Source organism: Hyaena hyaena, unplaced genomic scaffold, assembly GCF_003009895.1.
Source record: "Hyaena hyaena isolate Hyena2069 unplaced genomic scaffold, ASM300989v1 scaffold_1080, whole genome shotgun sequence".
NCBI classification, from domain to species: Eukaryota; Metazoa; Chordata; class Mammalia; order Carnivora; family Hyaenidae; genus Hyaena; species Hyaena hyaena.
In genome coordinates this window covers 32,925-105,013 of record NW_024081704.1, presented here as the reverse complement: position 1 = coordinate 105,013, position 72,089 = coordinate 32,925, and the positions used below count along the sequence as shown (strand labels likewise).

The following is a 72,089-nucleotide window of genomic DNA, read 5'->3' as shown; positions in this document are numbered from 1 at the left end:
CTTGTGTCTTAAATTTTAGTGAAAACTGAAGAGTTTCTACTTCAGGATGTTGAAATGGAGACTCCATGGGAGTAGTTTCTGAGACTGAGTCCTGTTGTCAGCAGCCACCATCAGGGGCAGCACAGCATGAGGCCAGATCTCAGTACTGTACAATGTATTATGTGGAACAAAAACACTCTAAACCAGGAATGAAAAGACCCAGCTTCCAAGATCCCCTCTCTGACACTTACTGCCTTGTGATCCTGGATTAGTAACTTACCCTCAGGGCTCACTTTTCTCTTCAGTAAAAAGACCTGACTATATAGTCAGCTTTCAAGGTTCTGTTCCTGGCATGTAACAAAGTAAACTCCCTGAGAGCTGGGACCATGTCTGTCTTGTTATTCATGGACTGTATATTGCATTCTGTAAAACTGCTGTGGTCCCATGTGGTGCAAATTTGTAGGACAGTGAGTGGGAAAAGAAGAATCTTTTTTTTTTTTTTTTTTAGAGAATCTTACATGGGGCTCAACATGGGGCTCAATCTCACGACCCTGAGATCATGACTTGAGTCAAAACCAAGAGTTGGACACTTAACTGACTGATCCACCCAGGTGCTCCAAGAAGAACCTTCTATTTATTTATTTATTTATTTATTTATTTATTTATATAGTTTATTGCCAAGTTGGTTTCTCAGTGCTCATCCCTACAAGTGTCCTCCTCCATGCCCATTACCCATTTTCCCTTCTCCCTCACCCCCCATGAAGAACCTTTTAAGGGAGGTTTTTTTCTTTCTTATTTTCCATTCTTTGGGGTTTTCTCTTTTGCTGTTTTTTGCTGGAAGGACACACCCAAAGATCCAAATTTGTATTAAAAAGAAGAGGGAAAAAGTACCTAACACAGTGCCTGGTACATTGCAGGTATTCAATACCTATTTGTTGAATGAGTGAAATGGAAGATAAAGACAGTTCATTAGACTCTTCAAACTGGAAAATAACCCCAGTCAATGAAATTAACTACAGGTAAAGAAATAAAAGCCTAGCAAAAAGGAAAAAAGGTCTTTGTGGTCATCCCAGCTAAATAGGAATGGAACTGGACTCAAGTCCCAACAATGTGGGAGCTCAACAGAGGGTAGGTCAGCACAGATTCAACGGGGAAGGGAAGAAGCCACATGTTGGGATATTTAGAAGAAAACATTAGTGCAACAAAATACTATTCTGAGCAAGCTGGTAAAGTTTAGCAGTGGAACAAGACATAGTCAAAAGTAACACATGGAATTTGGTTCAAGTTCTACCTCTGCTATTTGCCTGTGTGATTTTAGACTGGCTACCTAATGACTGAGGCAGTTTCATTTTCTAAAAAGCAGGGATAAGAATAACATCTGCTTCACAGAATTTTGGTTAGCATGGAAGTAAGTTAGATGTAGTATATGAAGAAAATATTTTGCAAGCTATAAAATATAGATTGTTAATCTGAATGGCCAGGCTCCCTCCTAAGTAATCTCTCACTAACAAATCAACATGGATTATTCACAGTTTTTTTCTCAGCCATCTGGTTGTCACTTTGAAAATCAAATGGAAGGGTCTTGAAAGGTGGGTAAGTTTTGATGGAGGAAGGCAGGAAGAAGAAAATATGGGCAGTTAGAATCTATGGAAGGATGTTGCAGAGGCTGCTCCTGAAAGGTCAAAAGCAGATAGTTCCAAGGCAGAGAATTAAGAAGACTGGTGCAAGAGCCAGAAACTGGATTCTAGATAGTGATTGGAAGAACCCGTGAACCTTCATCTGGGTGGTTTCCTCATTTGAGAGGAGAATAATATCACCATCTGTTTTCTTGGAGGCTATTGTAATGTTGTGTGAGACAGTAGATGTGAAGAATTTTTAAGAATTATTGATCACCATCTCTGCAAACGGGAGATTATCATTCCTTTAGAAGAGCATGGATGAGGGGACAGGAGGCCCGTGTAAAATAAACCTTGTCCACTGTTATGGACTGAGCTGTGTCCCCCAGCCCCAGATTCTTATGATGAAATCCTAACCCCTAATGGGACTGTGTTTGGAAACAGGGCCTTTAAAGAGGTGGTTAAGATTAAATGAGCTCAAGTGTGGAACCCTAATCCAATAGTACTGGTGTCCTTATAAGATGAGGAAGAGACAACTGGGGATGTATGCTCACAGAGAAAAAAGGCCATGGGAGGACACAGAAAGAAGGTGGCCATCTGCAAAGCCAAGGAGAGAGGATGCAGGAGAAACCAAACCTGCTGACACTTTGGTCTTGGACTTCCAGCCTCCAGAACTGTGAGAAATAGATTTCTGCTGTTTAAGCCCCCCACTCTGTGGTATTTTATTATGGCAGCTCTAGCAAACTAGAACGTTCACCTAAACACTTTTGATTCCTTTACTCCCTTCCCCAGAACAAATTCTCCCTTCATACTGAAAGATAATGCACAAAAATAATTCCTAGAAGCACTTTGGCCAGCCAGCCTGCCTTTGGCCAGGAGGCAGTGCGGTTGGTAGTCAAGAACCCTGTTAGGAACTTGTCCTGTCTAGTTGTGGATTATGCTCCTGAATTGCTGAGTGAATAGAAACCAGCTTTGTCTGCTCTTAGACACCAAGTTTGCCTTCTTTTGCCTGTACACCAAGATTCTGAAGCTTAACAGAATGATAACCTTTTTAAAGAGCTTTTAGTCCAAGGGAAGGATGTAGGTCCATGATTAAAGCTTAACCTTCCTATTTGTTATGTGCTGATAATTTGAATAATAATAGCTTACATATAGAAGACAAAGTTTAAATCTTGGTTGGGAACTCCAAAAGTAATTATGTGGACTTTTTTTTTTAATGTTTATTTATTTTGAGGGGGGAGGGCAGAGAGAGATGGGGAGAAAGAACCCCAAGCAGGATCCATGCTGTCAGTGCTGAGCCAGATACAGGGCTTGATCTCATGAACTGTGAGATGGTGATGTGAGCTGAAATCAAGAGTCAGATGCTTAACTGACTGAGCCACCCACGTGCCCCTGTGGGCTTCTTTTGAGGTTGAATTCTGTCAGAATTAAAAAGACAAATCTGGCATCTTTGCATACTCCTCACACATTAATTTAATAGGTTTACTCATTTAACAAATTTTCTTAATCACTTACTATATATCCACTTCTATTCTAAATCATAGATACATTAAGAATAAAATAGACATAGGTCCTGTTCCTACAGAGCTTACAGTTGAGTGGGGGGATATAGACAAAAGCCAGAGGATAAAAATGAAATTCCATGGCCTGGCATTTAAAAATCTAGTTTGGGGCACATGGGTGGCTTGAGGTGGTTGAATGTCTGACTCTTGATTTCTGCTTAGGTCATGAGCTCAGGATTGTGGTATTGAGCCCTGCATTGGGTTCTGTGCTGAGCATGGAGCCTGCTTGAGATATTCTCTTTCTCTCCCTCTGTCTCTCTCCCCCATGCTCTCAATCTCTCTCTAAAATTAAAAAAAAATAAAAATTAAGAATCTATTTCAGTCTGGGTCCAGTCAACCTCTCCAGTTACCTTCTACACTCCTCCTCACATGCCTTGCTCCAAACAAATCACCCCAGTTAAACCTTTCCAAGCTCTGCACTTTCCCTCTTATTCCCTACCTAGATTGCTTTCTATGCCTATTCAATTCCTATCCATCCAGCAAGGTGTGGTAGTAGCCCCTAAGATGACCCTCAATGATCTCTGCCTCTTGGTATTCACACTTGTATGTGGGCTGAACTTAGTGACTTTTTTCTAATGAAAAGAATCAGCAACAGTGATGGGATATCACTTCTGAGACTAGGTTACAAAAGAACCGAGGCTTCCATCTTGGTCTCTCATAAGTCTCTCAACCAGGGGAAGCCAACACTGTGGAGAGGCCTGTGTTATGAGGGATCGAGGCCTTCCAATGACCACTTCAGTGAACCTGAAATTGTTTTCTCCTCTACCCCACCCCCACCCCGCCCCCATTTGCCTTTAGGCTGGGAGCTTGACTATAATCTCATGAGAAACCTTGAGCCAAAGGTAGCCAACAAAGCTGCACCTGGCTTCTTAACCCACAAAAACTGTGACGTAAAATTTATAGTTTTAAGCCACTAAGTTTTGAGGTAGTTTGTAACTCAGCAACAGACAACTAATACACAAAATAGGGTAATTTGCTATACAACAGTAGATAACTCTACACAAGACCTGGTTCAAATTGCTCCCCTGAATTTTATTTGACCTAGCCTAGCCCAGAGCAACTTCTGCCTCCTTTGAACTTAGTGTAGACCTGTTCTTCTCATTGGTCATTTTATACTTTTGCAACATATTAGCTACTTTCTATCCTCTGTTTCTGGTCCTTTCCAAATAACCAAAGTCAGTAGCTACTTAAATTATTTGCTCTGAATAAGTATTTGACAAGATAAAGAACGAGGTTTTAAGAGGCTAGAATTTTTTAGGAATTCTAAAAAGGAGTTTTTGGGGCACCCGAGTGGCTCGGTTGGTTAAGCGACTGACTTCGCCTCAGGTCATGATCTCACCACTTGTGAGTTTGAGCACCATGTCAGGCTCTGTGCTGACAGCTCAGAGTCTGGAGCCTGCTTCAGATTCTGTGTCTCCTTTCTCTGTCCCACCTCTGCTCGCATTCTCTTTCTCTCAAAAATAAATAAACATTTAAAAATTTTTTTAAAGAGAGGAGTTTTATTTCATTTTTTAAGTATTTATTTAGTTTTTGGAGCGTAAGTGAGAGGGGCAGACAGAGGGGGACAGAAGATTCAAAGCAGGCTCTGCACTGACAGGCTGACAGCAGAAAGCCTGATTCGGGGCTCGAATTCACAAACCAGGAGATCATGACGAGCTGAAGTTGGATGCTCAACCAACTGAGGCACTCAGGTGCCCCTATTTCATTTTTGGTGGCTGACTGATAAACATCTTGTAGTTGGAAAGTTGAAGCAGAAATTAGAAAAGAGACCACCTTCAAAAGAGAAGAGAAGAGAAGAGAAGAGAAGAGAAGAGAAGAGAAGAGAAGAGAAGAGAAGAGAAATAGAGAAAGCAAGCAAGCAAGCAAGCAAGCAAGAAAAGGGACCACAGCTTGGGAAGAACAATTTTTGGTCTTCATCAAAGTGAGGCACCAGCAGCCAATACTAACAGCCAATTCTCCTTGTAAATTCTTTCTAGTGATTTCCTTCTTATTGTATGAGGAGCTTAACCTTCTGTTGGCAGTTGTGAGAAGCAACAGAGAGTGGCTCTGGGGCACTGAGGTCTCTTCAGAGGAGGGAAGACAATTGTTTTCTCAGGGCCCCTCTCTCACGTTTATTCTTTTCAGGGCCTCTGTAGCTGGACCGTGCTGAAGCCCATTTCCTACACGTAGCACCATTTATTTAAAACATGCACCACATATACACAAAAAACCAAATGCAAAGGAAAAAGGGGGAAAAAGGCTGCTGAAGACCAGAGTCACTAAAAGTTCAGGCTAAGAATAGACAAGGAACTCTGAGAGCTGCTTGGCTATGTGACCTCCTGCAGGGGCCTGGCAATAAGCCCAATCCAGCTTTGTTTTTTCTATGCTTTTACAAAGAAAGAGCACTAGCTTGGAAGTCAGGAGACCTGAGTTCTAGGCTTGGTTCTGCCAGTACCTTCTTCTGTGAACTTGAGTGAGTCCTTCCCCTTTCTAGGCCTCAGTTTCCCACTTGTAAAATGAAAGGGTTAGACTAGACTCCAAGATTTTCCAACTCCAATACTGACAGAACACAAAGGAAAACTAAAAGACTTCTTATCCCAGCTTTGTCATTAAGAACCACACCTCTTTGTGCCTCTGTTTTTTCATCTATAAAACAAGATGATATAGTCATTCATTCATTCATTCCTTCAACAAATATTTCTTGAATACCTACTATGTACTAGGTTTGGTGCTAGAGATACAATGGTAAGCCAAGACAGATGTGGTCTATATTCTTGTGAAATTTCTAGTCTATTGGGGGTAGATGAGAGGGGGACCTGTAAGCAATCACATAAATGAGGGTGTTATTAATGCCAAGATAGGTATGAAAAAGGAAGAATCATACCTGGTTCTTGGTGACCAGGGGGTAGAATAGTCACAACCTCCATCAATTTCAGTGTTCTGTGCTCCAGTAGGCATATCTGCTGGGAGGCACAGAGATACCCTTTGAACAAGTTATATCTCAAAAAACAGAAACCCCAAAACTTATATCTCATACCATAGCTATTTTTCAGCTCAATTAACCCAATTAACCATCTATTGTGTACCTACTACAAGGAATCAACCTCCCAATTCCTGTCTTCCTGGAGTTTACACTAGTGGGCAGAATGGATTCATAAATTCACATAGCTATAAAATGTCTCACATCATTCTCTGATTGCTAATTATGCACTTTAAATAATAATGTTTCATAAAAGTTAAGAATTAAGTGGGGATTTGGATGTGCTAGGGCAATCAGACATTTTCTTGGAAGTAAAAATTGAGATATGTGCTGAAGGTTTGCTACATGGTTTCAGATAAACAGAAACAATGATTTCAGGGTACAATTTCCCTATTCCCTACGAGTAGGCAATATAGCTACATGGGACATATAAGAAAGATCTAAAGTGGTAGACTCATAAATCCCTTTGGGGTAGGAGGGTTTAAAGCCTCACTCTTTGTCAAGGGGCAAGAGACCTCTTCTGTGATCTACTTGGGACACCATCCCTTGGATAGGAGGCATGCTTCTGATGGACATCCTGGCTACCGTACTTCTGAGTCTGTTATCTCATTTGTAAAGTGAAAGGGTTAGATGATATCTAACACCCTTTACAGTGCCTAGAAAGATGATTAAAATCTGATGCTTTGTAAGAATTTTTATTATTTTATAATTAAACTGGTGGTTGCTGCCATGGAATATGAGCTATGGGATCTTAGACAAGTTATCAAATTTCTAAGCCTGAGTTACTTTCTTTTTTAAATTAGTTTTTAGAATAAAAAAGTAACACATGCACAGATTTTTAAGAATCAAATACTACAAAAGGCTATTATAATGGCTACAGACTCTTTGGGGGATAAAAAGGTTTTGGAACTAGGTCGTGATGGTTGTACAACTATGTGAATGTAATTAATGCTGCTGAATATATGCTTAAAGTGGTTTAAATGGCAAATTTTATATCATACATATTTTACCACAATTTTTAAAAATAAATAATGTAATATAGCAAAGTCACTGAACTAAACAATTTAAATGGATGGTGGCTCAGTCGGTTAAGCATCCAACTTTGGCTTAGGTCATAATCTCACAGATGGTGAGTTTAAGCCCCATGTCAGGCTCTGTGTTGACAGTTCAGGGCCTGGAGCCTGCTTTAAATTCTGTGCCTCTGTCTCTCTCCTCTCCAGATAGACTCTGTCTATCTCTCTCTCTCTCTCTCTCTCTCTCAAAAGTAAATAAACATTTAAATAATTAAAAAAAAAAAGCATCTGACTTTGGCTCAGGTCATGATCCTGTGGTTTGTGGGTTTGAGACTTGTGTTGGGATCTTTGCTGAAAGCTCAGAGTCTGGAATCTGCTTCAGGTTCTGTAACTCTCTTTATCTCTCCCCCTCCCTGCTCAAACTTTCTTTCAAAAATTAACAGTATGAGGTGCCTAGGTGGCTCAATTGGTTAAGCATCCAACTTTGGCTCAGGTCATGATCTCACAGTTAAGTGGGTTTGAGCCCCGCATCGGGCTCTGTGCGGACTGCCAGCTCAGAGACTGGAGCCTGCTTTGGATTCTGTATCTCCCTCTCTCTCTGACCCTCCCCTCCTCATGCTGTCTCTCTCTCTCTCTCTCTCTCTCAGAAATAAATAAAAAAACATTAAAATATTTTAAAAAACATTAAAAAAATTTTTAATAAATAAATAAAAACAATTTAAATGGGTGAATTATGTAATATGTGAATTATATCTCAGTAAAACTGCTAAAAAACTTAAAAAACAATAATGTACCAAAATAAATACATAAATAAAAATAAAAATAAAATGCATATTCATGAAAAAAAAACAAAGAAAAAAAGCAAGTGTACCATAAGAATATATTCTCTAAGGGCGCCTGGGTAGCTCAGTCAGTTAAGCATCTGACTCTTGATCTTAGCTCTTGATCTCAGGGTCATGAGTTAAAGCCCCATGTTGGACACATCCAGTGTTGAATCCACTTAAAAAAAATTAACATTGTGAAATTGGCTTCTCTAGAGTTCAATTTATACTCCTATCAAGAATTCATTCATTCATTTTTTTCATTCAACCAATATTTGAGTGCCTACCATGTGTCAGGCACTATTCTAAGCCCTGGAAACACAGCAAGTGGGCAACAACAACATAAAGAGAAAATCCATTCCCTATGGAGCTTACAGTCTCGTAGGGGGAAAGGGCAAACAAAAAGTAAAGTATATAGTATTTCATGTGGTACTAAGTGCTATAGCTAAAATAAAGCAGAGAAAGGAGTGTTGTCCAGGGGTGGGGAGCTGGTGATTTAAATAGGGTGTTTAGGGAATGAGAATTCTTAAGCCTCAGTTTTCTTATCTGTAAGATGGAATAATAACAGTGCCTATGTCATAGGACTGAACATTGAAAGAATTCTATGAGATTATGTCTGGCACATAGTAATGAACATTTCCTAGATGGTAGCTATTGTTACTATAAACAACCTTATAGTTGGGAAAAACTTGTAGTCTAAGGAGGAAAAATTTGCTTAAGGCCCCCAAGGAAAATTGTGGTTGGGTAAGAAAACCAGAACCCAGGCCTCCTGATCATTCATGCAGCATACTTCCAAATATACCAAGGGACCAAAAGCACTAAGAAGCCATCCTCCCAAGGGCTGCTAATGGGTAACATGGTTTTAAGTTGAAGAGCTCTCTGGGAATGATTTTCAACATCAGCAAGAGGGGAGGGAAGATGTGGGAGTACATTTGGTTCCTCTTCAAGGAGAAGCAGGCCAACTTCACTCTGGCCTGAGGCTGAGCCTGCTGGGCTCACAAGACGTTCAGATCCAGGATGGTGCTCTCAGCCAAAGGCAACAAGCTTTCTGGCTGCTGCTGGACCATCTGCTCTGATGAGACTCTCCCAAACCCTGATCTCCCATTGGTTTCATTCCAAGGAATCTCCTGGAGGAAAGATAAGCAGCAGTTATTTCACAGCTGTAGAAATAGTAAGTTCTAGAGGGGTATTTGTATCTGTTTGGCTGGGTGAGATTTTCAAGTAGGCTGAGGATGCAGTGATGGTCTCTCAACTCTCTCTGTGCCTTTTTCCTCACCCTGTGCATCTCCTCTACCCACCCATAACCAGATACCCACTGCTTGCCTGGGCCTTCTGCCTACACAGAGCCCTCTCTCTGCCTGGGTTCTGTCCTTCATCTCATTCCCTTCATTGAGTCTCATTTCCTTCACTTATCCTGACCCCTCCTTTAAAAGAAGATGCTCACTAGCTTAACAGATTCAGTCTGGAGCAGGATTCAGAGAAGTCAGCATTCTGAGCTTGACCTCTATTAACATTTATACGAACTTGGGCAGGTCAATTATCTTTTCTGGGCCTCAGTATCTTTACAAAAATGTTATATGTCACTTCAAGTACCATGGAGTAGATTATTCTGCAAAGGGAAGAGATCCTAGTGATCTACCAAAAGATTAAAAAGTACACAGAGAAATGGTGAGGGCAAGGGCAGAAATTTTCAGAGTGAAGATGCCAGGACCCCTAAAATGCTACTAAAAGGTGTGTTATAATGACCAATGTCTGGTGAATGGCATCTAGGATCTAGTCCTGGCTCAGCTATAAGAAGTTCCCACATAGACAAGAGACCTAGGTTTTAAAGTCTATTCTTGTATTGGGTAGGCCTCAATGCAGGGAAAAATCCAAACCAGCTTTGCACCATACAATGTCCACTCTTGAAAGTGCAAACATAAGAAGTAAAGAGAGCTTTAGCAGTTCACCAACAGTTACTTGAACATCATGGTGCAGGACTAGCTGTAAGTTTCCTCTGCAAGACTAAAAAGAGGAAGGGGGAGAAACACTCAATAAAAGGGATCTTGAACTCAAATTTGAGAAAGTGACATAAGAAGATTTCAAAAGATGTTAGAGCTATAAGCAAATGTGTGTTTCCACTTTTGTTTAAAATATGTCCAGTTACATTAATGGATGAAGCATCTGCTGGGGTAATTTTTTTTTATTTATTATTTATTTATTTATTTATTTTATTTTATTTTTTTACAAATAGTTCATTGTCAAATTAGTTTCCAATGTTTATTTATTTTTGAGAGAGAGAGCATGAGCAGGGAAGGGGCAGAGAGAGAGGGAGACACAGAATCGAAAGCAGGCTCCAAATGTGAGGCTTGAACTCACCAGCCTTTCAAGGCCTGAGATCATGACCTGAGTCAAAGTCAGCTGCCAACCCTTAACCGACTGAGCCACCCAGGTGCCCCATCTGCTGGGGTAATTTGAGAAAACTTTAAAATCTTAGTGACACACTAATATGGGCTCTCTCTCAAGGGCCGTCCATAACCTTAACTTTACACACAGAGAAAGGCACAGGGAATGGAGACCTGAGATTCCGAATTTGGAAAGAACCTGTAACCCTCACTACATCATTGTTCCTGCCTGGAAAAAAAATCCGTATACCCACAACATTGGAGCCCCACAGTTAGGGTGACAACAAACTCTCAGAGGCTTGAGTCTTGCAACATTGTTGGCACATCAGAAACACTTGCAGATGCTTAGTACTTTGGTTGGTAAATCTACCAAGACGGCTTAGACCCTATCCTCCCACTGCTGGAACACTGATCCAGCCAGACCTCCAGAATCAGCAGTGCGTCCTAGCAGAGAAACACTGAAGGAGGGGTGGCACTGTTTTCACAGAGTCTTCAGTGACTTTCCACTGAGCTGTGGGAAAATTTGACAGTTGACTGTGGCTGAATCATAACTTAGAGGTCCTGACCACTCAGATCTTTGAAGATTCCTTTCATTCCTTTCCCAAAAGGGGAACCTGGCACACTCCAGTTGGTTAATTCCATTTACCTTCTGTTCCTTGCAACCACATGTAGGTGTAATTGTGCGATCTCAGTGGTGGCAAAAGGGTATCAGAATAACAGCATCTATAACAGGCTGTAACTATAATAGCTTCTATTTTATCTAGTACTTACTGTTGTCAGGCACTTCATAGATCTTTTCCATTGAATTCTCATAACCGCTTAGTGGGTTATTCGCTATTAGTATCCCTAGTTGACAGATAAGGAAACTGAAGCCCAGAGAGGCTAATAACTTGCCCGCTGTCATACAACTTGGGTGCGAGGTGCTGAGATGACGTAGCATCCTAACTCCAAAGTCTGTGCTCCTAACTACTGTGTTTTACTGTATCCAAACACCAGCACAGATATTCCGAGCTCAAAGGCACTTCAGATATCATAGATCAACCCCTAGATTTTGCAGCTGAGAAAACAGACTTAGGGGATGATGGGAATTGCTTAGTGACAGAGCCAGGATTCAAGGAAGTCTCTTCACTCCAGGGTTCAGTGTTCTCTATTGTATCAGAAGACCTTGGGTTCCCTGCATCGTCTTAAGAATCTGGAATTCTCTGATATTTTATCACTTATTCTATAGGGAATGGAACATATATAAACATAAAAATACTTTCATATAGTTTTTCTACCATACAGTGATCCTCCAATTCTTCCTACCCCTTTTTAGAAACTTTTTTTTAAACTTGGCTCCTTTTCGCCTTCTCTTCTTTTTTTAATCCCAAGAAAGTGAAAGCATTTTCAGATAGGATAAAAAAAAAATCTTTAAAATCTTTAACCAACTTTCCCTTCTTTCACCAAAGCATTTTAAACACTGCTATTCAGTGATGACTTCTAGTTGTCAATCATCCAATTAGTGTTTTATCTCCTCAAACTACCCTCCTCTGCTCCCCCATCTTAGGAGATGATCAATTTAGGCTCAGTGTGTCCTCTCAGCTCTCTGTGTCCATCACCAGGCCTTACTCTGTTCAGATTTTTCTTTACATCCTGCCTCTTATCATAGAGATAGTATCCTTACTGCTCCCAAGGCAGTCTCTATACAGTGACATTGGCTCCATTCCTTCCCACCTCCTTCTAAATCTGGACCCACAAATTTTATTTATTTTTTTGAATGTTTATTTATTTTTGAGAGAGAGAGAGAGACAGAGACAGAGAGACAGAGACAGAGCATGAGCATGAGCATGAGCATGAGCAGGGGAGGGACAGAGAAAGAGGGAGACACAGAATCTGAAACAGGCTCCAGGCTCTGTGCTGACAGCACAGAGCCCGATGCAGGGCCTGAACCCACAGACCGTGAGATCATGACCTGAGCTGAAGTTGGATGCCCAACTGACTGAGTCACCCAGGTGCCCCATGGACCCACAAATTTTAAGGGACAGGAAAGCAACATCTGGAAAAAGCAACTTGTGGCAGAAATTATTTGGTCTTTGTAGTGCAACAAATCCTCACCCCTCTGGGCAAGCCCCATGTCAAGTGGACAGGAGACCCCATTTCAAGGTGATGAGAATAGAATGAAAGAATGTATAAAAGGGTTTGTAGATAGCCCAGCACACAACAGACACTGCCTTCTCCCCCTTTGGGCTCCTTCCCCTTTTTTTCACAAAAACATTCAAAAGAGCTTCATTTTTTTTTTCAAATAGCCAGATCTCATCCTCAAACAATGAACTATTCTTTCTCCTTCTTGTCATTCTAAGCTTATTCAAGTTTATCCTCACAGTTGGCCCTTCCTTCTCCCTATTCAATTCATTTTGGCCACTATATATTGAACTGCTAGGGACAGCTTAGCCTATTTCAGTGCTCTCCCAAACTCTAAATTCAATACACACTTGTGAATTGACTCCTCGAGCATTAACTACTGCCTGGCACTCTAACCTTGGGTGGCCTGCTCATTTCTGCATCTCCTCTGACTTCTGTGAACATTGCTGTCTCAGTCACTTTCAACCTCTCATCTTTCTGCATCTTGTCTCCAGGTGATCTCTTCCATTCCCATGGATTCATCCACCATATTTACTAAGATTCCCAACTCTCACTCTCTCTAGTCCAAATTCCAATCCTTGGGCTCCAGACCTCCAGATCACAGGGATATCTCTTTGGATATTCCATACGTATCTAAATCTCCAAGTTTGCTCCCCACCCCCTATGGCTCCTGTTTCCTAAACAGTTTTACCATCAAAATAATGCTCAAGCAAGACGCCTAAGTTATCTTGGATGTATCTACTATCTTCCATATTCTGTATTTGAGTAGTCACAAACCCCTTTTATTCCCACAATGTCTCCTAAATTTACCCTCTCTATTTACAGTGTCTAAGTTCAGGCCTTTGTCACACCACAGCCAATGCTCCAAACTGGAAGCCCTTACTTCCAGTCCCTCACCCACCTCACCCTCTGCTCAGATCTATAATTTATCTAATTAATAGATCTGAGCATTAATCACCTGCTCTAAAATCTTCCTTAGCAGTGACCATATAAAATCCTGAATATTTATATCTCTAGCTCCCCATTTAGAATGGAGGCATTATCCCACTGCCTGCTAGAGTCATTAAATATGCATTAAGAAAGCTTATTGAATGAGTGAATACAAGCCCAGAACAATGCCATGGATAGTAGAGAATATGAATGAAATGTAATATGATCCTTATCATCTAGGAGCTTATACTCTTTATAGAGAGATGAAATAAACATAAGAAACTGTAGTATTAAGTACATAAACTGAGATACAAACTGCAAATGCCAGGGGAGCTCAAAATAAAAGGGTGGGTGTAAGGTGGAACTGCTGGTGAAGACCTCACACAGAAGGAGAGAGTTCCTGAGGACCTTAAAAGATGGGTGGGGTTTATGAGGGGACAAGTGGAAGGAGCAGGATGTTCCAGGATGGAAATGGCATGGGAAATAGTACAGAGCACTGGCTAAGAGTGTGGCCTAACAGAGATGGGAGATTATGTTGGGGGACAATGGGACCAACCTGGAGAGATAAGGTGGTCCCGAAAACAGAGGCCCTCAAAAGTAAGGGGAAAAAGGAGTTTGCCTCAAATAAGAAAGCTGTAACTGTTTTTGAGTGCTCCAATAATGCAAAAGCAATCATACACAAAAGCTACCTTTTGATACACACACATGCATACTCTTTTAATGAAGCAGAGCTTTGGGATAGATACTATTATCACTATTTTACGGATGAGGAAATGAAGCACAGAGTAGGTAAATAACTTAATTGGAGCCACAAAGCTGTGTGCAAGGCCCTGTAATAAGCACTGTTCACACAGATAAGTAACATAGACCCTGCTTTCAAAGATGTCTAAATCCAAGCAGAGACCTGTACTCGGATTAGTACCTCATAAATAATTACTTATAAATCAATCTGTTACGTATTGTAACAAATACATACATAAGATGGGAGTGTTATTTTAGGAAAATTAATCTAAAACAGCTCTATCAGGAGACAAAAGAAATCAGAAAAATGAGTTTCCTAGATAATACAGTGATTCAGGCCAGTTTCAGCAAAGAAGGTGATGATGGTGGATAAAGTAAGACTGAAAAAGGGGCAGAATGCAAGACATTTCAAAGGCAGAAAGGATAGTAACAGGTGTAATGTAAGAAAAAAGAATCAGGGGGCACCTGGGTGGCTCAGTCAGTTGGGTGACCGACTCTTGATTTCAGCTCAGGTCATAATCTCATGGTCTTGGGATCAAGACCCACCTTGGGCTCCGTGCTAAACTTAGAGCTTGATTGGAATTCTCTCTCCCTCTGCCTCTCCCCTGCTTGTACTCTCTCTCTCTCTCTCAGAATAAATAAACTTTAAAAATGATTTGAAAAAGAAAAAAAGAATCAGACTGAAGTTTTCTTTCTCTCTCTCTCTCTCTCTTTTTTTTTTTTTGAATATTTTATTTATAAGTAATCTCTACATGTTCAATCCCAACATGGGGCTTGAACTCAAAACCCTGAGATCAAGAGTCACATACTCCACCTATGAAGGCAGTCAGGTGCTCCTAGACTGAAGTTTTGTGGGATTTTTTTTTTTTTTTTTTTTTTTTTTTTAATCTGGGAAGCTGAAAGAAGAATGTAAATAAGAGAAAGGTATCTTCAGGGTGCCTGGGTGACTCAGTTAATTAAGCATCCAACTCTTGGCTTGAGCTTGGGTCATGATCTCGTGATTCGTAAGTTTGAGCCCCACATCAGGCTCCACATTGAGAGTGTGGAGCCTACTTGGGATTCTCTCTCTTTCCCTCTCTCTGCCCCTCCCCCGCTCACTCTCTCTGTCTCTCTCTAAATAAATTAATTAATTTAAAAAAATTTTAAGAGAAAGGTATCTTCATTTGAAGGTATACTGAATTGAAGACAAAGTAGGACTGTTCTGCTCTGAGAGAATGTAATAGGCCTTACTATTTTAAAATGTAACTTTGAAAATTGTTAGTACCCAGGTTTGAGTTGTATATAAGGACAGAATTTTTAAACATTTTAATTAACTCTGTGCCAGTAGGATGGCCTCTATGTATTTGCTACAGTTTTATTTTCTCCTCACACTCCACTAGTCTCTATATCCATGCTGTTTTGCATCATTCTTTCCACAGAAATGAGGTATGATTATAATATAATAAAGCTGACATTTAAAGATACAAGAACTTATCGATCTGAAACTGATTGCACAAATGCTGTTTTTGTTCAACATTTCTCTGGAAATTCTCTGCTCTTGAGTTGCTTTCAGGGTCAATTCAAACTTTATTGACACACTTTGTTAAATCTCAAACTTAATCACCCATCAACTTAGGTCTCAATTAATTTTTCTTGTTTTTGGTTTTTCAACAATAAAATCTTCCTTCAACTTCCCCTCCTTGAAACACACAAAAAAATCCAAACTAGATTTCTTGAGCATCAGCATTAAGATTATTTCAGAGGTTGTGCCACAGACTCTGTAGGCACGGGAGAGGCTTTCCAAATATTCTGAGGAGTGACAGCATCAGTGTAGGGAAGGGTTGCCTCTACTGAGAGCGGAGCATTGTGTTGCTAATTATTTTACAGATCTGCTTTTCTTTTAACCTTTGAAGCAGCCATACACTCAAGTACTATCATCTTATGCAAAAGACTAGGAAAAGAAGGTCCAGAAAGTTAAGTAACTTGTATTAGTTATAAAACTAATAACTCTGCCAGGACTTTAAAAACTTATGATTTTGTTACCATACTATGCTGCTGCTGATAAAATAAGAGCACTGTTGGGCTCCTTGGTGGCTCAGTCAGTTAAGCATCTGACTTCGGCTCAGGTCATCATCTCACTGTCCGTGGGTTTGAGCCCCATGTCGGTGCTGGAAGCCTGGCGTCTGCTTTGGATTCTGTGTCTCCCTCTCTTTCTGCCCCTCCTACTTTCTTTGCCCCTCCTCCACTCACACTCTGTCTCTCAAAAATAAATAATAAACATTTTTAGAAAAGAGTCTTTTTAGAAAAAAAAATAAGAGCACTGTTTCCCAATGGATGGTAAAGTTATTAAAGGATAGCAAGCAATAGTAATATAATCCCATCTGAAGTAGCCATAACTTTAATGCTTATTTATTTATATTTGAGAGAGAGAGAAAGCAAGAGCATGAGCAGGGGCACAGGCAGAGAGAGAGAGAGAGAGAGAGAGAATCTCAAGTAGGCTCCAGGCTATCAGCGCAGAGCCTAACACAGGGCTCCAACCCATGAGCCGTGAGATCATGACCTGAGCTGAAATCAAGAATCAGATGCTTAACTGACTGTGCCATGCAGGTACTCCTAAACTTCTTTTTTCTCTTTCTTTCTTTCTTTCTTTCTTTCTTTCTTTCTTTCTTTCTTTCTTTCTTTCTTTCTTTCTTTCGAGAAAGAGCATGAGAGACAGGGAGCATGCATATGAGTAGGGAAGGGGCAAAGGAAGAGTGTGAGAGAATCTTAACCAGGTTCCATGCTCCACAGGGCTCAATCCCACAACCCTGGGATCATTACCTGAACAGAAATCAAGAGTCCGACGCTTCAATGACTGAGCCACCCAGATGCCCCATAGCCACAATTTTTAATACTCTTTTAATTTCCAACTGCTTTCTGTAACCTATTAATTCATAAAAATATAAACAACCAGCCTTGAAAATTCATCATAGAACTTGATTTAAGTCTACTTTATACATTAGAAGTAGAAATGTTTTTTATGGGGCGCCTGGGTGGTTTTGTCGGTTAAGTGTCCGACTTTCGCTTAGGTCATGATCTCGCGGTTTGTGGGTTCGAGCCCCACGTCGGGCTCTGTGCTGACTGCCAGCTCAGAGCCTGGAGCCTATTTCGGAGTCTGTATCTCCCTCTCTCTCTGACCCTCCCCTGTTCACGCTCTCTCTGTCTCTCCTAGAAATAAATAAAAATATTTTTTAAAAAAATGTTTTTTAAATCACCAGAACTGACTCCCTCTGATTATATTATTACTATATGGTTTAAGTATGTTTATAATTGGGTCAACAAGAAAATACTAATTTCTTGTCATTATATAATGTGTTCAACTAAAGGCTATTGTATATTTACCATCAGGGGTTTTATTCATGAGCACTCAGTTGAATACAGACAATAAGTTTTACTTATTCCTCTTTTAAATTCTACTCATTCACCACTGGAATGCCATGCACATTTATATATAGCAGATGTTTATACTATCTTAAACTGAATTGGAAGCCAGCAGGCTTGAATTATTTAAAAGAAAAACATTTCCACTTGTCCTGTCAACCACGTTGATCAATGCTCACTTAAGTGATGTAATCATCTCTTCTCATTTTGTAAGATCTCCTCTCTCTCTTCAGGTGACTAAGCAGTCTGCAATCTTCCTTCCTTTAATTGGATAATTTTCAGGCTTGTCTGATCCTTCCGGTTTTTACAACTTCACGCAATCATTTTCTCTTGTGAATATGGTTAATGGTTTCATGGCTAGAATCTCTCTCTAGCAAACATCTATCTAGAACACTCCAGACATCTTTTCATACACGGATGCAGTACAATGCTTTATCTACTCTAGTGTTCCAGACAGACTGGCTACTCTTGCAATGGTCACTGTTTTCTGCTTGCAGTCTTGCTTTGTCTTTTTTTGGATTGACCTTCCTGTGTCCTCCACACATCCTTCCGGCTCAGATGTTTGCTCTCCCACCTCTGGACCTGTGTGGCACTTTCGGTAATGTTATCACCTCATATTATAAACACAGCTATTGTTTATCAAGCACAAACCATGTGCTATGTCTGGAGCCTTATGTATATAATACAAACTACCCAGCATTTCCTCTTGCCCCATTACATCTCACCTTCCATACCCTATAAAGTCTGTCTCTATTTATAGGCCTACCACAGTGCCTGGTACATAGCAGGTGCTCAAGAAATTTCTAGAGAGCCATTATTATGATGATGAAAACAAGCACCATAACTTACTCATGTTTCACCCCAGTGCCTAGCACAATGTCTGGCACATTCAACACATGTTTATAAAACTAACCAATGAAGAGAGCAAATATTAAGCACCTGTAATATCCTTGTGAAACAAGCTATACAGCCTGCCATGGACTGCTAAAACTCACTCTTTAAAATCCAGACAGGAAAAGTACCCAGTTATTAATTTAATAGAGATGGAGCCACGGATCCTAGAAGCACAGCACGGAAGTCCAGCAGGACACATGATACCAGGTTCAGGAAACTCTTGTTGGGTAGTGGCTGCAGAAACTGAGCCCTACTGGAAGATGGGCTTCTATGGATTGTTCTGGCACAGGCCAGGATTAGTTTGGCTCCCCAAGTGTAGATGGCATGGTCAGACCAACTCACTTAATCAGGCAGAAACCTGGGACTGTAAGAAAGGCTCATGATGATGAAGGGTACCCTGATTCTTAGCAAATTGAAGACTTTACCTGCAGCACCCACAGAGACCCAAAGATGAGGCTCTGGGGCCCTGAGATTTAGCAGTTGGCAGTCTAGGAAGTAGGCCATGTTAGAGTCTGGCAAGAAGTAGGAAGGCCCAGCAACCAGAGTGAGACTCAAAATCTAGATTCAAGTCTTTGGCAGTGCCAAGTTTAAAAGGGGATAGGACTGAGATGCCAGAGAAAAACCTGGGTTTAAAGAAACAAAATGTAGTTTCAAGTACTGAAGCTGGAGTGCAAGAGGGCTTAATGCCTCAAACACAGTAGACTACTTATTCAACTTGGGACATTCATTCAAGCAGGACTAGCAGCAAGGTTGATATATGAATTAGGATTCAGATCCTGGGCTAAGGGCAGGACTTGCCAGTGGTAAGGTTCCTGATGGTACAAAGACCTGGTATCTTATTATAGTACTGCAAGCCCTCCATGATGGATCATTAGCACACACTACAGCCTCTCAGAGCACAAAATCTACTCTGCTTCAGTGTTTGGATTTCAGGATACCAGTATCTAAGAAAGCAAATAGAGTACAGAACACAAACGCATTTGGCTTGGCTTCACAAATATCTAATTCTTTCTGTATACCGGTTCACCCCTAGGTTATGTGTATAGCTGTGTACTTACTTGGTCTCTTAACCCCCATTCAGTGTTTTTCCCTCTCTAATTGAGCCCCAACCACTCAATTACTCTTTACAGGGGCACCTGGGTGGCTCAGTTGGTTAGGCATCCAATTTCGGCTAACGTCATGATCTTGCAGTTTGTGGGTTCAATGAAGCCCCACATCCAGCTCTTCACTGACAGTGAAGAGACTACTTGGGGTTCTCTCTCTCCTCTCTCTGCCCCTCCCATGATTTCTCTCTGTGTCCCAAAGCAAATAAACAAAAAAAGAAAGAAAGTAAGTAAGAAATTACTCTTTAAAACCACAAGATATTTGTTTCCTCTGATTCTGTGACCAGAACTCCAGTCACTATTTGGTCCTAGAATCTAGGTCCACTCACACTAGCAATAAAAATGACCCTTTTTGTTTAAAACCAACCAAACCAAATACACTAATAATGATAATATTAATAATAAAATCTCCTCATCACTTGGTCCTTCAGTAAAACACACTTGCTGAGTTTCACTTCTTCAGATACCAAACTGTCTTGTATTATTCTATGGTCTGGGTATGCTTCTTTGGCTTTAATATGCCTAAGTTGTTTTGTTTTGATTTGGTTCATGTTAAAGCAACACACACAGATCAGGGACCATGTGGTTCAACTACCCATCTGATGAATGCCTTTCTTCTACAATACTCCCACCAAGTGGTCATCTAGACTGTACTTGAACACCCAGAATCACTGAGAAATAACTGCTGGCAGAGTCAGCCTATTTCATTTTGGATCACCTTTTGGAAATAACTGCTTTGGGTTGAAATATGCCTCCCTGAGTTTCTATCCATTGACTCTAGCTCCTCTCCTTAGGGCAAAATGGAACAAATATAAATCTCTTATATGTGGCCACCTTTAGATAGTCTGAATAAAGTGACAATATTCTTCCTGACTTTATTTGCTTTTTGTTTTGCTAATGTTCCCAGTGCCTTTGACTATCTGTTGTTGTTAAATGTTCTCACCAACATTACTCTTTCTTTTCTGAATGTATTCAAGATGATTTACATGCTTTGTATCTAGCCCAGAGCTAGACAAATTTCAGGTGTGCTCTAGACACTACACCTCTCAATATGCAGCCTAAGACTTTAACAGCTTTTCTGGCAGCCACAACACATTGTTGGATCACATTGAGCTTATAGACAACTAAGTATCTCTAAATGCCACATGTTTTGCTGCTAAGCCTATTTCATATTTATGTAATTGTTTTGGGGGGGATAAGGATGTATAAAAGGTTTATTTATCACATGGACACTTCATGAAATTTGGTTCCCCTAAAGGGATTTTGCATTCCTAATGATACACAAGTCTGTGCTTAGTTTGCTAGCCTAAATGATTAACAAACTAGTGATAGCTCATGTACTGGATTTCAGCTTTGGCTAGTCAGCTTTGCTTTATATTATGACCTCAGGTGCAGCCTTCCTCAAAAATTACTCATCATTTAAATGTATACTCATCACCAGAAGAACTGGTGGAAAGAGTATAAATGATTCAGTGCAAAGACATTATCACCACTGGAAAAACACCTCAAAGACAAGTATCCAGTACATTAAGGATGATAGATTTATGATTTCCCATGGGAATATTATATTCAAACATCTTTTTCCTTTATTAAAAATAATTAGCTTAACAAATTATCTTACAAAACAAACAACCCAGTGAAGAAATGGGCAGAAGATATGAACAGACACTTCTCCAAAGAGGACATCTACATGGCCAACAGACACATGAAACGATGCTCAGCGTCCCTCCTCATCAGGGAAATACAAATCAAAACCATACTGAGATACCACCTCACGCCAGTCAGAGTGGCTAAAATGAGCAAATCAGAGAACTCTAGATGCTGGCGAGGATGTGGAGAAATGGGCACCCTCTTACACTGTTGTTGGGAATGTAAACTGGTGAAGCCCCTCTGGAAAACAGTGTGGAGGTTCCTCAAAAAATTAACCATAGAACTCCCCTATGACCCAGCAATAGCACTGCTAGGAATTTACCCAAGGGATATAGGAGTGCTGATGTACCCCAGTGTTCATAGCAGCACTCTCAACGATAGCCAAAACATGGAAAGAGCCTAAGTATCCATCAATGGACTAATGGATCAAGAAGATGTGGTTTATCTATACAATGGAATACTACATGGCAATCAGAAAGAATGAAATCTGGCCATGTGTAGCAACATGGATGGACCTTGAGGGTGTTATGCTGAGTGAAGTCAGTTAGGCAGAGAGGGACAAATACCATATGTTTGCATGTATAGGAGGAACTTAACGGAGGACCGTGGGGGAGAAGAAGGGGGGAAACAGTGGGGGAGGGGGAGAGAGGCAAACCATGAGATACTCTTGAATGCTGAGAACAAACTGAGGACTGATGGGTGTGGGGGAGAGGGGGGAGATGGGCATAGAGGAGGGCACTTGTGGGGATGAGCACTAGGTGTTATATGGAAACCAACTTGATAATAAACTATTTGTTTAAAAAAATTATCTTACAGAGATGACACTGTGTAAGTTTTCTTCCTTTTTTTTTTTTAAGTAGGCTTCAGGCCCAGTGTGAAACCCATTGCAGGGCTTGAACTCACAGCTCTGAGATCAAGACCTGAGCTGAGACTGTGAGTTGGATGCTTAACCAGTTGAGCCACCCAGGTTCTCCTGTATAGATTTTTAATTTTTTTTAATGGTTTGTGTATTTCTTTTTTTTTTTAATGTTTTATTTATTTCTAGGAGAGAGAGAGAGGGTGAGCAGGGGAGGGTCAGAGAGAGAGGGAGTCGCAGACTCTGAAACAGGCTCCTGGCTCTGAGCTGGCAGTCAGCACAGAGCCCGACGCGGGGCTCGAACCCACGAACGGCGAGATCATGACCTAAGCGAAAGTCGGACGCTTCACCAACTAAGCCACCCGGGTGCCCCTGTTTTATTTATTTCTGAGAGAGAGAGAGAGAGAGACAGACAGACAGACAGAGACAGAGACAGAGAGACAGCGTGAGCAGGGGAAGGTCAGAGAGACAGGGAGATACAGAATCTGAAACAGGCTTCAGGCTCTGAGCTAGCTGTCAGCACAGAGCCGGACGCGGGGCTCAAACCCACGAACCGTGAGATTATGACCTGAGCCTAAGTCGGATGCTTAACTGACTGAGCCACCCAGGTGCCCCTCCTGTATAGATTTTTAAAGATTTTTCAACTAAGCTTATTTGATGATTTCAAATCAAAGGAAGAGGAATGGATATTGTTATCCTCATTTGGGTTTTTTTAAGTTTATTTATCTATTTTGAATGAGAGAGAAAGCAGCATGACAGGGGATGGACAGAGAGAAAGGGACAAAGAATCCCAAACACACTGCGCTGTCAGCACACAGAGCCCAAAGCGGGGCTCAGTCTCACAAACCATGAGATCATGACCTGAGCCAAAATCAAGAGCTGGATGCTTAATCAACTGAGCCACCCAGGCACCCCTTGTTATTCTCATTTATAGATAAAGAAACAAAGCTCAGAAACGGCATGATTTGTCTATGGTTACATAGCCAAAAAAGTATAGAACCAGGGTTGAACCCCAAGTCCTTGGATTTCTAGTCCAGTGCAGTTCCCATTGTACCCATAGCATTCCAGTACAAATGTGGCCCAGTCCTAGCCTTAAGGCACTAATATCCAAGGAGTTCTCCAGGTGTTAGACAACATGTGTTCTACTTGCCCTCACTCTTCACATAAAAAAAGGAGAGGGGAGCCTCAATGAAAGCAGTTCTTACAATATTTAAGCGATGCCAAGCTCTAGTAATAATAAAATCATAAAATTTCTGAGAATTAGTCCACTACCTTTAAATTAACAGATTAGGAAGTGCTATCAAGTAATTTACCTAAAGCTGCAATTACCTTATAGCAAACCAGGATTAGAACCTGTTTATATACCCAATTCAATGTTCTATCTGTTACAATGAACTGTTTCTCAAAATACAAGTAGGCTGTATACAAGTAACAGCTGTCTGTTACCTACATCTAGGACTTTCTGAAAATGGAATCTGAAACACATTCTCTACAATTCAAGAATGTTATGGCCAAGGATCCCACCAAACTCTCAATACAAAGAAATATGAACTAGGAGGCTAATTAGAGAGTGATGAACCATGACGTACTGAACCAGCAACTTCCCATGAACGGAACACTGCTATATGAAGTAGCCCGCAAGGATGGACTCTCTCCCCCAATATCTATTGTAGTTGTTGTACACAGGATTTGGACTACTTGTATCCTAGATGATCAGGGGGCAAAGGCTGAGAGTCTTATTGAAAGGAGATGATTATGAATTTGCTACAGCCAATTGTGGTCTTTTTAAAAAGCAGGCTAAATAAGTAGGTACTGAGTTTACATATGTAAAAAGGACTCACCAAGTGACTATAAACATTTATAAATATTGACATGCTGTCCAATTTGGTTCAACAATAATTTGCTGCAGTTATATGCAAAGCTCTGTAGATTCAAAGACATGTCATACCTCTATCTTCAAGAAACTTCACAGATTGAATATTTTGGCAACACAGAAATGGGAACTTAGGTAAGCCTAAAGAAGTCATCAAAGGCTTTATTGAAGAGATACTTGAATCTTAAGGTTTGGGTAAGAACTATATAAATCAACAAGGAGCTAAACAAAGACAGAGGCATGAAGTGATATGGAATGTACAACTAGAAGCAGTTTAACAATACTGGAATCCAAAGTATAGGGAAGGAAAGAATGACGGCATGAAATGAGGTCAAATCCATGTCCTCTTGGACTTCAGACTAAACTAATGGAGTGCCCTTGAAAAACAGATCACCGTAGGAATCAAGGCCAATGGAGAATTTGAAGTTGGGAGGCAGAAAGACTGATTATGAGTTGAAATGATTTAGGAAATGATGAGAGCCTGTACAAGGAATGTACAAGTAGCAATAGGAATGGAAAAGATGCATCAGATAGGCCATATTCCAGAAAAAATTGAGGCTACTGAATGACATTATCTGAGGGATGTGGTTTCCTGATCTAAATATTTCTTTCAGGGCCTCTCCTGATGCTTCCACCATCAGAGGTTCCTTCTACAGAATTTCAACAGTCCCTTGAACTCAATGGAGTTGATCAGAGCATTCTAGTGTTGGTCAACTAACATTACAGTGGATTATGCAAGTTTAATAAGAATAAAGAAGGCCTTGCAGGGAAGAACATGGCTAGTCCAGAGAGGGGAAGCAAGTCAAACAAAGGATAAAGCAAAACAAAAGAGAAACCATTCAGGCCACTAAAAGGTAGACAAAGAAACTTCATAAATCACCATTATGGCTGAACTGGCTCTGCTCTGCTACAAAATCCATTTTCAGTCAGCTTGGATATACTATTCCAAAACTCTTTCATGTGAGACACTTAGGTCTACATAAGGATAATAATGATACAATGAACCCTAGCAAACAAAGAACTGTGTCTTCTGAGCTGAGGAACACTATGCAGAGACAAGTTAACACTGAAATTGGACCTCTAGAAAGTTACTTAGAAATCAAGTCACCTCAGGGAGCTTTGGTTGCTCAGTCAGTTGAGTTTCCAACTCTTGATTTCGGCTCAGGTCATGGTCCCAGGGTTAGGAGATTGAGCCCTCTGTTGGGCTCTGCGCTGAGCATGGAGCCTGCTTGGGGTTCTCTTTCTCTCTACCTCTGCCCCCTCTCTTTCACTCTAAAAGATAAATAAATAAATAAAATATTTAAAAAAAAAAAAAGAAATTGGGTCACCTCAGTTTTCCCCCATGACTACCAGACAAATATTGTCTCCTGTATTTTCATTTCTACTAAGTGTCATGTTTAACTTGGAAATCTGACAAATACCAAGAACCTTTGCCCCATAGTTCACAGTATTACTGGGAGGAGGAAATAGGACAGAAAGAGGCAAAAGCTGGTGTGTGCTGTGAAGTGCTAAATCATGGCATCAGAAGCCCTCTAGCTCATAGGAGAAAAGGGGACAGGTGGGATTTCCATGTCATGGCCTTTGCAAGGATTGCTCACCCATGATTATCATAAAAGTTTAGTCCTTCAAATGTTGATAAGCAGAGGCCATACTACTTTAAACACTTTCCTTAAGAATTAAAATTAATTGGCTGTACCTGGGTGGTTCAGTCAGTTGAGTGGCTGAGCATCCAACTCTTGATTTTGGCTCAGGTCATAGTTTCATGGTCATGAGATCGAGCCCTGCATGGGAGTGGGGAGACTTAAGGTTTCCTCTCTCTCTCTCTCTCTTTCCCTCTACCTCTCCCCTGCTCATCTTCTCTCTCTCTCTCAAAAAAAAAAAAGAATTAAAATTAATGCACATTGTGAATTTAAAATTAACACCTAAAAACAAACACTAATACATTTTTAACAAATGTGCTCTCTCTATAAAACCAGTCTCTATAATGAACTTCTTTTGTCATAAATAAGCATGTAAGTATTACAATAATATTTTATTAGAATTAGGAAAGGCTTAGTTCATCTCTGTAAACTACCTTCCCAGCCTCTTTCCCTCCCCTACCCTCTTATAACAGGAAAACTGAGATAAAGGTTGAACCCAGACTACACTGTAGATTTCCTGATTCCTAGTCTAAGGCTCTTTTTTCTATTAAATAATCTTTAATAAAATATTTCAAGTATAAGGAGAAGCATAATAATGAATACTCAGATTTTTAAAAAAATGTTAATATCATATGCTATAAATCTTTTTTGGGGGGATAGGAAATGATGCTTTAATGCTTTAAATCTTTTTTTTTAATTTTTAATGTTTTAAATTTATTTCTGAGAGAGAGAGGGAAAGGCAGCATGAGCAGGGAAGAGTCAGAGAGAGAGGGAAGACACAGAATCTGAAGCAGGCTCCAGGCTCTGAGCTAGTAGTCAGCACAGAGCCTGATGCGGGGCTTGAACCGACGAACCGTGAGATCATGGCCTGAGCTGAAGTCAGACGCTTAACCGACTAAGCCACCCAGGCACCCCAATTCTTCAAATCTTTTTTAAAAAGAATTAAATATTATATATTTATATATCAGCTCATTCCTCTAATCCCATTCTCCTACCTCCTTCTCCAGAGATAACCACCATATTGAGGTTGTGGCATATTTCCATAAACCACACCATGTTGCCACAAAAAAAGATGGTCTTCAAAACAGGGAGGAGACCCTTATTGTATGCTTGCATGCAGTTAAAACCTTTGGGGCTTGGCTAGGCATTTCTTTAATTTTAAAAAATGTTTAATGTTTATTTATTTTTGAGAGACAGAGAAAGAGCAGGGAAAGGGCAGAGAGAGACACAGACACAGAATCCGAAGCAGGCTCCAGGCTCCGAGCTGTCAGCACAGAGCCTGACATGGGGCTTGAACCCACGAGCCACGAGATCATGACCTGAGCTGAAGTCAGATGTTTAACCTACTGAGCCACCCAGGCGTCCCTTGTCTAGGTATTTCAAAAAGAAACTAGGGCAGAGCTTAAAGTCTTTTTTAATGATTACCACAAAAGGATCTAGTGAAGTGTCTTACTGTTTAAAGTGAAAAATAAATTAGGCAAATATAAAAATTTAAATATGACTTTTTAAAATCTTTCTCAAGTTAGCATTTCGTATTTGTGAAATCCTGGTTTATAATGACCTAGTATGAACAACCTGTCACTGAACATAGGGAAAGATGGATTAAGCAATTTAACCAGTAATAATAGTTTCTACTTCTGCTTCAAGGTCCAGCTCAAATATAACCATCTTAATGAATCTGCCCGTGATCCCATCAGAATTAATTCCTTCACCAGTCATTTATTGAGGTGCCAGAGCTCTGTAGACACAAAAGCAGATCAGACCCAGTTCCTGCTTATGGCTCAGAAATAATTACACAATAGTTTTTGATAAATGCTCTAATAGAGGTATCCATAAAGGGTTCATGAAGCCTATATCTTTCCTAGAGCAATTGGAGAAGAGGCTATAGACAAGGCAATATTTGAGCCCATTTGCAGGATAAGTAGGAATTCACAAAACTCTATCTTCTGATAAAATGTCATTTCAGGTAGGGAGACATTGAATGTGACGGTATAAAGGATGGTAAGATACTAGTTTTAGAAAGACAACTAGGGATAGACATCAGAGGTAGAAGGATAAGTTAAAAGACTAGCAACAAGCCAAGCAAAAGAGGACATGATTATAGGCATGGGGTGGGAGGGTGAAGGATTTTAACAACATTTAGGAGATAAATTTAGCAGAATTTGATGCTTGATTGTGCAGGAGAAAGAAAGACCGTGGAGGAGTTGGAGTAACTCCCAAAGGCTTGGCTTGGCAAAATGAGTGGGCAGTGAGGCCATTAACTAAAATAAGAAATATCATACGGAAGATAAGAACAGGGCTGAGAAGTATAGTGTGTGTGTGTGTGTGTGTGTGTGTGTGTGTGTGTGTGGTTTCCTCTGAGGCATTTTGAGTTGTAATGAGATTTCTTCTATTAGGCCTTAAACAATGTCCTTTTCTAGGCCAGAAATCACCCCTTCCTCTGAACTCCATAGAATACTGTATACCTTTTTCACATCAAATTATTTAAATCTGCTGTTATCTCTCAATATTTACAAGTTTGTCCCTACCTTAAACCAAGAAGAAAAAGTACTAGTCTTGTTCTCTGTGCATTGTCCTTATCTCAGAGCCTTAGATGCAAAAAGCTTCAGCCAAAGTTTGCATTCTTGAAAAGGGAGCTCCATCAGATAACTGGAAACTGCCAGTTAGCAGTTGTGTGTTACTGACTTATATAAAATATCAAAAGCATTTGGTCTACAGCCCCCCACTTCTAGCTCCTTTTGTGCTTATCTATCTCATCTTCCTCTTAACCCTGCAAGGTAGTTGTATTCCTATTTTACAGATAAAGCAACAGAAGGCCAGAGTGTCTGAATAACCTTCCTGGGGCCACAAGGTTTGCAAGTTGCTTAACCACGATTGGGGCCCGCTTGCTTCACCACCAGAGTTGAGCTGCTCTGTCCTATTTATCACTTGGGCTGAAAAGTGGACCTTCTTTGGCTCACGAAGGAGTAGCACTCTCCGGATCAGGAGAATTGCGAGAGGGGCCTCACCCCTACCATCTCAGGAGAAAGCGCCCCCTCCTAGGAAGGTGCCCCTGTGGGCACATTCAGTGCAGACGTCAGCGCTCGGAGGGGGCCCAAGGGTCCGGAGAGTGAGCCGCTGCCCAGGGACCCAGCATTTTGCAGTATGCACTCCACGAAAGCGCACGGGATCACTCGACCCTTCGCTCAAGCTATGAGCGAGGCCAGGGCTCTGACCCCGAAGCTCGGGGTGGGCGCGCGCGGCCGGGGCTCCCAGCCTGGCCCCTCGCGGGGCTAGAAGTCCTCACAAACACCGGGCAATGGAAGACGGGGGTACAGCCACTGCCCTTGGGACACTGAAACTCGTCCGGTAACTTCCTCCGCAATCCCGTGCGGTGGGCCGGCCCGGCTTGCTGCCCATGTTCAGCGGACCCCAGAACGAGTTCCGGGCGGGGAGAAGCCCTGCCCACGGGCTGTGAAGGGAACCTGCCCCGCGAGGGTCCAACAGGACTTGCCAGGCACTTCCCTCAGACCGCACCGCTGCCTCCGGGAGGCAGGGCCCGGGCCTGCCTCATCGCCTCTCTGGGTTCTCGGTCCCGCCCCACACCTCTAATAGGAACCGGACGGCAGGAAAGGCTAGAGAGGCCAGAGAGAGCGAGCAACAGAACGGTCCTGCGGACCACCCCCACCTCCGAAGTCCACAGGAAGGAAGCAGCGACAGCGAGCTGCCTGCGGCTAAGGCGTGAGGGCTTGGGGCAGTCGGCCGTGGAATGGGCGTGTCCTGGAGCATGCGGGAGGAGGTGCGAAGGGCGAAGGGCAAAGGGCGGTTCCACCCGCGAAGCCCTGGAGCGCTGATTGGCTGCGCGACGTGGAGGCGCGAGGAGGAGGCGTGTCCTCACGTGAGCCCGGCCCGGGCCCATGGTGCGCAGGGAGAGGGGAAAGCTCGTGCGCGAACCTGGCTTTAGGCCCCTCCTTCTCCTCTTTCTGGGGGCAAAGGGTAGGCAGTTTTAGTTTGGACCTTGGCTCTTGCAGACTCCTGTCATGGAGGGGCCTGAATGGGAGTCGCTGGAGCAGTGCTTGGAGAAGTACCTGCCACCCGCAGACTTGAGGGAGGTGAAACGCATTCTCTATGGCAAGGAAACCAGGTCTGGGGCCCAGAGGCTGGGGTGGGGAGACCTTGGGGCCAGCAAGTATGGGTCTGGGGAACCAGGGAGAGTGCTTCAGGATCTGAAGGGCTCTGGGTGGGCAATGAAGATCTGAGTTGATTAGTAGAGACCTTAGGAAGTCTAGATGTGGCAGCTTTGGGCCTCTCAGTGTTTGCACAACCCCCAAGTGACCTTTACAAGCCACTTTTCTCCTTGTTGCCCAGCACCCAGAAGGGAAAAGAACCTGGGAGGGAAAAAAAAACAGGTTTTTACTCTCTGTGACTTTCTCTGTGGCCACCTGGCTCTCCTTCCCTACTTCCAGTGACCATCCTTCTCCCCAGAACTAGGCTTCTACCCTGGGTGTCTGTTTGGGTCAGTGCCTCCAGCCAGAGCCCCCCCCAGCAGTTCAACTGATAGCCCAGTCCCAGCCCCTACTTCCTGCAGTGACTGGGCCTCTGGCAGATCCTTGGAGGTAGAGGCCAACTGGATCTGGTTGGAGAAGGAAGTGTTCTCACTGGCAAGCCACAGGAGTTAGTTACCACCATCAGTGCAAATGTTTTCCCATTCCCAGCCGGTCGTGTGCATCACTAGGACTTTGTGAGATTAGCACACTGCTGGACACTACTTCCAGCACAAAGCTGGAAGATACTTTCCCTTTCACTCTTGTTTTTCTTCAGCTGGCTGCAGTGGAGTTACTGCCAGAGGGCCAGATCTCAGATATAAGAGTGCTAGTGGATGGTGAAAGTAGAACAACTGTCTCTAGGGGTAGGAGTGGTATAGAACTTGGTCAAAAAGGGCTCTTCCTAGCCAAAGAGGGACACCCAGGACAGGATGAACTTCAGGGTCCCTCCTGAAATCATGCTGGACTACTGCTTTCCATCACACCTGTCAAGAGGGTATCTTAATCAAGGGTCTCAGGATGGAAATAGGTTTGTTTTAAAGATGAGGTGGGGGCCCCCTGGGTGGCTTAGTCGGTTAAGCGTCCGACTTTCGCTTAGGTCATGATCTCGCGGTTCGTGGGTTCGAGCCACACGTCGGGCTCTGTGCTGACTGCCAGCTCAGAGCCTGGAGCCTGTTTCAGAGTCTGTGTCTCCCTCTCTCTCTGACCCTACCCTGCTCACACACACACTCTCTCTCTCCTAGAAATTAAAAAAAAAAAAAAAAGATGAGGTGGGCATGTCATTCTAGGAAAAGAAGTAGAGTTTGTGGGTGTTAGGGAGAAATAAAGCACAAGAGTCTTGGGAAAAGAGAAATAAGTGTTTTGTATAGGTGACTGGCTGGAGAACATTCTAGAGATGGGGATAAGGACTCTCTTGCAAGACGCATTTTGTGCGAGCATTCAGATCCTTCAGAGTGGGGAGGGATTAAAATGGGAGCCAGCGTCTATTGGTCAACAACAACTAGGCCTCATCCTGGGGCTTGCCTTACAGTAACTTTTCATGAAAAGGTTCTATTCCACTCAGCAGTGAGCCCTTCCAGGCCTTATCTCTAGGGTATAAACCTTTGTACTTGCTCAGTCCTTGCAGTTGGGTGGGATTTGGCTATGCACAGGATTGTAAACTAAAGATAGAAAATTATTAGTCATTTAAAAACTCTTCTTTCACTTAAACCCCTGCTTACTCTTCATTACCTGACTCAGACCTGGCCACCTCTGTGAAGGCCTGGTGGAGCTTGAGTCTTCAGCCCCTGCTTTGGACTCCTGACTGCGTTCCACACCTCACCTTCTCTCCCAGTTATCTGCTGTGTCAAACACAAACATGATGCTTAGTGAATGTTTGCTAAGTGAATGGGTTTTTGCCTGGGCCAGGCAGATGAAATCCCCAAAGAACACAGACACTCAATTTTAAGACAGCCAGAACCCAGAAGCATTTATTCATTTAACAAATATTTATTGCATGTTTATTTTTGTCTTGGGCACTGGGAGTACAAGGATGAGTAAGCCATGGTTCCCACCCTGTAGTGACTTTCTGTCTTTTGATGGTTGTCCTACATTGTGAGAGAAAGATGCAAGGAGAGCTGGAGAGAGTGTACATGTATGTGCAAGGTTGGGGGAGGGTCAGGAAGCCTTCTCAGGGGCACCATGCTTGGACTGCATCCTGAAGGAGATGGAGAAGTTGGTTTGGAGACAGGAAGCACTCAGGTACCCCGGGTCTAGGCCCAGACACCAGGGAACATGCTCATTCACAGACTGTAGGTGTAGAATGTTGTGAGGAGAAGGCAAAAGTGGCCATGGTGGACCCAGGGGCTCTGTACACCCTGCTAAAGCAGCAGAACCTGTCCTAATGGTGGTGGGAGCTTTCAAAGAATTTGGAGGCAAGGATCATGCCAGTTTCTGGCTTGGACCCTCAGGTGGCTGATTCATCCATCTGATGAGGAGCAGCTTTGGAGAAGGCTACTGAGTTGAATTGGGGGTGCTGTTCAGTTTTCTAGAGCTGCTGTAACACATTACCACACACTGGTGGCTTAAACCAAAAGAAATTTATTCTCACAGCCCTGAAGACCAGAAGTACAAAATCAAGTTGTCTTCAGGGCCATACCTCCAAAAACTCTGGGAGGGAATCCTTCCTGGCCTTCTCTAGTTTCTGGTGGCTTCTTATATCCCTTGGCTTGTGGCAGAATCACCCCAATCTCTGTATCTGTCTTTACATGGCTACCTCCTCTTCTCCCCGTGTCTCTCCTCTGGGCATCTCTGATAAGAATAACTGTCACCGGATTCAGGGCTCTCCTGGATAATTCAGGATGATCTTATCTTGAGATCTTTAGTTACATCTGCAAATACCCTTTTTCCAAATAAGGCTCTTATTCACAGGTCTGGGTATTAGGATGTGAACATATCTTTTTTTTGCGGGGGGGTGTCACAGTTCAACCTACTACAGGGACTGTGCAGAGGTGGTCCTCATGGGGGGAAGCTGGGCTTGGGACTGTCCTCCTTCTAAGCGGAAGACTGGGTGCAGAGTGGGAGGGGCCCTGGGTGGGTTTCTGGAGAACCTGCTGTTAAAGGAATCAGAAGAAATGGTGACTTTGCATGACACTCCAGAGGTGAGGAAGCAGGGATGGGGGCCTGAGGCAGGTATCAAGGACACTGAGCAGGATAGGGACAGAGTATCTGATAGTAAGGGAAGTCTAGAAGGATGAAGACAAGTGTTTGAATCTCTCCCACTGCTAAAGCCAACCAGAAGGCCAGTGGCAGTTTGGAGTGGGGGAGTGGGCCCCAGGGAGCAGGGGGCTGAAGAAGGTGTGGGAGGTGAGGGCTTCAGGGAAGCTCCCTATGAAGGGGAGGTGAGGAGAGCAAACGAGATAACCAGAAGGACCTACGGAGAGTGTGCCTCCCTACTTAAAATTTTTTTTTCTCTGTTATTTATTTTTTTAATAGGAGAGACTCAAGTAGCTTTAATAGTGGATGTGGTAGGTCTGTAGGAAACAGGGTGAGGTGTCCAAGCTATGCATATTGTTAAGTAAAAAAGGAGTAAGTGGAAGAACAGAATACACAGAAGGACACCAACGTAGTTTACACACATTTAGGAAAATATTGGAAAGGGACCTAAAACATTAAGAGGGGTTGCCTCTGAGGTTTGGGACAGGAGCTCAGGGGTGGGATGGAGAGAGGACCTCATTTTTCCCTTGATATCATCCTTTCCCACTGTTTGATTTTTTTTCTCCCACAAGCATGTGTTTCTTTTGTAGCAAAGCTCTAGTTTAATTATTTAAAACGCTGATGGTAAACGAGCTATTAGTGGGGAAAGATGAAGTTCCAGAAGCTAGAGGTTGCAGAGGAGGCAGGAGCTGGGCTCCCTCAGGCCATGTCTGCCCTGACCCTGGGTTGGGGAGGGGGGGCGGTGGGGGAGGGGCCTGGGAGGGTATGGTGGGGCTGAGCAGGAAATGATGGGCTTTACTCCTTAACATTAGAGGTAAGGCCATGAGGGGCCTTTGTAGCAGGATAAGGGGTAGAAAGGCAGAAGGTCGACTCTAGGGACCAAGAGACGGTTTTGGGCAGCACGGAGCCTCTGTGAGGTTGTGATTCATCTGGTCTCTGCCCCCACCTGAGCCATAGCTGGTCTATGTCCCAACACATCCCTGTGCCAAGCCTTTGGTGAGCATATGACTTGTTTATGGAATGGGACTCGAGGGTCTGTTGGGTTCTGCAAGACTAAGGGGGGGGCGGGACCTAGTGATGGACCACCTGGATAACAGGAGGGTAGAGGTAACTAGACAACAGGGGAGTGCTGAGAAGAGACAGAGCCCTGAAGGTAGCTCCATGTGAGGATGAGTGGCCTGGCCTACACCATCTCAAGCCTAGGAGAATGAGTGTCCACAGGGAGCTGGATGGGGGCAGGGGACAGCACTCAACATAGTAACAAGGCAGGGAGGCTGCATATCACAGAGTAACGGGGCTCATGGTGGTGGAAGGACGGGGAGAGAGCCAACAGCTGTGGGCGGTAGATGAGGAAAGACGGAGGGTGAGGGACATGTGTCATCCAGGTGACAGCTACAGATGAGCTTGCAAAGGTGAGACAAGATCTCTTCCATCTGTTATCTTCCCATGATGAGACCCAGACTGAGGATGGGTCTGGCAAGATGTCTCCCAAAGGATGGTCCTCCTTCCCCAGCCTGTGGCCTAAAAGGAAACAGATACACAGAGCCCTTCTTCTCCTGCCCCCAGGGTGACTTGTCCTGGGGCTGAGGTCTGTAGGGGTGGGGAGTCCTTTGCCTGGGGGCAAGAGGACTGTGCCTGAGGCAGTCACAGCAAGGGGAGGCACGGTGTGGGCACTGCTGCTATTTCTAACCTGCTAGCAAACGGAACTCTGACTAGTTGAAAAGCAGGCTGATTGTCAGGGGCGGAACCCAACTTGAAGCTGTCAGGGCCATCACATGGAAACCGCCTGGCAGGGGGCGGTGGCAGGGGGCTTGGGCTGACAGGGCTGTGATTTTGAAAGAAACGTCTTTAAAAAAGTGATTTAAAGTAGGAGAGAAATATTATTATTAGATAATGGCTGTCAGGTTATTTTTTGATGTGTTCTCTGAGTATTTCATAACCATCTCACCCCTAGATGGTAGGGCCTTCCTGGCCAGAGGCCATGTCCCATGCTCTTGCGGGTTTCACCTCAGAGCACAGCACCCAGCCAGCATCAGGAGGTGTTTGCCATTTGGCCAGTGGTCACTTAACTGGGAGATTTTATAAATAATCCACTTGCTTTTGTTAATAAACCACAAACTAGGGTGAGTGCCTGGGCTGTTGGTCTGGATACCTGGGCCTCACCAAGCCCACCCAGCACTGGGCATAGAACTGCCCCCAGTAGGAGCAGCAGCAGGACAGGGTGGTGGGGCTCACCAGAGACTGGTAACCCTTAGTGGTGAATGGTCACAGGACCCTCCCCCATGCTATCAGTCCCCTAAGCACTGTTCTCAGCAGCCACTATGTCTTATCACAGCCTGCCCCAGGCTCAGTCAGCATAGCCTTCTGAATCTAGTCTACAAACATTTTGGAAATCCATTGCCTCTCCTCTTCTGTGCTGACTGCTGGGACTAATCCCACTCTGAGGTCAGTAGCTCTAAAACACCAGCCTCTTGACCAGTCATCCTGCAGCCCCCGCTCTGTTCCCCTGCTTTGCCAGGCCTGAAGACTATGGGTACTTCCCTAGGGAAGTCCATACTCAGCATACTGTCCGTTCTCCACCAGGCAGGGCCCTCCCTCCTCCTGGCCCCCACAAGTGGCCCCAGGCCCTGGGGTGATCTGTGTGCCTTCCTACCAGACACCCCTGCCTCCTCTCTACCAGATAGATGAATATGGGGGGGTTGGAGGTGAATTTTAAATTCAGTAGACCTCATGCAAATTGTCCCCCTTCTACTTTCCTGCCCATTTAGGAAGCTCGATCTGCCTGGAAGGCCTTTTGAAGCTGCCTCTGAAGGGGACTTTGAGCTGCAGGGATATGCCTTTGAGGCGTCAAAGGAACAGCTGAGGCCACCTCGGACCGTGCGCGTGGGACTTGTTCAGAACCGAACTCCCCTGCCTGCCGATGCCCCTGTGGCAAAACAGGTGCAGCCTCTTTTGACCATAAATACACAAACGGAGCTGTGGCTCATTCTTTGTTTTGAACACGTCCACAGTCTCTGGGTCACTGCAGGTCCACTGCTCACTGCAGGTCTGTAGGCACCCCAAGTGTCACCTAGATGCTTCTGCCCTGGCCACCACCTTCCCTGCAGCCCGCATCTCTGGCTCCTCTTTCTCTTCTGGCTCCTACCCTCTCTCTGCCTGCCCCTCCATGTCCTCTCCTGTGATTGATCTGAAGTTCCATTTATCAATTGAGAGGGTGCCCTTCTTTTTGGCTCACGCTGTCTCTCTGCAACTCCGCCTCTCAGTCTCTTACCAGAAGGGTACCTGCTGGCACACACCAGTCAGGACCTGTCTGTCCATCTGCATGTTCCTCTGCCTTGATCCTGAGAGCAGGGACTCACTGAATCCAGATGTCGGTCAGCTGATGGTGTCTCAGGTGGCAGGAATATGATACGCATTTCCTTATGACCTTACAGTTAATATAAATGTGACGGCATCTTGTATGTCCCTAAAGAAACGTGTTATCACAGACACAGGGGATTTGTTGTATATACTTCTTCACAGCATTTCTCCAGCTGCTGAAGCTTTTAAGAGTTTCTCTGCAGAGATTTCCTGGGGATACAGCATGCCTCAGAGCTCCTAGGGATTCTCAAGAAAAGGCCATTGGATTCCAGGTCCAGCACTGTGAATATGCTTCCTCAACCATCCCAGACTGTCAGGAGCAGGGTCACTGTCTCTCCCCTCCACAACAGCACACTTTGCACACTGTCAGCACCTAGCCAATATCCACAGAGCCTTGATGTGCACTTTCACAGGAGAGAGCATTATAAAGTGTGGGTACTCTCTGGGTTTTCAACCTGGTTCTTCTGGTCTTTCTATGAACAAACACTTCCAAACATCTCCTGGGAGCCAGGCATTGTGCTGAGGACACTGAGAAGATGAAGACCCTTTCCTCCTGCCCCTGAGGAGCTCATGGGGTGATGGGAATGACAGACAGTGGAGGAATACAACAGCACAGCAGGAACAGCACCACTAAAGGGACCCACCAGGGAGTCCCAGGCACCTCTTGATGCTCAGCCCTTTGCTGGGAGAGTCACTCTGGAGGACACACAACATGAATAATCATCCCAGGAAGATTGGGTGGAGTGGGGAAGTACATTCCTGATGGGGGACACAGCTAGGAAATGGGATCCATTCATTTGATGATAAGATACACGTAGGAAAATGGAAGTGGCAGGACAACAAGGCATTCCAGAAGCCTCAAGAGCAGGGTGGTAGAAAGTGGACTGTGTCCTAAGGCAAAAGGAGCAGTTAGCCCAGGGGATGGCCATGGTGTGCACTGGGTGTAAGGCCCTCTTGTAGTAAGTAGCAGACAAGCTTATGCACTCCTTTAAGCAACTCCTTAGGGCAGTGGCAAGACAGTCTTCTTCCCGTTCTCCAGGTAAAGAAACAGGCTCTGAAAGGCAACATTGAGTGTATGGAACCCTGGACCCTCTGCACCTCCACCTTTTCCTGCAGATTTTGGACTTGATGAGAGTAGGGTATATCAGAACCCCCCCACCCTACTTGTCCTCTTGCAGCTGCCTAGGTTGGGGTCATTCCACATACATGAGGGTGAGTTCTAAAAGTGGTCTCAACCAGGGGCACCTGGCTCAGTTGGTTAAGTGTCCAACTTTTGCTCGATTCGTGATCTTACAGTTTGTGAGTTCAAGCCCTGTGTCAGGTTCCGTGCTGACAGTGTAGACCCTGCTTGGGATTCTCTCTCTCCCTCTCTCTCTGCCCCTCCCCCACTTGTGCAGCACACTGTCTCTCTCAAAATAAATGAATAAACTTGAAAAAAAAATGATCTCAACCAATAAAAGAAAATGGATTCTAATCCTTGCTTTTTGAATTTCCAGGTCACTGCCCTTCACAGACGCATAGAAGCCATAGCAGAAGTGGCTGCCATGTGTGGAGTGAACATCATCTGTTTCCAGGAAGCATGGAGTAAGTCTGTCTTGGGGAACTTTCTCTGCTGCCTTCAGACAATAGTGTGTTATCTCCATGTCACCAAGAGGACTTCCTGATTTCTGAAAATCTTTTCCTTTCTTATCTATGGAAAGATTATTTTGTCAACAATACCAGAAAGCCAGAAATTCTGGCCTCCCTCCCTCTCATGCACCCCAGTCTGTTGTCTGGTCCTGCCATTTCTTCCTTTCCTCCCCACCTTCTTTTTTTTAAGTTTATTTTATTTTATTTTGAGAGAGAGAGCTAGCAAGCAGGGGAAGCGCAGAGAGAGAGAGAGAGAGAGGGAGAGAGAGAGAGGAAGAGAGAGAAAATCCCAAGCAGGGTTTGTGCTGTCAGCATGGAGCCGGATGTGGGGCTCGATCACTCGAACTGTGAGATCATGACCTGAGCTGAAATCGAGAGTCGGACACTTAACTGACTAAGCCACCCAGGTGCCCCCTCCCCACTTTCTCACCACTGCCCTAGTCAAAGGAGCCATCAGCTCACATCTTGGCTTCTGTAATCGCCTCTAGCTCATCCAGTGTATTCTCCACTTGGGCCCCTTCTCAATGGCTCTTCACACCTTCTAGGAAAGATCTTTACAAAACTCAACTCTGCACCACTTAGTCTGTTCTTTCCACCACCTCTGTGGCCCCATCTCTGCTGGGGTCTGCTCTCACCTCCTTAATCCTTCAGTCCCCTACAACACCCTCTTCCTCCTCCCAGGCCACTGTAGCAGCTGCTCCCTCAGCCTGGCCCTTGTCTACCTCTCCCTCCCACTCTCCTTGCCTTATAGACCCTATGCAACCTTCACATAGAAGCCCAGAGCCCACCTCCCTATCTAACATTACACCCAGGTTACATACTCCTGGTACCATGTACCTTTCTTTTTTCTTTGTCAAAGTTACACAAGCTTATGATTGGAAGTCAAATGGTCTACGAGGTCTGTTACCAAAACATAGCTGTCCTCCTCCCCAGAGGCAACCACTTTCTACTCTTAGCCGGTTCTTTAGGAGTCTACCTCTGTGTTGCTGCTTCCTAATTTTTCAGTTTTGCACCATCTATTAACTTCCCACTGTGGAAGAAGACAGCATTAGTTCCTTGCCTCCTCTGCCTGCTCTGTTCACACATACCCTTCCTATCCTCCATCTGTTCTCTGCCAAACCATTTTCTAGACTTAGATTTCTTTCCCTGAATAACTTTCTGTTTTCCCTAGAATTTACATTGTTTTCTGCACACCTACCCCAAATTCTACCCCAAACTTTCTTCCAGCTTCCTTAGACATGTGAAGCTGCCTACTGGTTCCATCTCCTCCTTTTTTTAAATTTTAAGTTTTTGTTTTAAGTCCAATTAGTTAACATACAGTGTTGGGTTAGTTGCTGGTATAAAATATAGTGATTCAGCAGTTTCCATACATCACCCAGTGCTCATCACAACAAGTGCGCTCCTTAATGCCCATCACCTATTTCACTCCATGTTCCCAACCTGATTCCATCTCCTTGAAGGAAGGTGTCCCCAGAGCCTTCTAGCAGCGCTAGTCTGAATTAGCTGGCTGCACAGGCCTCATCCTGGTGATTTCCCTTCACCATCACGCTGGGGAGTTCCTTTGTCTTGCTTTTGTGCTCTCCTATCCCACATCTTCCTCTTTCTTGCTTTGCTCCCTCTTTTTGGTTGAGTAGTTTTCTGAGAAAGAACACAAAGGAGATCTTGCATATCTGAAAATATGTTCCTCCTACAACTTGCTTCATAGTTTGGTTTGGTGTCAAATTCTGGGTTAGAAATACTTTTCCTTGAGAAGTTTGTACACATTGATCCATTGTCTTCTGATTTTTGGTGTTATTGACTAGTCTAAAGCCATTTTGACTTATGACCCATTGCATATGATCTGTTTATTTTTTTCTAGAAGGTTATAGGATATCCTCTAGTACTTTGAAGTTGCATAATGATATGCCATTGTGTGTATCTATTTTTTAATTTTTTAAATGTTTTTATTATTTTGAGAGAGAGAGAGAGAGAGAGAGAGAGAGAAAGAGAAAGCATGCAAGCAGGGGAGAGGCAGAAAGAGAGGAAGAGAGAGAATCCCAAGCAGGCTCCACCCTGTCAGCTAGATCCCAAGGTAGGGCTCAATCTCACAAACTGTGAGATTGTGACCTGAGCCAAAATCAAGAGGCAAATGCTCAACTGACTGAACTACCAGGTGCTACTGTGTGCCTATTTTAATCCATTATTTTAGGAACTCAGTGGGATCTTCCAGGCTAGAAATTTGGGTCCTTCAGATCTACTGTTAATTAGTGATTTTCTCCCTTTTTTCTTTCCTCTCCTGATACTCTTACTATTAGGATGCTAGAACCCTGGACTGGATCCATAATTTTCTTAAAGTTTTTTTTAAATTTATTTCTAGGAAAGAGAGAGAGAGAGACAGCGTGAGCAGGGGAGGGTCAGAGAGAGAGGGAGATACAGACTCTGAAATAGGCTCCAGGCTCTGGGCTGGCAGTCAGCACAGAGTCTGACGTGGGGCTCGAACCCATGAACCGTGAGATCATGACCTAAGTGAAAGTTGGACACTTAACCGACTAAGCCACCCAGGCGCCCCTGGATCCATAATTTTCTTAAGTATTTCCTCCTATTTTTCATCTTTGTCTTTTTGCTCAGTTTTCTGGTAGATTTTATTTGTCAGCCTTTTTTATATGGTCTTTTGTTTCCGCTGTCATATTTTGAATTTACAAGAGTTCTTTTGCTCTGAAAGTTCCTGTTTTATGACATCCTGTTCTTATTTTATAATTGCAATACTTTCTCTTATCTCTGAGGATATTAGGTAGCATTTTTTTTCTCCTTGCCAGTTTCCTACTTCAAATTGGTCTTTTTTCCCCCCTTCTGATTGTGTGTATTTTAAGAATTGGGGGTTAAAAAGCTGCTTATAAGCTCTGAGTTTGTGGGAAGGGCTCCTCCCCACTGAACTTCATGATAGGATGACTTGGTTTAGCTGTTTGTTAGGTAATCCCCCATATTAGTATCTTTGGGTCATTGTTTTTCAGGCTGGTCAGAGTCCCAGGAGAAGATTCTTTTATCTCCTGCCAAGAAAAGAAAGAGGATAGGGGTCCAGTGTGCTGATGTTTACTGAATCCCTCTGTTTTTGACGCTCTGCTCATCTGCATCTGTCCTCACTTTCCCAAGGCCAGAGGCCTTCTGTTTACTTCCTTCAGAGAGTTAACCTCTAGCCCTCTGCTGGGGTGGGAGGGACACCTGCCGGCCTCATGCAGTAGAAGGGATCTGGGCTTCTGCCTGCTTCTTAAGCAGACTTTTGACCAATTTTTGTTTGCCATCCCACCTCCCTGCTTACCCACCTTCAGAGCCATGTGGTACCTCTGACCCCTAAACTTTCCAGGGGTATGGTGTGGAGAGTGGCATGTTTCCCAGCTTCCTCTACTGATGGGAGCCTGAATTTTCTAGGTCTACCATGGTATCTACTCTCAACCCTCAGCTCACCAGCCTCCCAGGTTTTCTTGCTCTAGTCCTTCTCTCAGTGCTTTATCCTTGTGGGCTTATACATTTGTATAAATATCCCTTTCCTGTCATTTGGTGAGGTTGCAGGAAAGAGCAAAGGTGTGTATCCAGTCTGCCACCTGTACCCAGAAGTTCATCTCATTTTTCATGTACCTCATTACTTGTACCTTAACTCATTGGTACAGCACTTTCAGTTTCTCTCCCTCTTCCATTAGACCATAAGCTCCATGAGGTCATTGTCTGTATGGTGCCTGTTTTTTTTTTTTCCCATTCCAATCCCACCCCTATTATTTTAATGTTAAAAATATTTAATTGTAGGGGCGCCTGGGTGGCTTAGTCGGTTAAGTGTCCGACTTTCGCTTAGGTCATGATCTTTCGGTTCGTGGTTTCTAGCCCTGCGTCGGGCTCTGTGCTGACTGCCAGCTCAGAGCCTGGAGCCTGTTTCAGTCTGTGACTCCCTCTCTCTCTGACCCTCCCCTGCTCATGCTGTCTCTCTCTCTCTCCTAAGAAATAAGCAAAAAACATTAAAAAAAAATTTAATTGTAAAATATATATAAAATAATATTGATCACTTTAGCCATCGGTAAGTGTACAACTCAGTGACATTAAATACATTCACAAAGTCATATAAACATCACCACTATCTACATCCAAAACTTTTCAACATCTCCAACAAAAACTCTGTGCTCATTTAATAATACCACTCAATTCTATACCTCTGATAACCTCAGTTCTAACTTTCTGTCTCTGTGAATTTGAGTACTCTAGGGATCTCAAGTAAGTATCTGTCCTTTTGTGATTGACTTATTTCACTTAGTATTATATTTTCAAGGTCCATCCATGTTGTAGCATGTGTCAGAATGTCCTGCCTTTTTCGTGGCTGTGTCATATTCCACTGTATGCATAGACCACATTTTGTTTCTCTATTCCCTCACCTCTGTTTTATCTTTAATGAACAATCCCTGCTACATGATGGACATTAAAAATGTTCATTAGATGGTTTGACCAACTTCTTCCCTTTTTTGGATCTGGAAAGCTCCCACTCATCCATCCAGGCCTAGCACAGACACCCGCTTCTCTGGGGGACACTGGGAACCCTCCTGCATAGAACTGAGCACTCTGTGTTATCATGCAGCCACACAATGTTATAATTCAGTCCCCCCCATCTGGGCTGGCAGCTCCTGATGGCAGGGCCAGATGTAAATTTGGAGTGCTGGTTCAATAAATAGAGAACCATCTTCCCCTCTAATTTGAAAGCTGCAGTTGGACTTTGCAGCCAGCCTCCCCCAACCTCCATTCCACATCCTTCTTTGAAATTTTTGTTTACGGTGGTTGTGTAAACAGGAAAAGGAGCCATTAAAATAGAAATGGGGAAATTTGGGAGAGCTTAGCAACCTGAAATGAAATCAGAAAGGGAGGTTTTATTCTCTTGGGTTTTTTGAATCTCTCCTAATGTGCTGAAAGCTGAGAATAAATGGTCATTAAGGACCTTTTTTGTCATTAACAGCTTTTTGGTTGACTTCCTTAAAATAGTTTATTCCCTGTTCCTGAAGGCCAGCCTGGAGTGCCTTGTGTCTGGTGCCAAGGCCCCTGGGGCTGTTGCTGGCAGAACCCGGAAGACTGAGACAAGTGGTGATGCCACTGGTAGCCTCTTCACATTGGCACCATTCTAGGACCAGCCATCCTGTGACTTAAAGGAATTCGGAGACTGATGCTTCTTTCTCTTCTTTCTCCTCTGCTTTGCAAGGATATGGGGACCAGGTGCCTATTACTGGGCCCATGGCCCTCATTTGGGAAAGGTTGGCTACAATGAGTAGCCCCAAACAAACCACATACCCCATGCTGTGACACTTAAGTCACGTGCCATTTACATTACACAGTTCAGAGCGATGGGAACAATAGCAAACATCTGGAAACTTCCTTTAGACTAATCCCTCTGAAAGAAATGGACCTGGATTATTGGAAGGAGGAAGGTCTAAAAAGCACATGGAATTGGTTCAAAGAATTCAATACTCCAAAACAAGAAGAAAAAGACACATGGCCTACTAGGAAATGGGCAAAGGATAGGAACAAGGTTGCCTGAAAGGTGAACACAGAAATGATAAGAGAAATGCATTAAAAAAATTTTTTTTTACATTTTATTTATTTATTTATAATAGTTTTTATTTATTTTTGAGACAGAGAGAGACAGAGCATGAGCAGGGGAGGAGCAGAGAGAGAGGGAGACACAGAATCTGAAGCAGGCTCCAGGCTCTGAGCCGTCAGCACAGAACCCAATGCTGGGCTCAAAGCCATGAACCGCAAGATCATGACATGAGCCGAAGTCGGACACTTAACCGACTGAGCCACCCAAGCGCCCCTACGTTTTATTTATTTTTGAGAGACAGAGTGAGGCAGAGAGTGAGCAGGGGAGGGGCAGAAAGAGAAGGAGACACAGAATCCAAAGCAGGCTCCAGGCTCTGAGCAAGCGTTCAGCACAGAGTCCAACGTAGCTCAAACCCACGAACTGCGAGATCGTGACCTGAGCCAAAGTTGGATACTTAACTGACTGAGCCACCCAGGTGCCCCTGAGAAATGCATATTTTTAATCATGGTGCTATACCAATTCACACCATCAGACTGGCACACACTAAAGAATATGGCTGAGGCTGTGAGCTATGGAATGGACATAGCCTGAAATCCCATGCCTGTCCCCACTGCAGCCCTTGCCGCCCCCACAAAGGCAACTATCATTTTGAACCCAGTATGTGTAGTGTTCTGTGAATTGTTATTACTTATATAGGTACCTGCTGTTTGAAAAATAAAAGGCAGACAAAAATCAGTTTATGAATTTAATGAAATTTCTTATTTAATTAGCTCCCTGGTGGCATCTAGCCAGAGAACATGGGAATAATGCATTTATCTTAGGGGAGCGTTTAGCCTATCATCCAGCAGTTCCCAGACTTCTTATGGGGTCATTAAGCGAGTGGCTTTTCTTGGTCCTGAAGAACCCTCTCTATCTGTGTGAGGAGGAATGTTTCTGTGGTGACATGCCCAGGGTCCCAGTGCCATCCTCAGTGACCCTCTGATACTTTCCCAAGGGAGTCTTGGCTGTGCTTCTACCAACCCACAGATTGGCTAGCAGCTCAAGATCTGCAGGAAAATATACATAAGAACAACTTTACTGCTTTAACCATTTTTATACTGTCCAGTGGCACTAAGCACGTTCACACTGTTGTGCAGCCATCCCCACCATCCATCTCCGGAACTTTGTCATCTTCCCAAACTGAAAGTTGGTCCTTCCTCACCCAGCCCCTGGCAATGACCCATTCTAATTTCTGTCTCTATGAATCTGACTGTCCCAGTACCCCCATATAAGTGGAATCATATAGCCTCTTGTCCTTTTATGACTGATTTCCCTTAGCATAACATCTTTGAGGCTCACCTGTATTATAGCATGTGTTGGAATTTCCTGCTTTTTAGGGTGGAATAACATTCCACTGTATGGATATACACCAGTTTGGTTTATCCATTCATCCATCACTGGATACTTGCGTTACTTGCATCTTTCAGTTGTTGTGAACAGTGCTGCTATGAAATGGGTCTGCAGATATCTGTTCAAGTCCCTGAATTGCGTTTTTTCCCCCTAAATTCAATTGTTTTTAAGACTGTCATAAAGAAATGTGGCCCAGCCCTTTGTGTTGCTACGAAGCCTAGAAGGGTTAGGGTCTGCCGGGCACCCGTATTCAGTGACAGGACCCGGAAGCTAGGCTGAGACACCCCGGAGCCTTGTTATCTTGGGTGGATCCTCAGCTGCTGGCCGTGAGGAGCTCCCCATCAGAGGCCACGAGCTTTGGATGTGATTCTGACTTTGTCCTCTTCACAGCTATGCCATTTGCTTTCTGTACGAGAGAGAAGCTCCCTTGGACAGAATTTGCTGAGTCAGCAGAGGACGGACCCACCACCAAATTCTGTCAGAAGGTTGGACATTAACTGCTCCTCTGACAGCAGCTGCCAAACATATGCAGGTCACAGAGCACAACCACAGCTGCTGGGTGTGGCCCTTCACCATGGAAAATGCACCATTTGGTCCTTGTTTTGCCAGATAAGATTAGATAAGACTATTTGCTGCCCTTTTTTTAGTGTACTTTCACTTAAAATCATAGAATTTCAGAGCCAGAAGGGCCCTTAATGGCTTTTTCAGGTGAAGGAGTCGCAGCCCAGGGAGGGGTGATCTTCCAGGAGGGGTTCCACAGCCAGCAAGTGGCAGAGGTGGCCCTCGGGGACCAGAGATGAGGTCAACTCCTTGTTCTGACCTCTGCTACTGACCATGCTGTTTGCCTGCATTATGGAAGCTTTTCTGTGTGGCCTATCTCATCACTACAGAGATTGGTTTTGTTAAAACATTATAATGTCGTATGACCCCAGTGATATGAAATGTCCAGAAAAGGCAAATGAATAGAGGCAGAGAGCAGATTAGCGGTTGTCAGGGCCTGGGTGGGGAAAGGGGATGAGTAGTTACTACTAATGGAATTTCCATTTGGGGGTGATGAAAATGTTCTAAAATTATAGATTGTGGTGGTAATTGCACAACTCTGTGGATATACTGAAAACCACCCAACAGCATACTTTAAAAGGATTAATTTTATACCATGTGAATTCTGTCCTAATAAAGCAGTTATCACACACACACACACACACACACACACACACACACACAACCCCTAACACTAGAGAGGTTATGAATGATGGCATCCTTATTCTCACTTTGAACAAAGCAGTTTTTTCACTTTTCCATGTCCCATTTCAGATTTCATATATATATTTAGGGGCTTTTTTTGAGCAGCACTGTAATCATAAAAATGATGCTGTCAAAACTGGGTTGCAGTTCCAAACATCAGTGTTTTCATGCTATTGGAAAAAATCTGTCCTCCACCAGGTTGTTGATTCTGTGCTGCGGATAAAAGAGGAGGGGACTGGTTAAGTGTAATTGTAGATGACACGCTTGAACCAGGGCCAGCGGAAGAGGAAAGGGGGAGTGGGGATGAGAGCTGGTGCCAGGGGACACCTGTCTGCAAGAGGGGTCCAGGACCCACAGACACCCTTCTGTAGCTCAGAACAGCACCTCTGTCCACTGTACCTTTCCCCTCTCCATCATTAGAGCCAGAGGTAGTGACAGGCTAGTTAGAATTGAGGAGAGATGACCATCTGGAGCTACTCATTATAATCGTCACCAGGTCCTGATGTTCTTATTTGAGATGAAAGGAATTCAGTATCAAAGAGTTTGGTTTGGTTTGGCTTGGTTGCTTATAGATGAGAAGTATGATGAAAATTCTTTTTGTGTGTGTGGTAAACAACACATAAAATTTACTATCTTCACCATTTTTAAGTATAGTTCAGTGGTGTTAAGTACATTCACATTGTAACAATGTGAAACAGATTTCCAGAACTTTTTCATCTTGTAAATCTAAAACTCTGTACCCATTAAACAACTCTCCTTCACCCCCACCTCCTGGCAACCAGTATTCTACTTGCTGTTTCTATGAATTTGACTACTTTAGATACCTCACAGAAGTGGACACATTCAGAATTTGTCTTTTTGTGACGGGCTTATTTCACATAGCATAATGTCTTCAAGGCTATCTGTGTCAAGGACGACATCAATGTCATTCATGTGATGATAGGATATCCTTCCTTTTTAAGACTGAATAGTATCCCACTGTATGGATGTACCACATTTTTTTTATTATTATTTTAAAAATATTTTTATTTATTTCTGGGAGAAAGAGAGAGACAGCGTGAGCAGGGGAGGGTCAGAGAGAGAGGGAGATACAGACTCCGAAACAGGCTCCAGGCTCCGAGCTGGCAGTCAGTACAGAGCCTGATGCGGGGCTTGAACCCACGAACTGCGAGATCATGACCCAAGAGAAAGTCAGACGCTCAACCGACTAAGCCACCCAGGCACCCCCTTTTACCACATTTTAAAAAAGATTTTATTTTTGAGTAATCTCTACCAAACGTGGGGCTTGAACTCACAAACCCGAGATCAAGAGTCACATGCTCTACCAGCTGAGCCAGCCAGACACCCCGGATATACCACATTTTATTTATCTATTCATCCATCAGTGGATTTTTGTGTTGCTTCAACTTTTTGGCTCTTCTGAAAAGTACTACTATGATCATCGGTGTGCAAATATGTCTTCAAGACCCTACTTTCCATTCTTTCAGATATGTAACCAGAAGTGGGATGTCTAGATCATATGGTAGTTCTATTTTTAACTTTTTGAGAAACTGCCATATTATTTTCCACAGCTGCTGCACCATTTTACATTTCCACCAACAGTGCACAAGGACGACAATTACTCTTACTTAGCTAAGCTTGGGCATCGGGACAACACTGACATTCTTCCAAAAGAACAAATAAAAATGATAGATAGCTCTGAACCAAGTCTAATTATTTAGTAGGATCATTTAATTCTTCAATAAAAACAACTGTGACAGTTGATTTAAAAGTAGGACTCTGCTCTATCCATCATTCTTCCAGCTGGCAAAGAAGCATGACATGGTGGTGGTATCCCCCATCCTGGAACGAGACAGTGAGCATGGGGACATTTTGTGGAACACAGCTGTGGTGATCTCCAATTCTGGAGCCGTCCTGGGGAAGACCAGGAAAAACCACATCCCCAGAGTGGGCGACTTCAATGAGGTGAGCTGCCCCCCTGAGAAAGCCAGCTCAGCCTTTGTGGATCTTTCTGTGAGCAAAACTCTGTGTTGAATCATGTCATGTCACACAATGCTGGAACGCTGTGTGGCTTCAGTGCTGCCGGGTATGCGTGCCACCATTGTCCTGCGTCATCACATGGACAGATGGGATTCTGGTGGGAGTCCTGGGTGAGTCTCAAACACAAAGCACAGAGGGTAATTTCTTTTTTTAATAGAACCTGACTTGGCTTTCTGAAATTTGTCTTTGAGGTAAGTAATACATTGATTAAAACAAAAATAAATCAAGCAAAAATGTGAAATGATTCCTGCAGCCCCTTTCAGGATCTGAGCTTCTTACCCATCATAGTGTAGCCCTTGTTTGGGAGGTGGGAGTCCTTGTCTGTAAGTCACATGAGGTCTTGGCCATGTCTATGTGTAGGATGGCAGTAGATTAATGTGCATGTCTGTGCACATGGGTATTAGGTAGAGCTTTGTGCCCATGATCAAGGTACAAATCAAGGGAGCTATTTTGGTAGGTTAATGCCAAGTAATGGGTGGATTAGATGAAGAGGGGTAGAACATTTGAAGGAGGGAAGTAAACTCCAGTTAATACCTAAGATATGAAACCTAAACTTGATCTACGATAAATAGAGTTCAGAATGTTATCTCCCCGGTCCTTTGTTGCCCTCCCTGATTGTAGGGATTCTAGCCACAGTCAGGCTGGTGAGGAGGACAAAGAAGGATCTACGGAGGGAGATGACGTTCCCTAGGGAGAACGAAAAACCGAGTGTTTCTCGGTAACAGCTGGAGGTGGGGGTGGGAAGACGTGCTCATCACCTGTTTACCCTGGGATTAATCTTTAGCTCCCAGCAGATAGTGAAGGGCTTGTCACAACACACCAGGATCTACTCCAGTGTCCACCACATGTGCACATCCTGGTTGCTGCCTGACTCTGACAAATTTTGAAATTAATGGGAGGAGGCAAAATGTCCTGTAAGCAGATCTGTTTGGGACCCTGACTAGTCCTCTAGCCCCCACTCAGTGTCATCCATGAAAATGTCCCAGGGCCAGCACCCCAGGGCAGCAGGCAGAGAGGCCACCTGGACAAGTTACATGCCCACTGAGCCCATGGTGGTTTTCCCCTAGCAGGTGACGGTTACTCTGGATGAGCTTCTAGTCCCTTCTGCTCTGACATTCTTTACAAGAACATGTGGTTGGTGAAGACATTGACTAACTCATGTTAACATTGACCAAACTTTAGCCTTTAGTTGTACCATGATTGAAACCTAACCAAAGTTTATCCTTAAAATACTGTGGGAAGTTGCTTTGGGGGATTTTTCTGACATGCCACAAAAGAAATTGTGGGTAAACACTTAAGCCAAGGTGATTTCCCAGTTGTTGGCTTGTAGTTATTGTGTCTGATTTCTTTGATTAAAAAAAAATTTTTAACATTTATTCATTTTTTGAGAGACAGAGAGAGGGAGGGACAGAGAGAGTCAGCTGCTTAACCAACAGCCACCCAGGAGCCCATCTTCAATTTTTAAAAAAAAAAAATTTAATGTTTATTCATTTTCGAGAGAGGGAGAGAGAGAGAGACGGAGACAGAGTGTGAGTAGGGGAGTCGCAGAGAGAGAGGGAGACACAATATCCGATGCAGGCTCCAGGCTCTGAGCTTTCAGCACAGAGCCTGATTCAGGGCTCGAACTATTAGATCATGGCGTGAGCTGAAGTTAGATTCTCAACTGACTAAGCCAACCAGGTGCCCCTGGTGGTTTCTTCAATTTTTAATTTGTTTTTTAGTATATTGGAATTTTGGAACTTAGGAGTCACAGCCAAGATTGTTACTTTTGGAGAATGACAATATTTTATTTTTTCTGTCAAGTTTAAGGAAAGAGAAATTGTACAGCCCAGAAGTTTTCACATATGGCCCTTCATTTTTCAGTCAACTTACTACATGGAGGGAAACCTCGGACACCCTGTGTTCCAGACTCAGTTCGGGAGGATTGCGGTGAACATTTGCTATGGGCGGCACCACCCTCTCAACTGGCTCATGTACAGCATCAATGGGGCTGAGATCATCTTCAACCCCTCAGCCACCATCGGATCACTCAGGTCTCTTAGTGGGCAGGTTCTGGGAGGGTTCTTGGGACCTAGCGACCTTGGGCCCACGGCCAGGCTGCAGGGTTCCGAGGTGGGCTTGGCACACTGTCTTGGGCAGGCGTGGCCACTAGGATGTCTCACAAATCTGAGCCATGGGATTGTGTGCTGTGTATTTACCCAATTTTTCTGTGGAAAAAAAAATTCAGTGTCAATTAAAATCTCCCCTAAAGAGCTGCTGTGCTATGAAATACTGTTCCTCTGCTGTTATTCTGAAAACTGAGGTGATAATAATTCCCCTCTACTTGCCCTATAATTGTCAGGATTCCAAAAAGCTCCTCTTATAAAGTGCCCAGAGCATTGTAGATGCCTGGCCCGCATTAGCTCCCTTCCTTGTCGTGGCCATCGTGCTCCCTGCTAGGGGGACTGAGGATACCTAAGACTCTTGTCTGTAGCATCCAACACATGGAGGTCAGACATCTGGATGAGAGAAGGAGCAAATGAGAGACTCAAAGCTGTGAGGGTCCTTAAGAGATCAGTTAAGTGGCTCCGAAACTTGGTTTTAACCAGAAAAAGTTTTTTTTTTTCTTGTAACACCTAACATGTTTTTAGATGTCAGTTGAATCCTGAAACAGATAATTCTATTCTGATCAAGGCCGTGGGGTGGACCCTGGCAGCCTTGGGCCCCTGTGCAAGACCTCTGGGGCACATTTAATAATGGCGGCCAAGCTAAGATGACCCAGCATGACTCCACTTCTGCTGCTTGTCTCTTCCCCAACAGCTGAGTATTTGGGTAGTTTCCAGTTCTGCATCATTAACAACTACCAGAGCTCTAGGAATTTATGTGCAAATATCTTTCTCCCCAACTCACTTCCTCCAAAGCAGGATTTCTGGATCAGGAGGTGCTAGCCTTCACTCTCTGTTGTCCGGGTTGCCAGTGCCCTAGCAGTAGGTGGCTGGGGGGACTGTCCCCGATCCTTCTTTGGGGAGCAGCTGGGGCACTTCTGGTGGGCAGCTTTGAGTTACCTGACAGCGTACCCCTGTCACTCCTCTCTTGACTAAATTTTAGTCGAATTTCTTCTTAAGGTCAGAATGTGATACTCACTTTACCTTTTATTTTAAACATGATGCTCTCTTCTCAAGAGCGGCATCCTTATAGCACTCCAGTTTTCACAGCAGGCCCCTCAGGGAGGCAGAGTGCAAACCTAGTTGACTCCCTCAAGTCAGCTGCCCCATCAGTGCACCTGAAGTTTCTGTCTGTGTCCAGAAGGGGCACTGTTGGTCAGAAGAAGAAAATCTTGGATGTCCCCTGTAGGATCTCTCTGGGGCCTCATGGCAGCTTGGTTACTATGACAGAGTCCAAAGACAGTTGTGACACAGGGTAAACTACTGGTCAGCCAGCATCTGCACCTGGGCAGAACATGTGGGCCGTCCCCCTGTAGCAGCCCCCTCCTGCCAGCAAGCATCATCTACCTAAGGGGTCCCTTGAGGAATCTGAAGCCAATTTGCTGAGCATCAGTGCCTGAACTGGCTCTTGGGCCAGGGCAGGCAAAGCTGTGGCCTCAGACTCAGATGGCCAGCTCCCTGACCTTACTCTGTCGAGCTTTTATTAGCCCCAATTAAGCAAACAGAAGCACCCCAATGTAATATGCACATAACTGCTTATGTCTCCAGCAGTCTACTAGACTTATTAAAAATTATTGATTTTCCTTCCTCAACCAACAGTCATCCAACTCGTGTCTTTCAAGGATATGGTGAGGCTGACAGTTAAAACCTAACAGGTCCTTTGGAAAGCAGTAGGTTTCATGAGCTCCTAAAATGTTCACACCTTTGACCGGATAATAGGCCTAGAACTTTAACTGACGGAATATCTAAAAGAGGAGGAAAAGACTATATGCATGAAGGTGTTTCTGGCAGCTTTATATATAACAATGAAAAAGCTAGAGGTGAGAGAAATGCCAGAGTTAGGAAAATTTCGGCCCATCTCTTCCATGTTGTTGCATAGTCACTAAAAAGTCATTATGAAGATAATGCAGCATCATGACAAAAGCCTGTGAGCAAAGAAAGATGTTTCCAGGGTATGGTCAGAACTCTGTAAACCTCTTTTGCCAAGGATGGGTGTAGAGTGTGGAAAAATTACAACAGACGGTTTATAAGGACGGTGGGATTCTGGGTGATTTTCTTAAAATGATAAATGAGTATTTATGGAGTTGATGGTGAGTGTTTTTCAGCACCAGGCTGGGCAAATTCCCACCAGCTGCACACAAGTAATGGCTTCTGGAGCCATCCATCCCTTTACGGGCATGTCCCCCCTCCCATACACACATGCTCTATGGATTGGTGGGGCATCCTCACGTATTTTAGGGTCCCGTGGTTGTAAGCACACAATAGACTTGAAGTGTTTTTTGATGACCTGAGTCATCGTGACAGTGCCATACAGCCCATGTGGTCATGTACGTACGTGTGTCGGTAGGAGAGTCGCAGTTCCGTCTCTTCGATGCATGTATTCTTCACACTGTGATTATTTTTAGGAGCTAGCATAGCCACACTGGGAATAAGGCAGATGTCCCCATAACCCATTCGGGCTCTCCATGATTCCTGCACACGCTGGGTTCTCACAAACCTCCAGCTTCCTTTCCATTGCTTGCTTTGAGAGCCAAAGTTTTATTGCCAGCTGTGGGTTTGAGTCCTACGCAGCGCACCCTCCCAGGAGAATTACAAGAAAGATGTTTTATGGCACTCACCCTGCAACTGTCTATTTAATTCCTGAAAATGTCATTTACGGGTGTGTTTCTATAAAAATCCTTTCTTAAAAGTTTTGTCAGCTTAGCTTAGCAGCTGGGGGGAGAAAAAGCAGCAAAATGAGTCCCCTCAATCAAGCCTGTGATTTTTTTTTTTTTTCCAGACTCGTGAATCCTCCTGAGAATTAGGCTTGTGACAAGCACCCACTCCCTCCACCTACTCCCAGTTTAAACCAGGTGCATGCTGACAGGAAGAAAGATTCCAGGGCATTTTGCTCTCAGTCACTCAGTGTTTCTAAGTGGGCATTACACCTGTCAATCGAGAATCTTAATGATGTTGTTCCTCAGATAACAGATCGTTAGTGACAAGAAGGCCCACTGGATTCCATGGCATGTTAGTGGTGGGCTGGAGAACAGGGTCTTCAGTTGAGGCAAGTTTCCCCACCATGTCCTCCTTTGTGGGCACCGGACTGAAGAAGGCCCACAGCTTGGCTGTACCTGTGCAGTGCCTCCTTCCTAGGCCAGTAAGAGAACCAAGGAGCCCCTGCTTAGAGCCTTAGGGTTCAGAAAAGGAAAATAGGAAGATACTAGAAAATGCAGATGGACACAGGGGAGGTGACATCTGCTACAGAATCTACCCCTTCCAGTTACCCAGATGCCTTACAGGTTTACTCTGCCTGGTCTGAAGTACCATCGCTCTAAAGACTGCTTTGCAAGGCAACAGAGCAGGGTAGGGATTAGTGCAGCAGTTTGAGCCTTCATAGGGCCATGAATAAGCCCCTAGGCCCCTGGCTCCCTTCTTACATTTGCCAGGTGAGGCTCTGCCCAGTGCAGAATGTGAGTTCCTCACCCGACACAGGAGGAGAGAAAGAGAGAGAACTAGCAGTTACAGAGCTTCTGCCACATAGCCCCCTCCAGAAGCTTTGCCTGTGTGGTCAGTCTTTACAATACCCCTTTAAGGAAGTTTCAGAAAAGGAAACTGAGGCTTAGGGCTGCTTTGTCCTGCAGCAGGCCCTCCCCAAAAGGCTGCTTGGGCTTGAGCATGGGACAAGCTGGCCTGCTTGTGGGTTTGGGGTCACCCACAGCCACAACCAGCCTCCCCGACCATCCCCACTGCAGACCTGAGAAGGCTTGGAAGTCAACCACGTGGTTCCTCTTGTTTTTGTCTCACAGTGAGTCCCTGTGGCCAGTTGAGGCCAGAAATGCAGCCATTGCAAATCACTGCTTTACCTGCGCTATCAACCGCGTGGGCCAGGTAAGTCCCTGATGTCTGAGTGGGCTCCTGGGTTTGTTCAACCAGGTGTGCTGGGGAGGGGACAGAGCGATAAGTTGCTAGGAAAGCTACCTGCCAAGAGGAGACCTGGCCTCTTTGACCAGCAGAGTCCATAAGGGGAAGCAACTGTCTGCTGGCCCTGGTGGGGACATGTCACACTTCTTCTCCCTGTTCCCTCCATGTGCAAGCCACAAATCCTAGGGTCCTGGAAGGGGTAGACTGGCTTGGTCTATTACTTTTAAAGATATTCCCCTGTCCTTCTTCTGTTTTTGTCTGTTTTGGGTTTTAGCTGAAACTGTTTTGAATGGCTGTCACCCTGTCCCCACCAAGTATCCAGTTTCGTGTTTTTCCCCATTGACCCCATGCACTGAACGATCCTGACTGCAAAAACACAATGCGTTCATTACATAATAATCCTCTTCCTCATTCTTATTAATCAGATGCCAAAATCTAATCAGAGCATCTGCTCAGCCTGAGATAACCAAAGTTTCTACAGTAGGTCAGTCTAATTTTTGGCAACATGAAAAAACTCAGTGTTTTTGGCTAAAATGAGCAAATCAGAGAACTCGAGATGCTGGCGAGGATGTGGAGAAACGGGCACCCTCCTGCACTGTTGGTGGGAATGTAAACTGGTACAGCCCCTCTGGAAAACAGTGTGGAGGTTCCTCAGGAAACTAACAATAGAACTCCCTTATGACCCAGCAATAGCACTGCTAGGAATTTACCCAAGGGATACAGAAATGCTGAGGCATAGGAGCACATGGACCCCAATGTTCATAGCAGCACTCTCCACAATAGCTAAAACATGGAAAGAGCCTAAGTGTCCATCAACAGATGAATGGATCAAGAAGATGTGGTTTATCTATACCATGGAATACTACATGGCAATGAGAAACAATGAAATCTGGCCATGTGTAGCAACATGGATGGACCTTGAGGGTGTTATGCTGAGCGAAGTAAGTCAGGCAGAGAAGGACAAATACCATATGTTTGCACGTATAGGAGGATTAGGAGGAACTTGACGGAGGAACAAGCGGGAGAAGAAGGGCGGAAATGGTGGGGGAAAGGGAGAGAGGCAAACCATGAGAGACTCTTGAATGCTGACAAAAACTGAGGACTGATGGATGTGGGGGGGAGGGGGGGATGGGCATGAAGGAGGGCACTTTGGGGATGAGCACTGAGTGTTATGTAGAAACTAATTTGACAATAAACTATTTGTAAAAAAAAAAAAAAAAAAAAAAAAGAAAAAACTCAGTGTTTTAATTAGCCTGTGTAACCCCATCATGGCTTGATATGCAGTTTCCATGAGGCTTTGGGGGAAGATATTTAAAACCATGTGTGAACATTCCTTTACTCCTTTCACAGACCCCAGGATGGGGCTTTATTTCTCAGGCAGACAAATCTCAGATGCCTTCCACAATCCTGAGAGCCACTCTGCACAACATCTTTTATTTTTTTTTATTTTTTTTTTCCTCCCAGAAGACTATAAAGTCCACAGAGACAAAGTCCGAGTTTTTACCTTGCCTGTCAAATTCCCCGCTGGCCGCCTGTGTTGGCCCAGTGCTGGCTACTTAGCAGGGACATTTAATAAGTACTTGTTGATTGCCCAGTGAGTACAGGCTATACTGTCTCCTGTGAACTGTGTCTTCATGAAACACCTCCTCAGCCCAACTTTGCAGTGGATGCGGTGGTAGTGCCACCTATAGGTTTACCTTACCTTGGTTTTATTTCACAGGAGCACTTCCCAAATGAGTTTACCTCTGGAGATGGGAAGAAAGGTATGTTCTATAAATTTCCATGGTGACTGCAATTGAGGGGTGGGCCTCGCTGTCTCATTCTTCATCTGCCACAGGGTCTGCACCACAGATCTTGTCTACCCATGTGGCATATAGTTGGAGGTGTGCACTGCCCTCATCTTTATAGCCCACAGTGTGGGAGCCGGACCATGGCTAGGTTTGGATAGGTAGTCCTGGGCTCGTGACCACCTCATTCCCCAGATGGGAATTGAATGGCATTGGATTGGACACTATCCCTCCTCCGGGACTGTTATAAGATGGGCCTAGAAGATATGGGGGAGCCCTTTGTGAGCTCCCTGAAAGAGGGGGTGCCTTATCTACCCTACACATCTCCTTCCCTCTCTTCCTTTGTCCTTGTTCATCTGCCACCAGTCCCACCCCAAGCTGCACAGATGCCCCAGAATATCGACATGGATCGTCTTGGATTCCTAGAATCCACAGCTTGTTTTGATCTGAAGGCAGGTACCACCTCACCTCTACTAGGAGCCCCCCCACCCACTGGTCCCACCTCTCTGGCTGGAAATGTGGGAGGGAAGGGCCCACCAAGGAGGAACTAGCTTAGGGTATCCCTTGATAAGGCAGAGAGGACTGAGCAGGTCTGTTTCCCAGAAAAGTACTTACTTAAAGGGTTCCAGATCCCCTCACTTGAGGCCCCAGACTTCCAGAGTCTTCAATCCCAGTTAGCTCTCTACAGTCAGAGGCACAGAAGAGGCAGGGAAATGAGGTCTGCTGGGCATCTTCTGTGTCCAAGCCCCTGCTAGGCCCTGCACTGTGCCCACCTGCTTCTTACATGCCTGTGGGGTGGCTGTTAGCCCCACTTTACTTGTGAGGGGACTGAGGCATGGAAGGAGGTGGGTACAATAGACACAGCTGGCAAGGCAAGTGATGGCAGAACTTCAGCTCACCGTGTTGGGCCACCACAGGAAGCAGGTCACACAGGGAGCCCTACAGAGCCATGTGATTTCTTTGGGCTGTGGGTGGCTAATGTTGGGAGTAAGGGCTAATACTAAATACTAATTCTAAAGGGTGACCTTTAAGAATGTTCCCAGGGGCAGAGGTGAGGGCTGTGAAGGTGACTTGCAGAAACTTCCTTGGCCTCAGGCCTGAGGAGAGAGCCAGGTCCCTGGAGCCTCAGCATTTAGCAGATGCTGGGGAGGGTGGCACCGATCCTTTGCCCGGGATATCACTCAATGTGCCTACCTCTGCAGAATCCACCATGTGCCTGCACAAGCTCACAGGTTCTTTCTTTTGCTCCCTCAAAGCTCACCAGGACTTCGGCTACTTTTATGGCTCAAGCTACGTGGCAGCCCCTGACAGCAGCCGCACCCCCGGGCTCTCCCGCAACCGGGATGGGCTGCTGGTTGCGGAGCTCGACCTGAACCTCTGCCGGCAGGTGAATGACATCTGGAATTTCAAGGTGGGTCCCTGAGTTCCCTGATCTTGCTCTGCTCCTCTGCTTAGACTCCCATCCTGCTCTCAGGGCTAGAAACCACAGCTGCTGGGTTTGCTCTCTGGAACAGCCAGATGAGGCCCCAAGCTGAGTGGAGGGCCAGGTCTCTTCCTCCCAGAGCTGGTGTATGAGGGAGGAACTACTGCATCAAATAAGGCCCAGGCAGCAGACCCTAATAAATTCTCCTCTTGTCTGATTTAGACTCTGGGCGCCTTCAAACAAATTAATCTCAATTTCATTTGTCCAGAGAATAGAGTGGATTGGCCTCTCTAATCCTTTTTTTCCTCTCCAGGCATTTGTACTTATCACAAGATAAATGTGGGTGTCTGGCTCTGCCTGTGGCCTGGCCCCACAGTCTAGGCCTTGATGGTAGAGGGAAATGGGTCATGAAAGAAATGGCAACTGTGCCCTCCTACCTCCACCCCTTCCCAGTCACCTTAAGCAAGTCCTTTCTGCTCCTGGGCCTTAGTATGCTCATTTGTAAAACAGAAGGCTTTACTGCAAGGTCTCAAGTAGCATTTGAGACCTAACATGCCTGACACCAGGAGTTATGGGAAGAGTATAAATGCCTGCCCTCCTGGAATGAGGAGCCATTCCATGGCAGCAATGGCCCAGGACCAGGGCCTCCCTGGAATACACCATCTCTTTCCAGATGCAAATGGAATTTGCTACATAAGTGTCCAGTAGTATTTCTACCAACTCAGAACCCATGCCAATGAATACATGCAAATGAATGTCCTCACAATCGAATGACTTTGCCCAGCTTATGTGGGAGGAACCAGCTCCCCACCATTTACCTGAGTGTGGGCCCTTGCGCATGTTCACCTCAGTTTCAGATCCCCATCAGACAAGCAAGGCATTGCCCACATAAAAGTCTCCTCTTTCCTGGGAAGGTCTTTCCTCTTCCTGGGAAGCTCAGATTAATGCTGGATTCCACACAATAAACAGAATGTTTTCTCATTAGTAACTTTTTAAATGCAAAAGCCCTCCCAAACTATGGTGATGGCTTTGGGGAGGAGAGAGGGAGGGTTTGCTGGGTAGGTTCTCTAGCCCTGCCACCACTCTCTCCCAGACCCAGAGCTAGGAGTCTAGTGTGCAAATCCTGCAAACTTCACTGCTGCCCAGGGACCTGGAGCAAGTCACTCCCCTCTCTGGCCTGTGGGCTGTTCTTCTGGGGTTCTGTAAGACTGCAAGACAGCCCTCTAGCCTTCTGCCTTGGGGCAGGCCACACCTTCCGGATGGACAGATCACAGAGGTCTTCCAGCAGGACGGGCTGGTGTGTGTGAGTACTTTCGGCATCTATCATCTTTGTTATAGCACCGGAATCAGTGCCGAGAGGTCACACAGGGGTTTTTTCTCTGTGTTATGTTACATAGTCTGAAACTATCCCCTCTACTGGCCTTCCAGACAAATTTCTGTCCCATGGCTGCCCTCTAGTGGCTAGAGGTGGTGGTGAGTAAATGAGGGGCATTTATAAAACTGGAATTTCTGCCTGTGTTCTGCTTTCAGATGACCGGCAGATATGAGATGTACGCTCGGGAGCTTGCCGAAGCCATCAAACCTAACTACAGCCCCAATATTGTGAAAGAGTAGCTGGATGTTAGCCCCTGCCTACCAAGGAGGACACCTCTGCCCCTAGCAGATCATCAAGTACAGTAGGCTTTTATACTTCCAAGTTCTCCCTGATGATGCCCTGATAACATTGCTGTCCAGATGGGTTTAAAAATGCCCAGGCAGGGAGGGTAGATTGAAGAGTGACTGCTTAATGAGTATGAGGCTTCCTTCCTGGGTGATGAAATGTTTTGGGGCTACACAGAGGTGATGGTTACACAACATCATGAGTGTACTAAATGCCACTGAATTGTATACTTTAAAATGATTAATTCTGTGTTATATGAATTTAACCTAATTTGAAAAAATCCCAGGCATTGATTGTGCAGGTTGATTTGCAGTTAGACACATGGGATACCCTAGTCCTAAGGTTCGTCATTTCCTCTGTTTAGACTGCTGGCAACCTGAGGGTCAAAGTGGGAGTTTATGTCCAAGTGAGAGAAGCCGAGGCTGATTCAGAGTTCTTGAGCTACTGGGTGGCTGTGGGCAGTCATTAGATGTGTCTACTTGGCCAGGCTGCTGTCTCCAGTTATTCAATCAGACACTAATCTGGTGTTGCTGTGAAGGTATCTTGTTGATGTGATTAAAGTCTATAACCAGTTAACTAAGCAAGTGAGATTATCCTAAATAATCCTGATAGGACTGATTCAGTCAGTCAGAAGGCCTTCAGAGGAGAGCTGAGGCTTCTCCGATGAAAAAGAAATTTCTGCCTGTGGACAGCAGCTCCCCCTCCCCCCCTCCCCAGGCCTGTTTGAGTACTTCCTGACAGCCTGCCTTACAGATTTCAGACTTGTCTGTCCAGCCCCCACAATCACGAACTCAAAGCTTTGCAATAAATATCTTTCAATATATATGCTACTATTTCTGCCTCTCTGGTTGGACCCTTACTGATATAAATTCTGGTATCAAAAGTGCTTCTAGAGAAACAGAATCTTCAGGACGAGTTTTCAGCATCGGTGCTAGGTTTCCTGGAATTCTTCTCTAATTTGGTTTATTTAAAGGCACTAATGACTCTATTTCCAATGGTAAAGAGGGCAATGGTTAGTCCATGGTGTGATGTAGCAATAGAGATTTATAGAAAGAGCAGGACATCAGTCTGCACCCAAGAGTCCCAGCCTGCCATTCCTAGTAACCTGTCCCATATGTGGATTTTAGGCTTGGCTAACCAGCCGCCATCAATTGCAAGTAGAAGGCAATTCCTTGCACTAAATGTCTTTATATGCATACATGCATATACATATAAATATATGTATACATATATATATACATATATATATATATATATCTGTATCCCCTGCTGATTCTTCATCTCTGATTGAGCACTGACTGCCTGACTTAAGTAGCAGATTTCTCACTTCTCTGCACGTTGGGTCCCACATCTGTGGGACCATATCCCCTCTCCTGCTTTATGTGACAGGAGAGTGGTGAGAGAAAGTCTAGATGGGTCAGGGAGCCTAGGTGGGCTCTGTTCCTTGTACCACATAGCAAGCGTCCCACCTGTGAGGTCTCAAACCTCCATAGCCAGCTACAGTGTTGGAGGTGGGAGTGGGGTCCTCTGGTTGTACCCTTACTGTGCCCAATCAGAGAAGGTAGCCTCATTCCTTCCCTGGCCCAGCAGCTGAATTGCATGAACTAACCCCATGTCAGGGCTGGAGTCCTTCTGGACAGCCACATGGGGTGAGAAAACCGCTTGCAACTGCCTGGCCATACCTCTGTGTTAACCCCCTTAACCTCTCTGAGCTGCAGGCTTTTCACCTCACATAAAAGCCCCCTTTGTATTTACTTTTCCATAGAATCTGGCCCTGCGGATACAATGAGCTTTTATGTCTGGTCTTCAGTGTCTAGAAACGTTGTGCCTGTGATTTCTAAAAGCAGTCAACCTAATACATAAGCCAGCTTAGATGACAAGTTGGTGTGTGGATGAAATAGGCACTAATACACCAGAAAGGATTTGATTATCCACACCTCTCATTGCCTAGAATCAAAATATTCAAGCCTGCCTTAGAGTAGATGGGCCCTGCATACATGGAGTCATTTGAGGGTTTAACTCATGCCTGGAACGTGTAGATACTCAACAAACGTTTGTTGGCTGAACCTAGGGTAGGTTTTGTTTCCATGTGATCATTGCTGATGCCACAGGAGAGAAGTTGCAATGGTGCAGTGTACAGGGCCTGCGGTAGATGGGTGAAGCCGTCTGACCCTCTGAGCCTTGGTTTTCTCACCTCTAAGATGAGAGGTGACAGGGCTTACGGCTTTCTGGGGCCTCCCTAGCTCTTCAGACAGCATTCCTATAAGCTCATGGCTTTATTGCTAGAATCTGGGGTAACAGGGGAGAGTGGCTTCAAGACACAGTGTGTCCTACAGGAAAAAAGGTGAAGACATTCTCTAGGATAGACCACATGTTAGGCCACAAAACAAGTCATAATAAATCATATAAAGTATCTTTTTCAATCACAGTGGAATTAAACTAGAAATAAGTAGCAGAAGGAAAATTCAAAAATATGTGAAAATTAAACCACACATTCTTGAACACCCAATGGATCAAAAAAATCACAAAGGAAATTAGGAAATGTTTTGAAACAAGTGAAAACAAAACCAAAACATACCAAAACTTATAGTACGCAATAAAAGCAGGGCTAGAGGGAAATTTATAGCTGTAAGCACTTATATTTAAAAAAGAAGGGGAGCGCCTGGCTGGCTCAAGTCCGTAGAGCATGCAACTCTTGATCTCAGGGTTGTGAATTCAAGCACCACGTTGGGCATAGAGTTTACTTAAAAAATAAATAAATTAATTAAATAAATAAAATAGGGCCACCTGGGTCACTCAGTTGGTTAAGTGTCTGATTCTTAATTACAGCTCAGGTCATGATCTCACAGTTTGTGAGTTCGAGCCCCACGTTGAGCTTTGTGCTGATGGTGTGGAGCCTGTTTGGAATTCTCTCTCTCTCACTCTGTCTCTCCCTCTTTCGCCCTCTCTCTCTCTCTCAAAATAAATAAACTTAAAATTTTTAAAACAAAAATTGAGAAGGATTTCAAATCAACTACCAAATTTTATATCTTAAGGAACTAGAAAAAGAAGAGCAAACTAAACCCAAGGTAACCGTAAAGAAGAAATACTTAAGATTAGAGCAGAGAGAAATAAAATAGAGACTAGAAAAACAATAGAGACTATCAATGAAGCCAAAGGTTGATTTTTTTTAAAGAATCAACAAAATTGGGGCACCTGGGAGGCTCAGTCAGTTGAGCAGCTGACTTTGGCTCAAGTCATGATCTAATGGTTGCGGGTTCAAACCCCACGTTGGGCTCTGTGCTGACAGCTCAGAGCCTGGAGCCTGCCTCAGATTCTGTGTTTCCGTCTCTGTCCCTTCCCCACTCGTGCTCTGTCTCTCTCTGTCTCGCAAAAAAGAAATAAATGTAAAAAAAAACCTTTTTAAAAATGATCAACAAAATTGACAAAGCCTTAGCTTGACTGACTAAGAAAAAAAAAGATTCAAATTACTAACCTCAGAAATGAAAGTGGGGGGGGGCGCCTGGGTGGCTTAGTCAGTTAAGCATCTGACTTTCACTTAGGTCATGATCTCGTGGTTCGTGGGTTCGAGCCCCGTGTCAGGCTCTGTGCTGACTGCCAGCTCAGAGCCTGGAGTCTATTTCGGAGTCTGTATCTCCCTCTCTCTCTGACCCTCCCCTGCTCATGCTGTCTCTCTCTCCTAGAAATAAATTAAAAAAATATATTAAAAAAAAAATAAATGAAAGTGGGGATATTACTACTGATTGTACAGAAATAAAAAGCATCATAAGAGAGTACTATGAACAGTGTGTTATAGGAGGTCATCAAGAGCATGTGATTGCTGGTTGACCCATGAGCTGGACCCCCTTCCCCTCCTCTTCCTCCCTTCCTTGGAATATACGTTCTGCCCACTCTTACAACACTAGGAGCTACTTCAAGGACACAGCTTGAGAGAGTAATATTTTTTTTCTAGTCAATTGACAAATATAAAAATTCTAACATTGTAAAAGAACTAATTATGACCGACAGAGACAAAGATGAACAAGATGGGCAAGATACCTATTCTTATGGAGCTTGCTTTCTTTCTTTTTTTTTTTTTTTTTTTTTGAGTCATGCATTATTTGGGGGGGGTTGAATGTTTAATTTTTTTTAATATATTTATTTAATTAGTTAATTTTTAAATTTACATCCAAATTAGTTAGCATATAGCACAATAATGATTTCAGGAGTAGAGTCTAGTGATTTATACCCTACATAGAACAGTCAGTGCTCATCCCAACAAGTGTCCTTCTTAATGTCCATCACCCATTTAACCCATCCCCCCACCCTCCCTTCCAGCAATGCTCAGTTTGTTCTCTATATTTAAGAGTCTCTTACATTTTGTCCCCCTCCCTGTTTTTACATTATTTTTGCTTCCCTTTCCTTATGTTCATCTGTTTTGTATCTTAAATCCCACATATGAGTGAAGTCATATGGTATTTGTATTTCTCTGACTAACTTTGCTTAGCATAATACATTCTAGTTCCATCCACGCTGTTGCAAATGGCAAGATTCATTTTTTTTTATTGTTGAGTATTATTCCATTGTATATATACACCATCTCTTCTTTACCCATTCATCAGTCAATGGACATTTAGGATCTTTCCATACTTTGGTCAGTAGCACTGCTATAAACATTGGGGTGCATGAGCCCCTTCAAAACAACATACCTGTCTCTGTATCTTTGGATAAATACTACTAGTGCAATTGCTGGAGCATAGGATAGTTCTATGTTTCATTTTTTGAGGAAACCCCGTACTATTTTCCAGAGTGGCTGCACCTGTTTGCATTCCCACCAGCAGTTCAAAAGTGTTCCTCTTTCTCTGCATCCTCATCAACATCTATTGTTGACTGAGTTGTTAATTTTCGCCATTCTGACAGGTGTGAAATGGTATCTCATTGTGGTTTTGATTTGTATTTCTCTGATGATGAGAGATGTTGGGCATTTTTTTCATGTGTCTGTTAGCCATCTGCATGTCTTCTTTGGAAAAGTGTCTATTCATGTCTTTTGCCCATGTCTTCACTGGATTACTTGTTTTTTGAGTGTTGAGTTTGATAAGTTCTTTATAGATTTTTGGATCCTAACCCTTTATCTGGTTTGTCGTTTGTAAATTTCTTCTCCCATTCTGTCGGTTGCCTTTTAGTTTTGCTGATTGTTTCCCTCACTGTGCAGAAGCTTTTCATCCTGATGAGGTCCCAGTAGTTCACTTTTGGTTTTGTTTTCCTTGCCTCCAGAGATGTGTTGAGTAAGAAGTTGCTGTGGCCAAGGTCAAAGATGTTTTTGCCTGGTTTCTCCTCTAGGATTTTGATGGCTTCCTGTCTTATGTTTAGGTCTTTCATCCATTTTGAGTTTATTTTTGAGGATGGTGTAAGAAAATGGTCCAGGTTCATTCTTCTCCATGTCGCTGTCCACTTTTCCCAACACCATTTGCTGAAGAAGCTGTCTTTTTTCCATTGGATGTTCTTTCCTACTTTGTCAAATATTAGTTGGTCATGTGTTTGTGGGTCCATTTCTGGGTTCTCTATTCTGTTCCTTTGATCTGTGGCTCTGTTTTTGTGCCAGTACCACATTGTCTGGATGACTACAGTTTTATAATACATCTTGAAGTCCAGAATTGTAATGTCCTGCTTTGGTTTTCTTTTTCAAGATTGCTTTGGGTATTCGGGATCTTTTCTGGTTCCATACAAATTTTAGGATTATTTGTTCTAGCTCTGTAAAGAATGCCGGTGTTATTCTGATAGAGATTTATTGAATGTGTAGATTGGTTTGGGTAATATCAACATTTTAACAATATTTGTTCTTCCAATCCATGAGCATGGAATGTTTTTCCATTTTTTGTGTGTCTTCTTCCATTTCTTTCATGTATAGGTTTTTCACCTCTTTAGTTAGGTTTATTCCTAGGTATTTCATTGTTAACCTGACAACTTAGCCAACCTCAGTCTCTTGGATGCTAGCAAAAGACACAGCACTCCTCAGAGGCAAAGGAGTCTTTAGTACAGCAGTAACAGCAGCCAGAGTACCAGCACTGTGTTTCAGCAGTTCCCTGAGCCCCAGCTCCCCCAGGACGAGACAAAAGAGGGCCAAGCAACATGCAGTGAGTTACATTAAGAAGAGAAAGTGAAAGAGGGAGAAGAGCTTAGAAAATTTGGATCTTTTTTACTGGAAGGTAAAATATGCCTGCCCTTAAAGACACATCTGATACAGAACAATTATTCAAAATATACAAAGAATTCTTAAAACTCTACAATTAGAAAACAACTTGATTTTTAAAAATAGGCCAAAGACCTTAACAGACACCTCACTGAAGAAGATATACAGATGGCAAATAAGCATATGAAAAAATGCTCCACATCTTACAGCATCAGAGAAATGCATATCAAAACAATGACGCATCATTACATGTCCATTAGAATATCCAAAATCCAGAACACTAACACCACCAAATGCTGGTGAGGATGTAGAACAGCAGGAACTCTCATTCATTGCTAGTGGAATACAAAATGCTACAGCCACACTGGAAGACAGTTTGATAGTTTCTTACAAAGTGAAACATACTTTTACCATACAATCTAGCAATTGTGCTCTTTGTTATTTACACAAAGGAGTTAAAAACTTACATTCACATAAAAACTTACCTATAGATGTTTGGATGTTTATATATTTTTTAAATTTTTTTATTTATTTCTAGGAGAGAGAGAGAGAGACAGCGTGAGCAGGAGAGGGTCAGAGAGAGGGAGATACAGACTCTGAAGCAGGCTCCAGGCTCCGAGCTGGCAGTCAGCACAGAGCCCGACGCGGGGCTCGAACCCACGAACCGCGAGATCATGACCTAAGGGAAAGTCGGACGCTTAACCGACTAAGCCACCCAGGCACCCCGATGTTTGGATGTTTATAGCAGCTTTCTTCACAACTGCCAACTCTTGGAAGCAACCAAGTCTTTCAGCAGGTGAATGGATAAATACACTGTGGTACATCAAAACAATGAAATATTATTCAATGTTGTAAAGACATGAGCTATCAAGCCATGAAAAGATACATAGGAAACTTAAATACATATTTCTAAGTGAAAGAAGCCAATCTGAAAAGGCTACATACTGTATGGTTCCAAATAAATGGTATTCTGGAAGAAGGAAAACTATGGAGATAATAAAAAGATCACCAGTTTCTAGGGGCAGATAGAAGGGTGAAGATATGACTATCCAAAACATGGAGAATTTTTTGAGCAGTGAAAATACTCTGTATGATATTACAATGATGGATAAAGGCAGTATACTTTTTTCTAAACTCACAAAATGTTTAATAGTGAACAACAGTGAACCCTAAGGTTAACTATGGACTCTGGGTGATTATGATGTAGATTCAATGTAGGTTCTCCCTTAATTAAAAAAAAAAGTACCATTCTGGTGACTGATTTTGATAATGGGGGAGGCTATGCATGTATAGGGACAAGGGTAAATGAGAAATTTTTATACCTTTCTTTTAATTTTGCTATAAACCTAAAACTGCACCAAAAAATAAAATCTTAATTAAAAGAAAAAAAAAATGCCTGCCCTTCATCTAAAGGCAGACACTATCTCTGTCTACCAAGGTTGCAAGAACACCTGCATTTTGTTCCAGAGGGAGACTTAGCTCTATCTGCTAAGGCTGTTGGCCCTACAAACATCCTTGAAAAGACAGTTCAGGACAAAGACATTCATGGTGTTAGCTCACGAGTCTTGCAAACATTTGAGAAAAGTAAGAGACCTACAGCAATAGCTTCCAGCAATATCCATTTTTAATTTCTTTTTTTTTTTTTTTAATTTTTTTTTTTAATGTTTTATTTATTTCTAGGAGAGAGAGAGAGACAGCGTGAACAGGGGAGGGTCAGAGAGAGAGGGAGTCACAGACCGAAACAGGCTCCAGGCTCTGAGCTGGCAGTCAGCACAGAGCCCGACGCGGGGCTCGAACCCACGAACCGCGAGATCATGACCTGAGCGAAAGTCGGACGCTTAACCGACTAAGCCACCCGGGCGCCCCCATTTTTAATTTCTTCATCATCTTGACTTCTGGCAGTTTCCCTATGAATGACCCTCTATCAGTCACTCTGATTAATTTGACCGACAGGATGGACCAAATCAGTTCCATTGTCTCATGGGATTTCATTAATTTTATCCACAGAACTTCAAGGAGCAGAATGAGCCCAACCTGAAAATTAACCTCACTTCTACCTCCCAGGGTCCTCACCCCAACAGCTTGGACAAACCGCATGAACCATGAAGGTCTACCTTAGAAAGCCAAATGGGTTTCTCAAATATTGACCTTTCTACTTGGGTTAGATTATTAATCCAGGTATGGCAGGATATATTAGATACTATCCAATCTCTACCTTGGCCCACAAGGAGAAATCTAGGCAAGTCTATTACTTATACCAACACTGGTCGGAAATGCCCTCCAGGGCCAAGGGGGTGACAGTGATCACTTCTGCTAACATCAAGGATAAATATTGCATCACTTCTTGTAATCAGATGACTACCATCATGGGGATATCTGCCCACAGAGTGCACATAAATAACAAGTCAGTTACTAGTCCAGGAAGCTCCTCTGAGTAACTAGGGCTAGCCTCATTTTAGTGAGATCTTCACAGTTGTCTGTGGGCTAAGTGATCTATTCCTGGTATTTGCTTAAACAATTGAATGGATCAAAGACCTAAATGTAACAGCTAACACTATAAAATTCTTAAAAGAAAACAGGAAGAAATCTTCATGACATTGGATTTGGCAGTGATTTCATGGATTATGGCCCATGACCAGTGTGAAGAAGCAAAACACTGTTTTGGGGGAGGTTGGCAAGTTAACGTCTGGCTTCCATACAAGTACAGTCATCAGGGCACCCATGGTATCCTTAGAAAGAAAGTGTTCTCCATAAGTTTTGGGGCCCCCCAGGTGGGACCTACATCAGTCAGGGCACAAGTTGATACCATCTCCAGTGTGGCCTCCTGACCAGGTAGACCTTTGGTTTTCCAGTTAGTTTGAATAATTGAATCTAATTCTTGTATTTGGAAGGACTGTCTGAAGGTAGTCAGTCCAATCTCTCCTGTTTGCCCATTTCACCAGCTGGGTGACACTTGTCTTCTCCATAGAATGGCTGAACGAGGTCTGTGGGGACAGGGATTGGAAAGACATCTGGTGGGATTGCAGCTGTTTTCCCTGGGAGATGCAGGAGCCATGGCTATCCCCTGTGTTGTTTCTAATGGCCTTCTGGTAAGGTTAATAGGAATGGTGATCAAACTGTGGTCAAAGCCATCTGGTTGGGCAAAAGGTAAACCCCTGCAATGAGTTATATTTAATGTGCTTGCAAAAGCTTGGGAGTGTTACACCAGGGCATATTTCATAACGAAGGCTTCAGAGGCAGTTATGAAAGACAAAGATCATTAATGATTAATGCTCCCCCTACCTAGCTCCTAAAATCTAAGCTCTTTCCTATCTAGGTGCCAAAGTTGCCATTACTCCTCCAAAGTCAGTATAAATTCCAGTAGCTAAAACATCACCTTTTTTCCCCCCAGTTACCCCTTTCTCAAACCCTTAGACTTTTTTTTTGAAGGGTCAGGTGCAAGAGGAACAAGACATTGTTATAAAATGCACAGAGATCTGTTATTTTCCCAACTTCACCCCACATGGGCCACCGTAGGGCATCTTGGCAGGCAATGTAATCACCCAAGTGGTCATTGTCCTTATGATCTCTGACCATGTCAGTCCAACAGGAGAATCCAAGTGGCTGAACCAGAATCAAGTTTGAATCCCTAGGCCTCCCTTCAGCTGGGCTGTCACTTCAGAACGCGTGCCAAACAGGCTCACCTGGAGTTGCTCTTAGGAAAGAGAAAGAAGCAACACGCCAAGGAATCAAGTTTGAATCCCTCAATCCAGGGCTCCTGGGTGGCTTACCTGGTTAAGCATACGACTTCAACTTGGGTCATGATCTTGTGGTTTGTGGATTTGAGTCCTGCGTCGGGTTCTTGGCTGACAGCTCAGAGCCTGGAGCCTACTTCAGATTCTGTGTCTCCCTCTCTCTCTTCCCCTCCCCTGCTCATGCTCTGTTTCTGTCTCTCAAAAATAAACATTAAAAAAAAATGTTTTAATCCCCTCCAAACTGTTCCATGAGAGAGAGTGGACCAGGAGGGAGTGAGGGAGGCAGACTCAGAAAACTTTATATATATATATTAATGTTTATTTATTTTTGAGACAGAGAGCAAGAGCGAGAGCAGGAGAGTGGCAGAGAGACACAGAATCGGAAACAGGCTCCAGGCCCCTCACTGTCAGCACAGAGCCCAATGTGGGGCTTGTACTCACAAACTGTGAGATCATGACTGAGCCAAAGTCAGACGCTTTGACAGAGCCACCCAGGTGCTCCAAACCCTTTTTTTTTTTTAAATACTTTTTTATTTATTTCTAGGAGAGAGAGAGAGAGAGACAGCGTGAGCAGGGGAGGGTCAGAGAGAGAGGGAATCACAGACCGAAACAGGCTCCAGGCTCTGAGCTGGCAGTCAGCACAGAGCCCGACGCGGGGCTCGAACCCACGAACCGTGAGATCGTGACCTAAGTGAAAGTCGGACGCTTAACCGACTAAGCCACCCAGGTACCCCTCCAAACCCTTTTTTTAAAGTACATTTATCTAGGGGCACCTGGGTGGCTTAGTCGGTTAAGCGTCCGACTTTCACTTAGGTCACGATCTCACGGTTCGTGGGTTCGAGCCCCGCGTCGGGCTCTGTGCTGACTGCCAGCTCAGAGCCTGGAGCCTGTTTCGGTCTGTGATTCCCTCTCTCTCTGACCCTCCCCTGCTCACGCTGTCTCTCTCTCTCTCTCTCCTAGAAATAAGTAAAACATTAAAAAAATTCCTTTAAAGAAAATAAAGTACATTTATTTATTTTGAGAGAGAGAGCACAAGGGAGGGACAGAGAGATAAGGAAAGAGAGAATCCCAAGCAGGCCCTGAGCTGTCAGGACAGAGCTTGACTTGGGGGCTCCATCCCACAAATCGTGATATCATGACCTGATTCGAAATCAAGAGTAAGGCACTTAACTGACCGAGCATCTCAGGCACCCTTACTCAGAAACCTTTTTGAGCTGATTCTTTTTTTTTCAATGCTTTTATTTATTTTTGAGAGTGAGAGCGAGAGAGAGCATGAGCAGGGGAGGAACAGAGAGATACAGTGACACAGAATTTGAAGCAGGCTCCAGGCTCTGAGCTGTCAGCACAGAGCCCAACGCAGGGCTTGAACCCACAAATCATGAGGTCATGACCTGGGCGGAGATGAGACTCTTAACCAACAGAGCCACCCAGGCGCCCAATTGAGTTGATTCTTTAGGCATTCCAGTGTTGGATGGGGTTATCATTCTTATTAGCTACCTTCATCAGCATTGCAAACCCAACTGGAGCCAGTAAGAGCCTGAATACTCTTCAGTACTTCTTCTAAGGCTTTCTATAGGAATTTGTCTCATGGGAATCTCTCTGGGAGGGCCAGAGCTTTTTTTCAGCAGGCAGAACCAACTACCAAAAATCCTCTGGGACCTTTTACCATGGTCTCCTAGAGGAGTTAAGGCTGGCATGAGAGAATGCAGGAAGGGCTGAGCAGATAGGCGGCCCAATTGTGCCATTCCTCCTTGGCAAGCACTACGTGCTCCAATCCCTCATTGCTCAAGCAAACCAGCCAAGGTTCCAATGATCCACCTGCTTTCTTCCCACAGCTGTTTTGAATTTCCTACCCTTCACACTTCATGTAGATGTGCATCTTATTAATGGTTGTTTGAAAGGGGTCATAACCAGAGCACCTGCATGGCTCAGTTGGTTGAGTGGCTGACTCTTGTTTTCAGTTCAGGTCATGATCTTGTGGTTTGTGAGTTTGAGCCCCACGTGGGGCTGTGGGCTGACAGCACGGAGCCTGCTTGAGGTTCTCTCTCTCTCTCCCCCTCCACTGTTCCTCCCCCAATCACACAAGCGCACGTGCTCTCTCTCTCAAAATAAATAAATAAACTTAAAAAGAAAAAAGGAAGGGGTCACAACCATCTGTGCACCCACGAGAGAACTTACTACTAGTGGTCACAATGGGGAAGACATGAAGCTGACCACTAGATAGCGCAGGATGCCTCCTACCCACTGAGAGTTAGCAATGACCACAGCACCATCCAGGTAACTGTCTTTGAACTTACTTGCAGGGACTAAGCCTACAGCCCCCTCCCCAATTCTTCATTAACATGCAATAGAGTGAAGGACTATTAATCACCTGATCACTATACAAGTTGTCAATAAGTTTTGCTACTGATTCTCATGGACTTCCCATTAATTGGCCTGCGAGGCCCTCATTATTTTTCTTCCTGAAAACCATGTCTTTGTGAGTACCCCCTTGTTGCCAGGACCCTTAAGAACCATGAAGCACTTATTTTCAATTGGCCTGTCAGAGTTTTCATGGATGCTAGTAGAAGACAACATTCCTGGATCAGAGAAAAGTACAGTTTATTATAGCAATGGCAGTGGCCAAAGTACAGCATTTTCTTGTAAATTTTCCAAGCCCCAGGACTAGGGACTCTTGCACCTGCAGTGGGTTATGTTACAGGAGAAGAACTCTGAGTTTGAAGAACCCAAATCTTTTATAATGGGCAATATATCTCCCTGTCTTCAGCTCTGAGGGGAGACACTATCATGTCTTCCAAGGCTACTTGTTATATGAACATTCCTGAAAAGGTAGTTCAGAATGAAGGTAGCCAAGGCCTCTGCTCATGAGATGTGTGCAGAAATGTTCCCACTCATCCTTGTAGCAATGAGTGTCTCCTTAGTTCTACATGACGTCAAAGGTTCAAATGCAACCTCCCCCTAAATGGTGACTTCTGGCTCTGACAAGTACAGGAAAGCTACTAAAACAGGTATTGGGGTTTTTTTCTTTCATAGTTTTATTGTCAAGTTGGTTTCCATATAACACCCAGTGCTCATCCCCACAAGTGCCCTCCTCCATGCCCATCAGCCCCCTTCCCCTCTCCCCCACTTCCATCTGCCCTCAGTTTGTTCTCAGCATTCAAGAGTCTCTCATGGTTTGCCTCCCTCCCTCTCCCCAACTATTTTTCCCCTTCTGCTCCCCCATGGTCCTCCATTAAGTTCCTCCTAATCCTCCTATATGTGCAAACATATGGTATCTGTCATTCTCTGCCTGACTGACTTCAC

At 44.0% G+C, this 72,089-nt stretch overlaps 1 protein-coding gene across 1 annotated transcript; it reads left to right on the top strand.

The window, feature by feature from the left end:
• Positions 1-29,560: 29,560 nt before the first annotated feature.
• Positions 29,561-59,716, top strand: UPB1 (beta-ureidopropionase 1). Its single transcript, XM_039222160.1, has 10 exons — positions 29,561-29,664; positions 35,527-35,698; positions 37,615-37,702; positions 45,072-45,166; positions 47,730-47,891; positions 49,830-49,999; positions 53,899-53,980; positions 55,734-55,776; positions 57,057-57,211; positions 58,754-59,716. The coding sequence occupies exons 1-10, from the start codon at positions 29,561-29,563 to the stop codon at positions 58,835-58,837; spliced, it is 1,155 nt and encodes a 384-aa protein (XP_039078091.1). The 3' UTR covers positions 58,838-59,716.
• Positions 59,717-72,089: the final 12,373 nt, after the last annotated feature.

What these genes read in the sequence shown, in the direction of transcription:
- UPB1 (XM_039222160.1), top strand. Translation starts at nt 29,561, where the DNA reads ATGGAGGGGCCTGAATGGGAGTCGCTGGAGCAGTGCTTGGAGAAGTAC. An exon ending in CCACCAAATTCTGTCAGAAG is followed by an intron (nt 45,167 to 47,729) that starts GTTGGACATTAA and finishes TCATTCTTCCAG; the next exon opens with CTGGCAAAGAAGCATGACAT. An exon ending in GCCACCATCGGATCACTCAG is followed by an intron (nt 50,000 to 53,898) that starts GTCTCTTAGTGG and finishes TTTGTCTCACAG; the next exon opens with TGAGTCCCTGTGGCCAGTTG.